The following is a 72,089-nucleotide window of genomic DNA, read 5'->3' on the forward strand; positions in this document are numbered from 1 at the left end:
TAATGGAAAAATTAAAATAATTCTTAAAGAAAGAAAAGGAGGATCATGGATTTAGAGCTGTAAGGGGTCCTTAGGCCATTTAATCTAGCTGCTTATTTTACAGATAAGGAGACTGGGGGCCCAGGAGGTTAAGTAATAATAATAGCTAGCAATAATATAGTGCTTGGGCAGCCAGGGGGCACAGTGGATAGAGCGCTGGGCTTTAAGTCAAGCAGACTCATCTTCATGAGTTCAGATCTAGCCTTGGACACATACTACTGGCTGTGTGACCCCGGGCAAGTCGCTTCACCCTGTTTATTTCAATTTTATCATCTGTAAAATGAGCTGGAGAAGGAAATGTCAAACCACTTCAGTATCTTTGACAAGAAAATCCCAAAGGAGGTCACGAATTGTCAGACATGACCAAAATGATTGAACAACAAATATAATGCTGTACAAATATTATCTCATTTTATTATCTTAATAGCTCTAGGAGATATTTGATGCTCTTGTTCTCATTTTATTGATGAGAAAACTGAGGCAGACAGAGACAAACTTGCCCAGCGTCACGAAGCGTTTAAGGTGGATTTCAACTCAGGTCTTCCAGACTCAGGCCCAACACCTATCAGGCTTAGCCTTAACCTTAGATAGGTTAAGTGACTGATCTGTGTTAAGGTCCCCCAGGTAATGAGGATCTGAGGTAGTATCTGAAACTAGGTCCTCTGATTCCAGAGCCAATATTCTTCCCTCTCTCTCATACCCTGACATACTATAATGAGAAACACACATTTTAGTTGCAAACAGTAGTTTGGGGGCTCAGGCTGACATAAACAATGTGGCCTACCCAGTTTGGGGTAGGATATCTCTCCAAGCTCTGAGCCAAAAGCAAAAACAAAAAACAAACACACAAAAAACCAGGTGCTTAAGAATGTTGGACAACACAGCACTCCATGTGATGTATCAGACCATAAGGAGCTAACAGAGAAATATGTCTTCTCTCCCAGGAGCAGATGATTTAGAAAACATTTACCCAGTTTCAGGGGCAAATATAGCAATCCAAGTGGAAATCAAATGGGCAGAAAAGAACCCTTTGAATGCTTGTATTTCTCTACAAACCTTGAGAGTGGTGGCATCTATCAATTTGGTAATGTGTCATTTTTTGCCGGGCAGGTCTGGGCTCTGCTAAATGATAAGAGTATCCATTCATCTTTTATGGAAAGTTATGAAATATAAACCAACAGAGACCATTCCCTAGAAAGAATCAGTTATCAGTAAAAACAGATGTGGCCATTAGAACCCCCAGATTAAATATTGATGACTTCCAACAGGCCACCTGGTAATCAAGGCCTCTTTTGATTCTTCCAACAGCATATCAATGAGGAGGCTAGGATACAATCATTGCAGCAAACAGTTGCATTTGGAAGCTTTTAAATAGGAACCTACCACCTCCCGCAGTCATTGTATTCTTCAAAAGTAGAGGAAAGATCAAGGCCATGCCATGTAGTTGCTGATATACTAGCTTCTGAGGCATTAGGCAGACTCTTATCTGATTTTCAAAGGCCAAAGATTCTCATCAGTGCACAGTATATGCTCATGTTTTATACAGAGGCTTGATTTTATTGAGCAACTATCTCCTCTGGGAAGCCCATAATGCTGGAGAGGGTGATGGCTTTCCTGCTCAAGCTGTTGCTATGGTTGAAAAGTCGCCGTGAAGCAGGAGACAAAAGATGATCAGCAGCCTCGTGTAGTCAGATTCCAGAAGACTTTCATATCCTAGGAAGCAAATTGGGAATGAGAAAACAAAATAAGCCAGACTGTTAACTTGTGGGTAAATGTTTTCTAAATCATCTCTACCAATGAGAGACATCTTTCTTCATTAGCTCTTTATGGCTTGATCTGAGTGCTGTGTTTTCTCAGATTCACGAGCACCTATTTTTGTTTTGTTTTCTCAGGATTTTTTTTCTCATTCTGAACAAAGAACAAGGGAACACAGGGCTCTTCTTCTGATCTAAAAACCCTCATCTGAAGCCCTGAGGTCAGCTTGAGAACTATTGTGGGTTAGTGAAAAGAACACTGGTTTTGGAGTAAAAATCAATCATTAAAAATGTATTAAGCACCTACTGTGTGTCAGACCCTCTGCAAAGTTTTGTGGATATAAAGATACAAGTGAAACATTCCTTGCCCAGAAGGATCTTACAGTCTATCAGGTTGAGACAACATATATCTCTCTGGATTTATATAAAATAGGTCCAAGATAACATAGGAAGGGAGGAGGTACTGGTGGCTTCAGGAAGGGCTTCATGTAGAAAGGGATACTTGAACTATGCCTAGGAGTTTCTAGGAGGGTGTGCAGAAAATCTGAGTTCTAGCATTAGCACACCAGCATGAATCATTTATTTACCCAGCTTTAGGTTTCTCATGTGTAAACATTGATAATAAGACTTGTACTACCTGTTTCACAGTAGGATCGTTAGGGGGATAAAGACCCGGTTAATTGTACTATATACATGTGGATAGGATTGGATGTGAAGATTACTATTTAGAAGGGTGTTTAACTTGAGTTTTTCAGGATTATGATGAATCTTGTCAACATGGGCAAAAAATATTTGATTTACGTAAAAGGATGTGGGAGGGGGATAAGGTTGCTATGAAAATTTTAATGTCAGGAAGTGTTGGAAGAGCACAGTCATCACTGTCTCCTAGCCTCTTTCCCTTCTTTGTTGTTGCTTCACCATTTTTCAGTCATGTCCAACTCTTTGTGACCCCATCTTTGGCAAAGATCCTGGAGTGGTTTGCCATTTCGTTCTCCAGCTCATTTTACGGATGGGGAAACTGAGACAAATGGGGTTAAATGACTTGCCCAGAATCACACAGCTAGTAAGTGTCTGAGGTTGGATTTGAGCTCAGGAAGAAGAGTCTGCCTGACTTCAGTCCCAGTGTTCTCTCCACTGTGCCACCTAGCTGCCCTTTCCTTTCTTTAGTCCTTAGTTATGGACTGCATTGGCTTTATACTGAGATTACAAAATGGCCTCAGTAATCCACTATCAGCAAGGGCTATGCTTTTAAGTAGTTTCTAGAAGTAACAATAGATTTTCTAGGAGCTATTCACATATTCTTTACCGTGACCTGCTGGTAACCATTGGTTAGAAGGACTGGCTATGAATGTGGAGAAGGCAGTAAGATATAGTAGAAAGATTTTTTACCTTTGGACTAGAAAATCTGAATTCAGATCCCAGCTCCACCAGCAGTGTGACTGTGTATAATTTACTATGTGCTTTGGCATCTTCTCATCAATAAAATGGGAAAGATAATCCTTGTACTACCTAGGTCAAAGGATTGTTGTTAGGAAGATGCTACATAAAAGTGATATCAATTAACAAGCATTTATAAAGCACCAGCTATTTGACCAGCTCTGTGGTAGGCACTGGAGATAAAAATATTAAGGATTACAGTGTAGCTGGTTGAATGTAGATAAAGGGAAAGCTTAAAATTTTGGAATCATTTAGTAACATGCCTTAACCAACTGAACTCAATATATGCCTAAGAACTTGACAGTAAGTTAATTTTTCCCTGTGTAGTTTTATAATCAGTGTTGTTTTTCAGTAATTTCAGTTGCATCTGACTCTTTGTGACCTGGTTTGGAATTTTCTTGGCAAACATACTAGAGTGGTTTACCATTTCCTTCTCCAGGTCATTTTTACAGATGAGGAAACTAAAGAAAACAGGGTTAAGTGATGTCCAAGGGCACACAGCTAGTAAGTATCTGAGATTGGATTTGAACTCAGATCTTCCTCAATCAATATTGGGCACTCTATCCACTGTGCCACTTAGCTGAGTGTGTATATGTTTGTGTGTATGTGTGTGTGTGTGTGTGTGTGTATGCAACTAAGAGAGAGAGGGAGAAGGAGGGAAGGAGGAAAGGAGGGAGGGAGGGAGAGAGACAGAGAGAGAGAGAAAGAGAGAGAGAGAAAGAGAGAGAGAGAGAGAGAGAAAGAGAGAGAGAGAAAGAGAGAGAGAGAGAGAGCGAAAGAGAGAGAGAGAGAGAGAGCAAAGTTTAGGGAAAATAAATTTGCACCACTTTTGCTTATAGTTATCACATTGTACTACCTTAACTATAGTTACAGTTATCTTTAACATCTTTCTAGAAAATATTTATTTATCTCTCAATATATAGGTGAGTAAAGTGAAGTGTAGTCAGTGTCTTGTAAAAATCATGTCAGGGAGATATATTGACAGTTCTTAGAAGTGCCACCAAGTATTGGTAAAGTGTATTTGCAGATTACATTATGAACTCAGTTCAGTGAAACATGGAGAGTATTAGTTCTAAATATTTTTCAGCTGTAGAACCTTCACTTTAAATAAAACTTTGGCAGATTACTACAAAAAAAGTCAGTTTACCACAAATGTCTACTACTAATAGTGCCAAATAACACAAAGATGCTTTTTAAAAGTTATGTTTTCATAATAATTTTATTCAGATACTAGCAATATTATAAACTACTTGGTGAGGATGTGATTATTTGCTCTTGTTGGGTACTTTATAATTGGGGACAGGAATGGATATAATATGTCACCTTGCCATGTATTTATGACGATTGTCATTTTCTTATTTACATTAGCCATACTTTGGAGGGATTATTTTCATTCTACACATTTGTGGTTAAAAAATTCAAGTGTTTCCCTTTTAAATTTATCTGTTTTGTTTAGAAATAAGTGCCTTTATTATTTTCCCAGAATCATGGATTATTATTATGGTCATTTTCAGTGTGTGGTAACCTAAATGGTACTCTGTTTCAGGATCATGAGAATTGAATGCATAGTAGTGATAACCATTTTCAGATTTCCATTTCTTCTGCTATTGGTACCCAAACTAGGTTCATTGATGTCTGTTTCTCATTGGTGGCATGGTTGTGAATACTTTTCTGTGCCCTCAGGTTTCTCAGTTTTCCCAATTACGAATAATGTGCATTGGTACCAAAACTGATAGTAACTCAGCCTTCCACCTCTATACTCCAACCCCCAAATGCTAAGAAAATAAATGGACCTGATTATTTTACATATACTAGATGAGAAGACACAACTACTTTATCATGCTTCAGACCTTTTTGTGTGTGTTTGATGGTTGATTTTAGGACAACAAAAAGCCAGCGTCTATCACATGATTGATTTTGACCAGTCTCTGATAGTTCTCACCAGGAGCTAAAAACAGAGAAGGCAAAGCAGATGGGTTTGCTATGAGTGCTTTTCCTCCATCATAATATTTCTCATCATAGAACTCCTTACGTTGCCTTTTGGCATCCTGAGGTTCAGAACATAGTTTGAGAACTGCTGCTATAGAACAATTAGACAGATTTTAAGCGAAAGAATTATCTGTTGCAGTCCCTATGACACAGTTTTAAAGCACTAATGACAGTTACATATAGCTATCAGCCTATAATACAAACCTGTTCAAATCTGTAACCAGGTGACAAGCATCCTTTCTAACGAAAAAAAGAAACCAAGTTTACCAATATTCATTGAGGCTTCATGTATGCTATCAGGCTCTGTGAAGAGACCCCTGAAGGATGCAAAGAATAAAGACAGCCCCCAAAAGGTGCTGTTTCCATAAAAACACAACTTGAGGAAAATCAAAGTCATCATAGGGGGGCAGTTGTTTCCATAGCAACATTTTATAAATGAGAGAGACATTCCTAGGCAGCCAAAATCAAGACTATAAAGGCTGAAAATTGGTCTGTACAGAGACCTGAGAATATAACAGGGAATTTTGCCACCAGGCCAAGCAAGAGATGTTGGAAACTGAAAATCTTATTCATCAGTGTGATCCCAAGGTTTGTAGCTCTCAAAGAGCTAGGAGAGAATGGGAATTTCATGGGGATAGTTGAGCATGGGGAGTATAGAAGAATTGGGGAGGGTAGGAGAGGAGAGCTAGCTGGAAGAGGAGCAACAGAAATGAATGGGACCTCCATATCATTTTCAGAAACTGAAGTACCTAAAGAATTGTGACACTTATAAGGTTTGAGAGACATAATTTCGGGGTAATTAATCATTTTATTAATAATGCTAGCATATTACCAAGAAAATGGGTCAGTGACACTCTTCAATGCCAAAGAGGAATCATGGGAGGGGAGAGGACTTACAGTTTAAAAGCCCTTAGAAGAGTGGGTGTTCTTGAGGGTGGCAATCAACTCTGATTGGTTACCAATTAATGAGATAATGGATATTACAATGAGAGGTGGACATATTCTAAAGAGGGGCTGAGGTGGGGGGTGGGGGTGAAATGTAACTTGGCTCAAGTCATTTATATCCAAATCACCCCCAGCCTTGGGGAAATCTAGACAAAGGCTCTATATCCCTCACCCAAACCTGAGTCGAACACAATGGGCCAGAATTTGCACCTTAGATTAAACTCTGTGTACGGTTGGGTGGGGTAGCAATACCTACATTGAAGAGAATGTTAATCAATCCTATCTGCCATCTTCAATCCTGTCCTTCAGAGGCTGAGCCTTGAAATGAGGACTTTAGAAAAGGGGAGAGTACTCTGGATTTCCCCAAATCATTGGTTATTAGTGACCATTTCTCTCAGAATTCAGTGACACCCTTGAAGGGAGCTGGGGGTGATGAGGGCCCAGTCTCTGGGAACCCCCTTGAATCTGGAATACAGTCTCTGGGAGCCCCCTTGAACCGTCCTTGAATCTTCCAATTAGATCTGGCCTTCCCCTAAGGCCACAAGCCTCACATTATCATTAGGCCCAAATCTCTACCTAGCCTCGCCCTTTTGTTGCCCTTTGTTGTGCAGCTACTTCCCACCCTTAATCCCATTACCTCACCTTGCCCTCCTTGGACTTCCCCTCAAGACCCTTCCTAAACCCCTCCTCTAGTCACCCCAGACCACCCCTCAATCCCTCCTACAATCTTTGTGTATATAATCTCCATCTTGCCTCCATGAAGGGGCTCAGATTCAATCTAATGCAGTAGGTTGAATCTGGCCCGCTTGTGGAAACAGGCGTCACAGGGTGGGGGGATTTCTTAAGACAGCCCATTATGGTGAATCCCTAATAAACTTTCTCTTTTCCCTTGGCTGAGAAGGCTTGAGTCGAATTCTTTCGGCAGGACCCGGTGCGTCAATATTTCGGGGTGCCGAGCACCCCTCAACCTTTAACCTCTTCAGGGGGAAGAGCTCACCTCAACTAGAGAAGAAGACTACTCCCTGCATTTGGACATTTTATTTTTCAAAAAAATCTATAATTCTATAGCTAGGAAAGGTACAATTTATCTCTAGAGAGGGAAAAAGGAGTTGAAAAAGTACTGCTCTTTAGTGGATGGTAAATGATGAGAGCTGGAGCCAGGAGCTTCAGAAGTCAAATTTTCCTGATCCCAGTTTATTCAAGAGACTGAAGGAGTAAGGCTGGGGCAATAAATTAGGTCATTTAAACCTGTAGAAGTTGGCTTGTAGGTTGTAAAAACTTCTAGGTCTTTTTTTCTCTTCTTGCTTTATTCTCTAGGCAAAGCAAGTTACTTCAGGTTTCTTTTTTAGGAGTAGAACTACTACTGATTAAGATATGATTAGTGAGCCATTTGTATAAAGGCCTTGATACTTATCGACAAGTCCTCCTCCTCATCCTGCTATATAATTCTTGTAATAGTTCTCTTTTTTTCTTTCTCTCTCCTTTACCTCTCCCCTTCTCCCATATGGCAAGAAAAAACACATAAACATTTTCCCCAAATACCTCTGAAGCACACTCTTCTCTGCACTACCTTGGAATGAAAGAAATAAAGATTTATCAAGTGCCAATTATGTGCCAGCTACTGTGCCAAGCTACAAATATTACCATATTGGGTCCTCACAACAACCTTGGGAGGCAGCTCCTATTGCTGTTCTCACTTTACAGTTGAAGAAACTTGAGGCAGACAGCAGTTAAGTGACTTGTCCAGAGTCATACAGCTAGTAAGAATCTGAGGTGGGATTTGAACTCAGGCTTACAGACTCCAGGCCCAGTATACTATCCACTGTGCCAACCACAGTAGTTGCTACCTTGATCTCTGCTCAAAACTTAGCCCATTTCCCACATGCATTGGTCCCAACATTTTCATTTCTGGTTGGGGAATGATTGCTGGATGAATAATTTATTCTGGTCTAGTGTCCCAGATGCCCCTTGCTCCTCTGGCCATCTGTGCTGGTGTAATATCAGTTAAGTTGGGGCTTTCTTACTGTTTTAAAATGATTAATTGTCTTTGAGTCTTACTAGGTGCTAAGCCCCAGACCCAAACCCCTATTAGGTGCTAAACCTATGTGGGTGTGAATTGGTAACTAAGGTGGGGCCCTAGGTGGGGCTAACTAAGGGAGGCCTGATTAGATCTTTGCTCCTAAGTTTGCTCCAGACCCCTAATTACTAGGTGCTAAGCCTATGTGGGTGTGAAGCTCCCAGGGTCCTAAGGGGAGTTGCTAACTCCAGAGCCAATGGAAGGAGCCCAATGCTCCAATGATGTTTGATGATGTCTGAAACTGTATAAAAGGAGAAGACAGAGCTATTTGCTCAGGGCTCTCACTCTTGGTGGTGCGCTGATGTGGAGACTCCCGGCAGCTGTAGTTAAGCGCCCTCCAGGTTGCCCGGATGTCTGTACTTGGTTTTCTTGGTAACTATGAATTATATTTGGTCTGTTTGTAATTTGTATTTGCTCTGAAGTTCAGGGTGCTGGCTTTTTCCCCTGAACTAAGTGAGTGATATTTGTATGCTAGATTAAAATAAGCTTGGTAACCCCTTAACGTTGCTTTCCTTAGTAAAGCACATCAAAAGAACCTGGTCTTTGGCAGCATTCTTGTTGTTGGGCTTGTGTTGGTCTTTCACCCCCACAACAGCTGCTGGCCAAATTGTTGAAACAGCTGGCTGTAGAACCTCATCTGGATCCCAAACTTTGACACTTCTTTCGCCTAGAAAAGAAGAAACTAAGAGGCCATGGAGGCCCTACATGGTTTCAGAAGGGGAAATCCCTAAGGCCCTTCTCCTTAGCCCTTGTTGTCTCACGGGGACTTGAGAGAAAAGAGATGCCAAGCTCCCCGAGAAATAAATCAAAGAGCCTGGTAGAAGGACATTACAACAGATCTTCCTGGAATTAGGGTGGGGCTCAGCTACAATGGGTAGTTATGGTGAGGTGACATTGGTCAGTCACAAGTGTATGTGGGGGATGTTTACATAATACATTGCAAGGGCACTGGAAGGATAATGAATATTACAAGAAATACATGTGTTAAGGACACAGGCAACAAATTAAATTACTTCAACAAACAACTTATGGGATGGTTACTAGGTACAAGGCATTGTATCAGTGCTAGGAACAAGAAGATGAAAACAAACCAGTTCCTTTCCTCAAGAAACTTGCATTTTGCCAGCTAGGTATAATAGGTACCCAAATAAGTAAAATATAAGGTCATTTAGGAGAGAACTAGTAAGTAGGTCAGGGAAGGCTTCACTTGAACTAAACCTTGAAGGAAGATGAGGATCTTGACAAGTGGAACATGAGGAGGGGGCACATTTTAGGTATGGGGGATTACCTGTGCAAATGTAAGAGGTAGAATGTCCAATTTGTCTGGAACATAGAGTTCATGGTGGGGGGCACAGGAGATGTAATATGAAATAAGGCTTGAAAAGTGGGTTGGCACTAGATTTTGAAGGGCCTTAAGTGCCAGCATGAAGTGTCTGTATTTTATTATAGAGCCAATGGGAAGCCTCTGAAGGCTTTTGTACAGGGCAATGACAGTCAGATCTATGCCACAACCTATCAGAACTCAAAGTGATCTTTTAAGCCAGCTTAAATCATTTTACAGAGAAAGAGAATTGAAGTCCTTTACCAAGGTCACCCAGCTGTTACTAGTAGAGAATCAAGACTTAGAAAGATCATTTTATTTCATTTTAAAGAAGTTTTTGGTGACTTCAGATAACTCACTGAACAGAGAGAAGAGAAGCTAGATTGTAGAGAGTTTCAGGGCATTGAGGAGAGAGTACATGGTGAGGAAGAGGTGCCAATAGTTACATATTACTTGTTTGAGAAACTGAGTAGTGAAAAGGAGAGAGGTTGGTAGCTGGAGGGGGACAATTAAAAAGAGGCTAAAGATGCTGGAGAGGTATTATTTAGGGAGCAAAATGCAGAAGGAGCAGTGGTGGAGAATTTCTGATCTATACAGGCTTTGAGACCAAAGCAAGACTACATGAGACATGGATACACACATGTGCACATGCATGTACTGTAGGATTCTTCTACTCTTCATTTTACCTCAAGGTCTATCATTCTGAAATTTTCATCCTCCAGTAGTCCAGCTGAGCCCCCAATTTACTAAGCTCGAATGCATGATGGTAAATGATCACTACTATTTTTTATGTTTATTTTCAAACTATTTGATGCTGTTCTAGTGTTACTCCTGCTGGTTGCCCTTTTCTGTATTTCAGTTTTTTAATTAATGTGGCTTAATTGTACTTGGCCCCCCGAGGCTGTTTAAGGGATGAAGGCAATCTAAGAAATTTAGTAAGTACTCTAATTCTCCACTCTTGTGCTTTCCTGTTCCTGGCACCTTGGGGCAGACCCCATCATGTTCTGGACAGCAATTATTGCAGAGGAAACTTTTGGAAGAAAAGGAAATCCTAGCAAATAATTTCTACATTTTTTTTTTGCCTATTCTATCTTTAGTCCGAGGACAGAGGCCAGTATGAGATTTAATAAATTAATTTAAACTAAATACAGTTTTGTTTCATTTCCTTACCTTCAATTCAGTTCATACAAGGGGGTATAAAGAAAGTATATAATGATGCCTACCCTCAAGGAACTTACAATTTAGTGGGAGAAATGAGACATTGGACAAGAATAATAATCAAACAAAGTAGCAGTTTTGGAGTGCCCAAAGAGAGGCAATAAGCAAAATTCTATGGGGTTTCAGATGACGAAGAGATACCTTCTGAACGGAGGCACCAAGTAAGGCTTCACTCTCTAGGTTCCTTCAAGGCTCAACTCATGCATTACATCCTATGGGAAGTCTTTCCTAATCTCCTTCCATTTTTAGTACTATCTCCCTCCTTTGCAAATTATCAGACATATACTTATCTGTTTACATGTTGTATCCTTCCGTAAGAATGTAAACTCTTTGAGAGCTGGGCCTTTTTTCTTCTTTGTAATCCTGGAATCTTCAATTTGTATACAGAAAAACCTCATAAAGATTTTAGACAGATGGGAAAGTAGAGATAAAGGTTGGTAGTTGTTGATACCTCCTTTATAATCTATTTTGGAAATCAATAAGGTTGAGACTTTGGCCATACCTTTGGTATCTTCTCATTCTTTAGATACCTTATAAATATAGGGTGTCCTAAAAGTCTTAGTGGACAGCTAGATGGCACAGTGAATAGAATACTGGGCTTAGAATCGGAAAACTCATCTTCCTGAGTTCAAATCTGGCCTCAGACATTTATTAGCTGTGTGACCCTGGGTAAGTCCCTTAACCCTGTTTTCTTCAGTTTCCTCCTCTGTAAAATGATCTGGAGAAGGAAATGGCAAGCCATTCCAGTATCTTTGCCAAGAAAACCCTGAATGAGATGACAAAGAGTCAGATGCAGCTGAAACAACCAAACAACAACAAAAGGTCTTAGTACAGTTTTAGATTAAAAACCTCTTTAACATTACTAAGACTTTTGGGACACCCTGTTGATCTCTCAATATCTCTACCTTTCTGTGGCTTCTGGCAGAAGTTTCTTCTGCATATGCTTAATCCAATTTGGCTGCTTTTGCTGTCTGTGAATTCCTTAGTGTTGCCATTTCTGCTATAATCCCCTCAGGGTCTGTGATATTAAGGTCCCAGTGTGGTGAGTGCACTATCCTTGAGGAAGAAAGTAGCTTGTTGTGATAATTTTCACAAGTTTTTCCAAATTTTATTTTATTTAAAGGTACCCTCAATGAAGACATTAATAGGGAACAAACAAGTCTTCACAAATTATATTTAGCAATGGATACCATCTTTACCTTGTCATAATTGACTGAAAGATAAATCTTGGAGGTGAAACAGGTGCGGGATCTTGAGGTCTTGGGTGTAGGCTTGTTAATGCCTGGCAGACGTGGGATGAAGGAAGTGAAGGAATAGGGAAGTTACAATGAATTTTCAGAAATGTCCCTTGATATAAATGAGATAGAGAGGAAGAAGGTGAGCTATATGTAAAATGCTTCCAGAAAAGTGACTGTGGACCTTCAGTCAATGTTTGGTATTTTTGTTCCGTCAACATCACAGTCAATCACATTTAATCACAATTGGTCAAATTTGGAAGTAGTATCAAAGGCAGGAGATACTGGAGTTAGCCTACTCCCTATACTAGATGTGGCAAGAAAGAGGCAGCATGGAATGGTGGAAATGGAAGTTCCAGTAGAATATAAGCTCTCTGAAGGTAGACTGTTTTATTTTTGTCTTTGTATCCCCAGCAGCTTACATAGTGCCTGGCACATTGAAGGTTTAATGAATTCTTCTTGAATCAAATTAATTGAAAGATCAAATGACCTAAGATAGATGGGAACAATGATGTTTCCATGGCCTACCTGATAAGATTGTTGGGGGGGGGAGAATGCTTTGTAAACATTAAAGTACTTTAGAAATAGGAGTTATTCTTTTTTTAAAAAAATATTTATTTTTAGTTTTCAACATTCATTGCTATAAGTTTTAAATTTTCTCCACCTCCCTCCCTTGACCCCTCCCCAAGATGGCATGCAATCTGATATAGGCTCTACATAAACCTTCTCATTAAACATATTTTCACATTAGTCATGTTGTATAGAAGAATTAGAATGAATGTGAGTAACCATGAGAAAGAAAAACATAAAACAAAATTAAAAAAAAGAAAATAGTCTGCTTCAATCTGCATTCAGACTCTGTAGTTCTTTTTCTGGATGTGGATGGCATTTTCTATCTTGAGTCTTTTGGAGTTGTTTCAGGTCCTTGCATTGCTGAGAAGAGCTAAATCTATCAAAGTCAGTCATCTGTTACTGTGTACAATGTTCTGGTTCTGCTCACTTCACCGAGCTTCAGTTCATATAACTCTTTCCAGGTTTTTCTGAAGTCCACATACTCATCATTTCTTATGGAAAAACAGTATTCTATTACATTCATATACCACAACTTGTTCAGCCCTTCCCCAATTGATGGGCATCCCCTCAATTTCCAGTTCTTGGCCACCACAAAAGGAGCTACTTTAAATATTTTTGTACCTATGGGTCCTTTTCCCATTTTTATGATCTCTCTGGGATACAGCCCTAGAAGTGGTATTGCTGGGTAGGAGTTATTATTAATACAGTAATTAGTGAAGAAAAGGTACTGCCAGCCCCAGTAACATGATAGTCTTCATTCCTTTCATTTTGCAGTTCTGTACAATTTTGTTTCTTTTATTTCTAAAATAGTAAAGTTGTAACAATTACATTGAGAAAACTATCTCATATTTTAAAAGTAAGCAATATGAACTGTTTTTCCCCTGGACTTCATGCCTCCAGCAAGTATACATTAGGAAATGAGTGAAGAAAACTGACAATTCACGGACTATCTTGACTTTGAAAATGTGTACTAGGTGTAAAGAGGGTAAATTCTGAATTATGATCTTTGCTTTGCCTTTAACTGCCTTTATGCCCTTGGGAAGGTCTTTGGGCCTCAGTTTCCTTATCTGCGAAATAAGGAATTGGAATAGATGTTCTTTTATGCCTCATGTACTCTAAAATTCTATTCTTACCTTATACCTTGAGGGGAAAAAAGGTTTAGAATGCACAGTAATGATGTCACTTAAAGGTTCCAGGCATGAAATTCAACTTTGCTGTAAGACATTGCAATGCCCAAATTGGAGTTTAATACCAACTGAGCCCTATCTATCTGAAATGTATACTCGGAGCAGGAGAACAGGTGAATTTATCCCAATCATTATCTGAGAACAAGCCCTGTGGACATCTTTTGGTACTTTCCATCATCCAGTGGGCATAAGGATGTCCGGACAATTCGGCTGAGTAATTTTTCAGCTTCCTTATTATGTGGTGTTCAGATAGGCCACGTGCATTTGTTTCAAATGTGAGGACCTCCTGGGCATATGAGGCCTTCAAATGTGAAGGATTTATTTATATAAAATCATATCACATCTCCAACAGAATCATTCTGCAGGGCCAAACTATAGGGAGAGAAGCAGGTCAAGTGCTACGGTAATACTCTGCCAGTCTCTCCCTCTTAAGCACCATGAAAAATGCAAGCCATCTGGTGTAGCGGAAAGAACCTTTTCCCATCAGGAGACCTGGCTCTCCTATTACTAACTTTTTGTGTGACCTCAGAAAAGAAAAGTCACTTCTCTCTGGGCCCTGCTTTGCTTAGTTGCAACATAAGGTGGTTGAAGAAAACAATCTCTAAGATCCTAAAATCTCTTCCAGCTCTAAAATTTCGATGGTGTCTATGATTTTTAACATTTCCTGTTATTGTCAAGGGCACCATCATCCTTCCAGTCATTCAGGCTGTCAACCTTGGAATCATAGGTTCATAAATTAAGAGGTGGAAGGGGACCTTAAGGACTATGTAGTTCAGCCCTTTACCTTTTTGCAGATGATGAAATTGTGGCTCTGAGAGGTGCAAGACTTGTCCATGGTCATAGAACTACTGAGTGTAAGAGACAGAATTCACACCTTGGTCTTCTGGCTTCATGTCTAGGCTCTGCCAGGCTACCTCACCTCATTCTCTCTTACTCCATGTGTTCAGATTGCTAACTCTGGTAATTTCTACCTTTACAGCATTTCTCACATCCATTCTGTTTTCTCCACTCATGTGGCCACCACCCTAATTTAAGCCCTCATTACCCTTTGCTTGGATTGTTGCTCTGGTCTCATAATTTGTCTTTCTGCCCCAAACCTCCCCAATACGTACCCCACAAGGTGGCCAAATTGTTATTTCCAAAGGATACATGTGACCATATCATTTCTTTGCTCAATAAACTCTGTTGTTGTTGTTCAGTGATTTTCAGTTATGTCTGACGCTTCATGACCCCATTTGGGGTTTTCTTGGCAAAGATACTGGAGTGGTTTGCCATTTCCTTCTCCAGCTCATTTTATAGATGAATAAAGTGAGACAAACAGGATTAAATGACTTTCCCAGTGTCACACAGTTAAATGTCTGAGACCAGATTTGAACTCAAGATGTCTTCCTGACTCCAGGCCTGGCCCTCCATCCATGGTGCCACCTTGATGCCTTCAATAAACTAGAGTCAGTAAACTCTAGTAATACCCTATTATGTCTAAGATCAAATATGAACTCCTCTAGTTGGCATTTGCAGCCTTTAACAAGTTGATTCCAATCTACCATTCCAGGACTATGATTATGATTCATTACACACTTTTATCTTACATTATGGTTCTCTATGGTCCAGCCATACTGCCATTTTGTTTTTCTTCATGTTGAACATTCCATCTCCTGTCTCTGAGCCCTTCCATGCCCTTGATGTACCCATTTTTCACTTCCATCTCACAGAATCTTGAGTTTCCTTTAATGCTTAGATCAAATGTCACTTCTTATATCAGGCATTTCTGAGTGTCTCCCCCTCCCCCATCATCTGATTCCTCTCTAACCAAAATTACCTTGCATTTATTGTGCAAATACATACACATAGACACTTGTGTGTACTCACACACATTGTCTCTTCCTGTAGTAAACTCCTTGAGGGCAGGGACTGTTTAATTTCAGCCCTTATAGCTTTGGTGACTAGCGCAGAGTTTGTCACATCAGTTATTTTATTAATAAATTCATATTAATACACTAATTTATTATATATACATTATTTATGTAATATATATTTATTACATAATTATAATGTATTAATTATATTAATAAATTAATATAAATAAAAATAAATATTTTTATTTAATAAATTCTGCTTATATTTTTGTGATGTTGAAGTAGATATTGTATGTAAATCACTTTGTGAAACAATGTGCTTTAAACATGTTAGCTATTAATATTTCTACAGGAAATACATTTTAAGCTTATTTTAAGTCAACATGGTTTTCTTTCTTGGGGTGCCATAGCAAAAAAAAATATCCTCATCAAGTGACCAGTCTATTGGTGATATGATTCTACATAGGTAGTTTGTGCCTCAGAAAATGGACTTGGTCAGATGCTCAAGGGTATTTTGAAGTCTTTCCAGCATGGTAGAACCTACCAGAGTTTTTCTTCTGCTGTTAAAGGGCGTATCTATAATATGATGGGGGAAGGGGGCAATAGTTTCATTACCCTCACACATATGGAGGCCTCTGAAACAAAGAAAAATGAAAAGTAACAATTGGTCTTGTGTGGCCCCCTTCCATTTCTGTAGTGATGGTGGCAGAGTAGTGGAAAGGGCTGAGACGGTACTAATAATCAGTTTTTTTATCCATAATAAGCCTAATTTGACAACTGTTATTTTAAATGTGCATGCTAGGTGGAAAGAGTGCTAGACCTGAAATCAGGAAGACCTGAGTTCAAATTCAGCCTTAGACACTTACCAGCTATGTCACCCTGGGTAAGTCACTTAACCTCATTTGCCTCAGTTTCCTCATCTGTATAAAGAGTAGGCAAAGGAAATGATAAATTGTTCTAGTATCTTGGGCAAAAAACCCCAAATGGGGTCACAAGGAGTCAGACATGACTGAAACAACTGAACAACAAAAATACTAGATGTAAGATTCTTGTCCAATGACCAACAAGTGGATATATTGCCAGAAGAGTTGAATCATATGGATCTTAAATATTCATGGTATAAATGAAACCAGAAAAAAAGAAGGAAATCGTAGCTAAATAGAAACATGACTCACAGAACTCTTTGGAGTTGGCAAAGTGGATTTTAGCATACTCCCTAAGGCAACAAGGAACATGCTCTTATGAGAGGTTTGGCCATCCTCTACTACAGTCCTTGAGGTAAATATTTTCACCAAAAAATGTTAGAAAGAACTTCATTAGACTTTCTAAATCAAATAAACATACAGTCTGATACTTGGTAACAATGCAGAGGTGAGAAAAAGTGAGGATGGGGAGAAATATGTGGGAAAGCATGGTCCAGGAAAAAGGAATGAAAGAAACCAAAGACTGATAGATTACATAGAAACTTCACATCTCTTCATCATGAATACTTTCTTTTAAAAATGAGCACAAAAAACCCCATAAAAATGAAATAGATTATAGTTCAACAAACCAGAGTACACTTTTTATTTTTATGAAAATTATCTCTCAGTCAGATGCCTGAGTACAGTCAACTTATCAGCTTGATGAACTTAAGAGCAGAAATAGTAAAGCACAAGAAAAGAGGATAATGATGAGAAGAAGAAAAAAGATCTAGAATACAATTGAAACAACTTAACCCTGAACTATTTAAATAAGCAATTGAAAATCACAGTTGGGATATGGACAACTGAAATGACATAAACACTCACTATTATAATTTTATCCAGCCATTTGATGTTAGTTGCTGCAACAAGGCAACCAACCACAATATCTCAGAAAGTGCCTTGGCTGACAAATATCTGACTGACTTACCAAAGATAGAAAGGTAGCCACCAGAGGCCACAAGGGCTGTAAAAAGTAGTTTCTCAAATCTTACAAAAAAGGGTGAAAGATATTTGTAAGCAGTGTCATCTCATAAAGCAGAGAGGAGCAGTGGAAGGTAAAACTAGCTCAAAGACAGCTTGGCAAGATATTCAACTATACAAAGTCATCTCAAGGGAATTTAAGGATGAAAATGGAAGGAAGACTATAAATGGAAAAAAATGGAAAATATTTGTGACAATCATTGTAACAATTTTTTCTGTCAATAACAGTTGAACAGCTCCACTTGGAGCCTAACATTATAGCCATAGATGTGCATGTAAGTTGAAACAGAAATAGCAATGAAAAGAACAAAGACAGGAAAACTAGTCAGGGTGGAACACACACATATGCGTGTGTGTGTATGTGTATATATATGTATATATATATTATACATATACATATATTATATTAATATATACTATATAATTTATATATCATATACTTATATAATTAATATATATTATATATTATTATATTATATATTATATAGTTAATATATGATATATATTATACATATACATTATACAGATATACATACATGTACATGTACATATACATGTATATGTATATATATGTATATATGTATGTGTGTGTATATATATATATACACACACAGAGAAAGAGAGAGATCTGTGCAGGAGTCAGTACAATCACAAGGGAGTTAAGAGGGACTGAGGTACAAGTTATCTAAAACATGGATAGTATCAAAGGCATGGAAAAATCTCAGAGCTTATTAATAACTACTCCCAAAGATCAAAAAAGCCAGTAGCTACTGACCTATATGCTCACTCTCTGATCTATACACAATCTTTACGAATCAAGGATGTCTTCCATGAAGTTGTTAGGAGGGAAAAAAACAAGCTTTTGCAAGTAATATTCAACAACGGGTCACATCTTTACCATTTCTAAAGTAACTGAAAGATGTAGAAAGTATCAGATTTCATTGTATTAATTACTGATTACTAAAAAAGGGATTTGATTTGGTAGAACAAAATCCCACCTTTCAATGAAAAAAAATAATAAGGTATCTCTCTTCAATACATCAAAACCATTCAAGATCCTTTAGGAGATAAAACAGCAGAAATAACTCTGTTTAGTAACCCTGTAATCACAAAATCAAGTGAGGCATAAAGCAGGGAGACAGATGTATGCTTGCCAAAGGTATTCATCACTGTGATGATGCATGCGATCCAGTAAAGAAAAATATCAAAGAGTGTAGTAGCTGAGGTTGTCCAAATGACGTAGCTGAGGCTTTCCAAATGATCATGTTTGCAAGTATCATTAAGCTGACTGGATCTCAGTCTCAGCTCATCATAGAGCCGACTCTACAAGCCAAGTCCACAACTTATGAATGAACATGGCTTATTGGTGAACTGATTGGTTTTGGAGTAGAATCTTTTCCTCACTTGAGGACTATCTGAATGGGTTCAGTGATCAACTTTTCCCAAAAGAACACTTTAAAAAAAAACCCAGAACTTCACCAGTTTTTCCTTTGTTTTTATTGCACAGGCCCATATTACATACCGCAACCAGTATCACTAGGACTCTGGAGCCAGAGTAAGAGTGAGGTTATATCTGGCACTCAGAGCAGTTTGTTTTTTTGGTACAGGAAATCTCTAGTTGGTGTCTGGGTTGCTCAAAATCCCCCTTCCTCCAAAATGATTCACTTACTTCAGAATGTTCCAGAATGCTGGGAGAGACACACAGCAGCTTTGGCTTATGGCATATTTTGTCCTTTTCGAAACCCTTGGAGGGCCTGGATTTAGCTACCTGCTCTCTTCTCCCAGTAGCTAATGACTCTCAGGGTAGGCCAGTTGGTCCGATATCTTGGGAACACTGAGAATGTTAAAGGTGCAGATCTTGTGATATGGGACAGAGAACTAGTGAGGTTCATTAGGGAGGAAAGCTTTCCTGATGAGAGAGGGGTGCTGGGCTTTAATTTACAGGAGGAACGAGAGGTAGTATGGAGGCTGTTCCATCAATGAGAGACAGCATGGACAAAGGTTCAGAGGGAAGAGATGGCAGGCTGAGTGTGGGGATGACACATATGAACAGGCTAAATTAGGGCAGTGGATATGGCTGCAGTGCTGAAGGCCAAGAGAGGGTGGAGCGAACTGGACATGGCCTGTGTAGCCTTTCTATCTGAAACTCTTAAGGCATGAAAGCCCTAGATCTACTTCGAGGTTTGTACATTGTGGTCCTCCAAATGACTCTGTCAGGTAGGGAGTGCAATTATCACCATCCTCATTTTTTACATGAAGAAAAGGAGGTGCTGAGAGATTAATTAACTTGCTTGTCGTTTTAAGCTGATAAGTATCTAAAATGAGTTTTTGAGACCCAGGTGTCCTGATTCCAAGTCTGGCACTCTAATATATGAAGAACAGTACTATTTCACTGGTATTAGTATGACCTTCAATGTCAGAGGTTAGAAATCACCCAGAAGCAGTAGTGTATAGAGCCTAAAAGTACGTAAAAGTGGAAATTTTTGAATAAGGGACAGTTAGTTCATAGGATCATAAATTTAGAGGGAAGGGGAAGGGAATAAATGTTTATTTAGCACCTACTATGTGCCAAACACTGTTCTGAAAGAAATGATTATTAATAACCAATGATTTGGGGAGATCTAGACTTCCCCCTTTTTCTAAAGTCCTCATTTCAAAGCTCATTCTCTGAAAGTTGAACTTTCTCAATCATGGTCAGACCCCACCCAGTCCTGGAAGAAATCTTACCTAAAATAAATTCCTGCTCATTTTGTTCCATTCAAGCAATGGGTGGAGGTAGATCCTTTGTCTAGATTGCCCAAGGCTGGGGGTGGTCTGGGTATGGACATAGTCTCTTTGTCCAAGAATGACATGATGTCACTCTCTCAGCGCCTCATTGGAATGAGCCCACTTCTCATTGTAATATTCATTCTCTCATTAATTGTTAGCCAATCAGAGTTGATTGCCACCCTCTGGCACATCCACTTTTCTGAGGGCATAAAAACTGTGTGCTCACTGCCATGATAGTCTTTGGCATTTGAGAGTGCCACTGACCTCTTTTATCAATAAAATGCTAGCATTATTAATAAAATTGTCTCTCAAACTTTTAGAATAAGTCTTTGTGACTTATATACGAGTTACAGTGCTAAGTGTTTTGCAAATATTATTTCATTTGATGCAACAATCCTGGGAAGTTGGTACAGTTATCATTTCTGTTTTGCAACTGAGAAAACTGAAGCATTTAGAAGTTAAGAAACTTGCCTGGAGTCACACAGCCAGGAAGTGTCTAAAGCTGGAGTTGAAATCAGGTCTTCCTGACTCCAGGTCCAGAACTCTATCGACTGTGCCACCAACTTGGAAGGGACCTTAGAGGCCATCTCATCCAGTTCTCTCATTTTAAAGATGAAGAGCTAAGGCTCAAGGAAGTTAAATGATGTGCCCAAGGTCACAAAGGTTGTAAGTAGCAGAGCTGGGATTCAAACACAGTTTCTCTGGATTCAAATCTAACAGAATTCCGTTGTAACACTCTGCCTTCTTTCATAGAGCTAAATGTGAATCATGAAAGTCACCTGCAGATTAGAAATTAAAGTATTTTTTTGCAGTCTCACACTAGAAAAGATGGAGGAGGAAAAGATCCCAGAACCTTCTATGCTTCCAGGGTAAGAAAGGAGAACAGGAACATTTTATGTATGTGTGGTAAAGACTAGAGATGGACTCTTGGGTGTAGAAGCAGGGTGGGGAGGGAATTTAACAATAGCCAATCAAGGCTATTTGCACGAATTTTGCACTAATGGAGTCTTATAAATAGTTTGGGAGCACAACAATATCACTAACTGCTGTAGCTGTTGACACAACATTAGGCTAATCATTGCTTGTGGTTATAATTGGTTGTCACACTAGCTCTGGCTTGCTGACCTGATACTGATCAATAGCTCAGTTGATCAGAGCCAGGAAATATGAACTTTGCTTTTCTTCCTCATTTTTTCTCTGTCCGTTCCTCTTCCTCCTGTCTTCTGCTTTCTTCTCTCTTCTCTCCTCTCTTCCTTTGATTTAATATAAGGAGGCTTCAGTTTGAGCATGCAAAACATCTACAATTTTACAAATGACACCAATTGTACTTGGACATCATCAAATTCTTCAGTGTGGTTATGGTCTTGAGAAATCTAGTTTTTATGGGCACTTGTATTCATGTGGGCATGCTTAAAAACGTGTCTACTTAGGAAGATTCATTATAACCTATAGTATGACTGAGAATGGGGCATCTAGGTGGCACAGTGGATAGCGTGCTGGGCCTAGAGTCAAGAAGACTCATCTTCCTTAGTTTAAATATGGCCTCAGACCCTTACTAGCTATGTGACCCTGGGCAAGTCACTTAACCTTATTTGCCTCAGTTTCCTCATCTGTAAAATGAGCTGGAGAAGGAAATAGCAAACCACTCCAGTATCTTTGCCAAGAAAACCCCAAATGGGGTCATGAAGAGTTAGACATAACTGAGAAATGACTTAACAATACAACAAATGACTAAAAATGTAGTAGCTCTTTGTGTGTGTGTGTGTGTGTGTGTGTGTGTGTGTGTGTGTGTGTGTTTAACAGGAAAGATCAGGAAGTGAAATGCATGTTAGATCTTGCCAATTTGTTGACAGTTCTACCTCTACAACATCTCCTATATCCATCCCCTTGGTGTATTCACATGGTCACCTACACTAGTTCAGGTCTGGTCCCTATCGTCTTTCACCAATATTATTGCAATGTTTTTCTTTCCTCTCCATCCTGCCTCCAATCTTTCCTCACTCTAATCCATCTTCCACACGACTGCCAAAGTGATAATACTAAATCATGGATCTGACCATGGCACTTCCTTGTTCAATAATTTCCAGTGGTTCCCCAGTGTCTCTAAGACCCATGATAAACTCTCCTGTTTGGCCTTTGAAGTCTTTCACAACCTGCTTCTATGTTACTTTTCAAGTACTCACACATGTCAAGAGGTCCTTGGCCCCTTTGCATGGCCTGTCCCTATGTTTAGAATGTGTTTCAACCTTTTAGGGTCCTTTGTTTTCTTAGAATTTCCTTCATTTCTCCCCCCCATTTAATGTTTTTTATTCTGAATTTAATAATAAAGATGACATTTCAATATACATTGTCAAGCAGTAATAGAAGATTGCACATTAAATCGAATCCATTATGGAGAGCTTGCTTTTCTTTAAGTATATAATAATCAAATTTTAACTTTCTAGCCTGACCTGCTTGTCTTTGATCTCTTCTGCACTCTTATTAAAAAAAATATATTGGAGGAAATCCTATCCTTATTTCCTTCTCTTGCCCATTCCCTCATAGGAAAAAAAAAGAAAAAACCCCAAACTGTCAGAACAAATATGAAGTCAAGATAAACAAATTCCCATATTGTCCATGTCCAAAAATATATTCATTCTCCGTACTGATTCCGTTACATCTCTATTAGGAGGTATGTAGCACGCTTTACCTTCAGGCCTCTGAAATCATGGTTGGTCAATGCATTTATCAGAGATTTTAAATCTTTCAGAGTTGTTTATCTTTATAATGTTGTTATTGCATAAATTGCTCTCTGGGCTCTGCTCATTTCATCTGTGTCTTTTTTTTTTTTTTTGAGATAGGGGTCTCCCTATCTAGTGAGACTAAAAGTACAGCGCCGACTCATAAACTTGAACACAGTGATAGCACAGAAGCTTTAGCTTCCTATGGTTTTCTGACCTTGTCTGTTTCACCCTTCTTAGGCAATCTTGTGGCTCCTTCTACCTGGGGGCTCCCTACTTTGGTGCTAGATCTAGTGTGGACATCCAAATGGTTGTTGCTCTACTTCATTTCAGAATTCCTGAACCCAAGTGATCCACCAGCTTTAGCTTCCCCCTAGTAGCATGGATTAGAGGTGCATTGCCTGGCTGAATCACATCTTACTCATCTTTTCAGGTTCCTTTGACACCATTTGTCTCATAACTTCTTAATGGTTCAATAATATTTAATTGCATTCATAGAGCATAATTTATTCAGCTTTTCCCTAATTTATGAGAACTCTATTGGATTCCAGTTCTTTGCCACTACTCAAAGGGGATACTATAAATATTTTTATATAAATAATTCCTTTTCCTCCTTCCTTGATCCCTTTGAGGGTATAGACATTGTATTGGGATTAAAGGGTCATAGCTTAGTGACTTTTTGAGGAAAGTTACAAATTGCTTTCCAGAATGGCTGTACTAATTCACAACTCCATCAACAATGTATTAAAGTGCCTGTTTTCCCCTAGCCCTCCAACAATTGTCATTTTTGCCAATCTGATGGAGGTGTGTGAGGTAGAACCTCTGAATTGATTTAATAAGCACTTTCCTAATTACTAGTGCTTAAAACTTTTTTAAAAATATTGTTGATAGTTTGTATTTCTTCCTTTCAAAACTTCATGTTCATATCTGCTAATTATTTATTAATTGAGGCATTGCTCCCATTCCTATGTTTAAATGAGTTGCTCATATGTATGCTGGAAATAATTATCAGAGAAACTTTCTGCAAGGATTTTTTTCCTCAGTTAACTATTTTTCTTCTAATTTTAACTAAATGGGTTTTGTTTGCACAAAAATCTTTTTAATTTTATATAATCATAATTATCAATTTTATCTTCTGGAATCCTCTCTATGTTTTGTTTGACAATAAACTCTTCCTCTAGCCGTAGATCTGAAACATAATTTCTTCCTTCCTTGTTTAATTTGTTTATGATTTGTGACCTTTTATTTCTAAATCATACATTTATTAATCCCTAGTTTTCGGCAAAGCTCAGCACAGACACTGCCTCCTACGTAAGAGCTTTCCTCTGCCTCCCAGCTCTTAGTCCCTCCCCACAAAAATTACCTTGTATTTATTTTGTTTATATTCTGAACAGGAGAAGCAGTGACTTGACTTGGAACCAGGATGATCTGGGTTCAAGTCCAGTCTCTGACACATAAAGCCTGGGTTACCCTAGGCAAATCACTTAACCTTTCAGTGTTCTAACTATGCAATATTCTAAGACTATATTGCAGGGAAAATGACAAAAAATGACAACCTGTATTGGTAGAGGGAGATCGCTTGTTCACCTCCTCCCCAGGTATGGGGTGAACCCACCTAGGTCAGAAAACCATAGCAAGTCAGTTTCTGTACTGATTATTGTGTTCAATCAAACCTATGAGGCTCAAATGGACCTGTAATTACAGGTGTAGTTGTTACACCTATAATTCTGTGTATACTTACTTCATTTAAACATATTCTAAATAAAATCAAACAGTGAGTTACAGAGCCTATGTTCTACAGGGGGAGGCAGCATGGATTCCTATTGGCTGATTCAGAAATGCTTCCAGCTATACTTGTGCATCCCCAAATGGATAATGTTTTCAAATACACTGGGTGTGGTTATAGTCTTGATGCCGGTGAACAATACCTTGTCCGTGAAGACAACCAAATAATCAATAAACATTAATTAAATGTTTACTGTGTGTAGCAGGTACTGTGCTACGTGCTGGGGATCCAAAGATGAAAATAAAATGGTCCCTGTTCCCATAGAGCTTACAGTATAATATGATGATGTAGCATGTACACATACACATGAGAAAATATATGATGTGTTGAGGGTAGAAGTGAGAATTAGTCATAGAGCTCTAATGAGAGAAATTATTATTTTACTATTCTATTACTAACCAATTATTAATTTGTAATCCAGGCTTTTCTCCTTTATTTCCTCAATGCAGGCCCAGCCCCTGTAAAAAGTCAATCACTGAAGGACTTGGCTGATTGATGAGAGTGTCCTAGCTCTCAAGACAAGTGCTCTTGAATCTTGGGCAGGACCCCACCCTTTAGGAGACCTTTGTTAACAGAATCCAATCCAGGTGAGTTCTTAAGCAGAAAGAAATGAGCCCCTGTCCTTGTACCCCTCCATTAGAGTTTAGGATGACCCAGCTCATGAAGGAGAAAACCAATCAAGGTGATCTGGATGGAGAGAGATTCCTCTCTCCAGATTGCTGGAGGTATCTGAGTCTCATGATCAAGCCACATTCATAGCAGGAGTAACTAAAGACTTCTAGACCACCTCCTTATTAAATATGCACCAATCAGGTTTTATTTTCACTTGTCAGGGGCATTCCTTTTTACAAAGGTATTTAAGACATTCAGTATCTCCATTGGGGGTCTTTGGTTATTGAGAGAAACCACTGGCCATCGATTTATTGATTATGATCTGGCATAATTAATGTCAATTATTAATAACCAAGAAACTCTAGCTCTAGGGTTTTTTATTCGTCATACTAGGAAAATTTGAGGAGGCAGAGAACAGGTTCAATTGGGGGAGGGGATACTTCATGGTATGTTGAATGAAGAGAAAGATTTCAATAGACAAAAGAGTAACTGTTTTCCAAACATTGGAGATGGTGTGCACACATGCACAGAGGTGGGAGAGTGCTAGAGAAATCCAGGGAGCATCTAGTAACCGGTTTTGGCTGGAATGCCAAGTGAATGAAGGGCAGTATGATAAAACAAAGATGGAAAGATAATTTGGAACCAAGGCTTGGATGTCACAGTTTGCATTTTGTTTCGTAGGCAATAGGGAGCCGCTGAATGTTTTTTTTTTTTTTTTACTGGGGGAGGGAGTTGACATGCTCAGACTAGTGGTTTAGGAAGATTATTTTGGTAGTGGTGTGAAGGATGGTCTAGATATAGGAGAGGCTGGAAGAAGGGAAACAAGTTAAGAGGCTGTGAAAGATGATAAGGCCTTGAACTGGAGGGGGGTACCAGTATGCTTGGAGGGGAGAAGACAGGTATAAGTGATACTATAGAGAAAGAATTTACAGGAACTGGCAAAGGATCACCTTTCCTAATCCCAGTTCAACATAATTTGTAGAGTGCCTTCTGCTGTATTTCTCAAAAATATTGGCAGTTCTTCAAAATAGGAAACAGGTGTTCCTGTTTTTGTTCTCTCCAGAATAATCCAATTTGTTATTGTTGCTTTTGCTGTTTGGAGAGGAAGCCCATTCAGGGGAGAAAACTGCATATCACTACTGCCAGGGCATGGCAGCATGAACTCTCTACTGGAGCCCTGGTTTGGGTTTAAGTAAACCTCCATTCATCAGTCCCCTTTGTTTTATGCTCCCTTACAATATTTTTCACTGACATGAGGTGCTAACAATTAGTGGACAATGAAGTAAAATCCGTTGGTTGAGTTAGTCACTTTTAGAAACTTCTTTTGAAAGTGCAGATGTGACCGTGTCAACTCCCCTGTTCAGAAATCCTTAGTGGCTGCCTGTGGCCTCTGGGATGAAATACAAACTTCTCTGGCTTGGCATTTAAAGCTTTTCACAGTCTGACTCCAGCCTACCTTTGCAGACTTATTTCACATTACTCTCCTTTATACCGTCTATGTTCCAGAAAAAACAGCCTATTTATAATTCTCAGAACTTAGCATTCTGTCTGGCTCCCAGCCCTTCACAAGCTGGTCCTCACATCTGGAATGCCCTCCCTCTTCCTTGTCGCATAACATCCTTAGTCTTCAAATGCTTGATTCAGGTATCAATTCTTGCTGGATTCCCTTTAGGGCTTAGTCCTCTCACCCTCCTCAGATTATTTTGCATTTACTTTATCTCTGTAAATGATGCATTCTGCCCTCATGCCTCATTTGAATGTAAGCTCTTAGAGGGCAAAGATTGCTTTACATTTTTCTTGTCTTGATATTCCCTAGCATCTAGAGCTCTTTGGCACATAGTAGGTGTTTAAAATGCTTCCTAAATGAACAAATCAGTCTCTTGTGACAAAAAATACAAAGAAACAAAATTAGCTCTTATTTTCATGGACTCATTAGCATCTATAGCTATCATGTGGTGTCTTCACCTTCAGATCAGTCTCTCCACTTTTTCATTTTTCCACCAATTGCCTTGCCCGACAAAGTATAACTTCACTGTGAGGACTTTGAGGACTGATTGATGAGTCTCTGTTTGGGATGGACATATCATGAGGAGCTATAGCCATGTTTGTTCACTCCACTACCAGCTTACTCCATGGTCTATTCCACCTCTACAACAGCTGCCTTGCCCTTAACCCCATTTTCCAGCTGCCCTTTATATTATCAACAGGTAAACTCATTGAGAGTAGGGTTGGTCTTATTTTTTTGTGTGTCTCTAGTGCCTGGCACATACAAATGCTTAAAAAGTGAACCTTTACTATTCCTCAAGCTCTCCTCTTTTGTTGTTGTTCAGTCATGCCTGATTCTTCTATGACTCCATTTGGAATTTTCTTGGCAAAGACACTGGAGTGGTTTGCCATTTCCTTCTTTGGCTCATTTTACAGATGAGGAAACTGAGGCAAACGAGGTTCAGTGACTTGCCCAGGGTCACATAGCTAGTATGTGTCTGAGGCTAGATTGGAACTCAGGAAGATGAGTCTTCGTAACTTCAAGCCAGCACCCTATCCACTGAGCCATTTGGCTCCTCCTACTCCTCTTTCCTCCTCCCTCCTCTTCTTCCTTCCTCTTCCTCCCTCCTCCTCCTCCTTCTCCTCCCCCTCTTCTCCCTCCTCCTCTTCCATCTCTAATCCTAGCCTCAAACTGAGTAAAATGGGCTTTTATTTTTCTGGTCCCTCCAACAGCAATTCTTCCCCTCAAAGTTTATCCTCCACTGGGTCTATTTATTTACATTCTATCTCTCTCATTAGAAGTAAGCTCCCCAAGGGCAGAGACTAATTTTGGCTTTCTTTGTATTTACTGAGATTAATACAGTGCCTAACACATGCTTAGTAAATGCTCGTTGATTGATTTTGTTTGTCCTGAAAATTCCTACCATACTGTTTTCTCTCAAGGATCGTCCCTGAAAATTTTCCTAGTAGGGTCTGTCATGCCATAGTTCTGGTTTCTAAGAGTCTCTAGCATACTGATTCAGGGAAGAGCCCGTTTCTATATTCTTCACTGAATGAAGATTTTCAGCTTCCTTTAAAAACTTCTTTCCCTATGAAAGATCTGAGGTTACCTCTTTGCCTTTTTAAGCATTTCACATACAAAAGCAATACCTGCCAAGTCTTTGCTGTTTCATCAGAGGTAAGTGAGATACAACAACAAAAAGATTGTAAATGGTTTTGTCACAGCTTTTGAAATGAAGCCTGGAAACAGTAAGAGGCACCCAGTAATTGGAACCATGACCAATTCAGGTGGCCGTGTTTGCATAGAGAAGCAATCAGACTGTTCCAGGCCCAATAATTCAGGGTCTGATTATCCATTTGGTGGATTATCCATGCCCCTTGCTTCTAGGTCTGGCTGCCTGCCCTTCAGCAGTTTCAATGCTCATTAGCAATTCCAAAAGAGAGTGGGCAGGAGCAGGAAAAGATGCTGCTTGAACCAGTCAATTTTATTACTTCCCATTAACACAGATAAAAAAAGTTCAGTCCTGAGGAAGTTAATATTAGTGATTAAAATGAGATTTGAGGATTTATGTTGGATTTCATCTTGGGTTGCTAGTCGGATCACATGGTTAATGGAGAAATGGCTTTATGCCCTTAAACCATTTAAGATGCTAACAAATGACTTTCCCTTGGACTCCCCTTAATGTGTCCTCCTGAGGCCTGGTTTCCTTGCTATTACTCTAGTCTTTGTAAACCTAAGTGAATCAACTGTTGTTCCCTCACTTATTCATAGATTTATTGACTAAGCAAATATCTGTTGGGGCCTTCTGGTCTTTAAGATTGACACAGATTTTAAAGTCCAGGTCCTTGGGCAGTGAGTGTCCTGTAGCTGAAAGACAACTGGATAAGCTGCTTGGTAAGAGAGTGCTAGACTTGGGGTTAGGAAGACCTGAGGTTCAATCCTTCCTCAGATACTTAACTAGCTCTGTGGCTTCTACGAGTCACTCGTTCCCTGTCTACTTCAGCTTCCTTGTCTGTACAATGACAGTTGTACCTCCAAGGGTTGTTTTGAGGATCAAATACAATGGATATATGTAAATTACTTTGTGAACCTTAAGATGACGAGGATGATTTATTTGGATTCTGGCCTCATCTCCAAAGACTGCCACTTAACAAAACCGTGTGGCAAGTTTCCTTATCTCTGTTATAATTTCCCTATCTGTCAAATGAGGGGTTTGAACTAAATTCACTGTAAGGTCTCTTCCATTTCTAAATCCCAGGATGTTAAAGACAAGAATGTGAAATACATGCTAAACCTTTCTCTGCTATCAGGCAAGATCCTGAGCTGAGTTATCGGCTGTTGAACAACTTTCCAAATGAAGCATTTGTGAAATTGCCACATGGAGACGGCATTTTAAACATTGGGAACAGTGAGGACACTGAGGCAGGAAAGTGAAGGTTTGTGGATGGGGGATTTGTAAACCATTTTTCTTGTAGCCTGAATACACTGGGGAAATATAATGTTGCGAAGGTGGAGTGGTAACAGATTGTGGAGTGCCTTGATGCTAGGCTAAGTTTAGATATTTTTACTGTAGTAAGAAAGTAGAAGGGGGAGGGAAGGTATCACAGAAGGGTTTTTAAGGAGAAGTAGGTAGGGAGTTAAGGCCAGTAATCTCTAAGATTCCTTCTAGCTCTTTGATCCTATGATCAGATTTATGCATACACCCACATATTTGAACATAGATAATATAGGTCTAGATATTTAGCACCAACTCTGTGTAGAGATCATTGTGCCAGTCATGGAGAAGAAGAAATACAAAATTTGTATAATATAAGGTCCTTGCCCTTATGGTACTTCTAATCTGGTTAAGGCTTTTCTTCTGGGCTTTGAGGATTCTTAGTTTTATAGGGATGGCAGTTTTAGTGTCTCCAAATGCTTGCCATAATTCACAAGAGACATGGCCATTACTTTGGATTCTTGTGTTGTCTTTCATTCTCAATAGCTCAGGGGTTATTCAGTATGGCTGAGCTGTCCCTGTAGGTGCTTCCATGTGGTTTGGGGTATTTGATATGTATCAGATTAAGCCTATAATCTCTCAATTCTGCCACATACTCAGGATGCGCAGTTATTGGGGAGAAGAGTTCTAGTGTCTTCACACCCTGCTTTAACCTCCTTTGCATGATCAGTTCCTTAGCTCCTATTTGTAGTAACCTTTCTAATTAGTAATTTTTGAACATAAATATAACTATAAGAGGTTAATTAATTTATAAGAGATTAATGGAGTTTGTAAATGATGATTCTATCCATCCTCAAATTAATTTTTTTTTTAAAATTTTTTTTGCCTTTTTTTTTTTTGGCAGGGCAATTGGGGTTAAGTGACTTGCCCAAGGTCACACAGCTAGTACAAGTGTCAAGTGTCTGAGGCCGAATTTGAACTCAGGTCCTCCTGACTCCAGGGCCGGTGCTCTACTCACTGCGCCACCTAGCTGCCCCCAAATTAATTTTTAATATTTAGTATCAGTGAAATGAGGGCAGGGTACTTTAAGTCACCTAATACAATTTTTTTTTATCATGTAGGATAAATGAGGGAGACTGTCACTGTGGAATAATGGAAGAATTTTGGACTTGATGTCAAGAGAGACCTCTTCCTCAAGAGAGAATCCTACTTCCAGAATTTGCTAATTGTGTTATCATGGACAAATTACCCATTTTTTCTCAGCTTCAGTTTCCTCATCCATAAAGTAAAAAGAATAACTTCCATTGTACTTGCCTCTTAGGCTTGTTGTAAGGATAATATGAGATAACACACTCAAAGTACTTTGCAAACCTGAAACCATCATTGAAATGTCAGTTATTATAATAATTATTATTATACCTTCCATTTATATAGCACTTTGAAAATTTCAAAGCATATCATTCACATTATCTCTCTTGATCCTTACAACAATCCTGTGAAATAGGCAGGATGTACATTATGATCCCCATTTTACAGATAGGGAAACTGAGAGGTACATTAAGTAGTTTGTCCACAGTTCTGTGAATCCAGGTCTCTGTGCTCCCAGCACAGTGATCCCTCCATTATAAGACTATGGAAACAGTATCTGAATACAGTTTGTCTAGACACTTTTGTGATACAGTGCAGTAATCAGAGATCTGCAGGAGAAAAACCTTCTTTTTCTGTAAATGCAAGCACTTTTTATAGCACTTAGTGCCCCTCAACCCACGAGGAATTGAGCAGGTTATCTATCTTATCACTTCTCCACCATCTAATGAACTAGAGACATGACTCTATAGCCTTCATGTGGGCCAAACTTCCACTGGACTCAATTAACCTTTTTCGGGAGACCCCTTCTCTTGTTACTCATTTGCCATCTTTTTGGTTGTGGTTTCAAGTTTTTGATGATTTTTTTTATTGCACATTGGAATATAAGACTCTGGGGAAGCCAAATGTGCTCAGACTGTATTCTCTCATCGCATATTCTGCTGGGTTCAGTGGGGTTGAGGGTATAAAGTGGGATGATGATGGGGAACTTTTCTTCGCCATTTTTTTCAAAATTTTGTCTTTCCTGATTCCAAATATATTTAGTTTTACAGAGGCACAATTTTAGTAAAGCAAATTAGGAGTTTCTTAACTCCTTGTTCAAATGCTGATGAGTGGATTGACACCTCCCTTATCCCGACTAACATTTCTTGAAGCTGGAGGCCATTACTTCCAAGTCTTTGGATTCAGCCAAAATATTAGTAGTAAGGTCATATTAGCATATGCTTGAGACTATATTTGAACTCAAGTCTTCCTGGCTCTAGGCCACCCAGCTGCTTCTAATAATGTGTTTGGGGGAAAAATGATCAGAATTATCAAAACAAATATTTCAACAATTAATATTTTATCCCTTAAGGAATGACTTAACATTATGATCAATGAACAAGCATCTATTATTTGTCCAGTACCTACTAGGTAGTATTCTAGGCACAAGGGTACAAATAAATATGGAACAGTAATTGCCTTTGAAGAGCTTTCATTGTATTAGGAAAGATTACATATACATGTAGTTATATACAAAGTAGATGCAAAAGGCATATGAGGTGATAGAGAGAGTCGGTACTCACTAGGAACTGAACAGTTCAGAAGGCCTGAAGTAGAAGCTGGTACTTCAGCCGATTCTTTTTTTCTTTTTGGCAGGGCAATTGGGGTTAAGTGACTTGCCTAAGGTCACATAGCTAGTACATGTGTCAAGTGTCTGAGGCTGGATTTGAACTCAGGGCCAGTGCTCTACTCACTGCGCCACCTAGCTGCCCCCCAACTTCAACTGATTCTTAAAGATAGAGAGTCTAAGAAGGAGAGATAAGTATTGGACACATCTCCAACACTAAGGACAGCTCATGTAAAGGTTCAGAGAAAGACAATGGGGTTTCATATGTGAGGAATAGTAAAGATTATAAATGGGAGTAGTGTGTACTAAGGCTGGAAATATAATGCATGATTTTAAATGCCAAACAGAGGAGTTTCAAAGTCTTAGTGCAATTTCAAGATTTTAAAGTGTACACTTCTGGGATACTTTGCATTTGATCCCAGAGGAAATAGGGAGCCAGCAGACTTTGCTGGATAGGAGATATTGCATGATCAGAGCTGTGCTTTAGTAAAATCATTCTGGTAAGTTGCCTGGAGGGTGGGTTGGAGCAGGGAGAGACTTGAGATAAGGAAGCCAAAGCTGGGACCACTGAAAGAGGTGGGAGATAATGAGAGCAGATTAGAGTGGTGGCGGTAAAGATGAAAAGAAGAGGAAAGATGTGACAGATGCTACAGAAGTAGAAATGGCAAGTTTTGACAATTGACTGGATATGTATGTATGTGAGTGAGAATGAGGAACCGAGGATGGTCCTAGGTTGTGAATTTGGATGATTGAAAAGATAGCGGTGTCCTTGACAGAAATAAGGAAGTTTGGAAAATGTATGGGTTGACGAAGTAGAATTCTGCCAGGGATGGGAGGCTAGGTGGCGCCATAGTGCACAGAGTGCCAGGCTTGGAGTTAGGAAGACTCATCTTCTTGAGTTCACATCTGGCCTCAGATACTTACTGGCTGTGTGATCCTGGGTGAATCACTTTATCCTATTTGCCTCCATTTCCTCATCTGTAAAATGAACTGGAGAAGGAAATGGCAAACTATTCTAGTATCTCTGCCAAGAAAATCCCAAATGGGATTACAGAGAGTTGGAAACCCCGGAAAAACAAACAACAATAATCCTGTCAGGGAGCAGTGACCTATTAGCTAGTTAACTATTACAAGTTTGTCCAGTTAACCCATTACTCCTTATTCCCACAGGGTTGTGGGAATAGGATATCTGGGTTTCCTGTGACAGCGGGCAAGTCACATATTTCTGGACCTCTGTTTCCTCATCTTGAAAATCATAGTCTTTAACTAGATGGCCTCTAAGGCCCCTGCCACTTTTAACATTCTTTGAGTGTGTAGGTCACAGGATTTCAGGGCAATAATTTCTCTTTGAAGTCCCTTTCGAATATTGTTGCCTGGTAATATTTATTGAACACTGACACCATGTAAATCACATCCTACAATTAATATCAATATCAACCCCATTCCCAATCCCCCTTTCAAGCATCTTTTAAACTGCCTAAAGGAAAGTTTTTTTTAAATCTTATTTACCATCCTTGTGTAACGATAATCATAATGACTTTTATTGGCGTAGGGTTTGGAAGTTACAAAGTCTTTTTGAATATATTCTTTGATCCTCATGACCATCTGAGAGGTTTTGTTTTTGTTCAGTTTTTTAGTCATGTCTGACTCTTTGTGACCCCACAGACTGCAGTGTGCCAGACCCTTCTAGCCTCCACTATTTCCCAATGTCTGTCTCAGTTCATGTTCATTGCTTCCATGACATTACTTATCTATCTCAGCTTCTGCTGTCCCATTTTCCTTTTGCCTTCAACCTTCTCTACTTCAGTCTTTTCTAATGAGTTCTGTCTTCTCATTATGTGGCCAAGGTATTTAAGCTTCATCTTCAATGATTGACTTTCCAGTGAATAGTGCGAGTTAATTTCTTTAAGTATTGACTGACTTGATCTCCTTGCTGTCTAAGGGACTCTGAAAAGTTTTCTCTAGCACCCCAATTCAAGAACACCAATTCCACAGTGCTCAGGTTTCCTTACAGGCCAGACTCTCACATTCATACATTGCTACTGGAAAAACCATAGCTTTGACTATACAGACCTTTGTCAGCAAGGTGATGTCTCTGCTTTTTAGTCTACTGTGTAGATTTTCCATAGTTTTCCTTCCAAGGAGCAAGCATCTTTTAATTTCATGGCTGCAGTCACTGTCCACAGTGATCTTTGAGCTCAAGAATGTAAAATCTGACACTGCTGCCATCTCTTCTCCTTCTCTTTGCCAGGAAGTGATGAGACCAATTGCCAAGATCTCATTTTTTTGATGTTAGGCTTCAAGCCAACTTTTACTGTCATCAAGAGGCTTCTTAATTCTTCACTTTTTGCCATCATCTGCATGTCTGAGATTGTTGATATTTTTCCCAGCAACCTTAATTGTGGCTTTTGATTCATCCAGCCTGGCATTCTGCATGATGTACTCTCCATGTAAGTCAAATAAATAAGGTGACAATATGCAGCCTTGTTGCAGTCCTTTCCCAATCTTAAACCAATTAATTGCTCCATGTTTAGTTCTAACTGTTGCTTCTTGGCCTGCATATAGATTCCTTGGGAGACGAGTAAGCTGATCTAGTACTCCGAGCTCTTTGACATCTTATCACATTTTGTTATAATCTGCAGTCAAAGTCTTTTAGTGTAGTCAATGAAGCAGAAGTAGATATTTTTCTGGAATTCCCTTGCTTTCTCCATGATCCAGTGAATGTTGGCAATTTGGTCTCTAGTTCCCCTGCCTCTTTGAAAAACAGTCTGCTCTTCTGGTAATTCTCAGTTCACATATTGCTGAAGTCTAGCTTGCAAAATCTTAAGCATAATCTTGCTGGCATGTGAAATGAGTGCAATGGTTTGGTAATTTGAACATAATTTGGCCACTGTTGAGTTTTCCAAATTTGTTAGCACACTGAGTGCAGCACTTTAACAGCATCATCATTTAAGATTTTAAATAGCTTAGCTGGAATTCCATCACCTCCACTAGCCTTATTGTTTGTTAGCAACACTTCTTAAAGCCCACTTGACTTCATTCTTCAGGATGTCTGGCTCTGGGTCAGTAGCCACACTATTGTGGTTATTGGTAATGTTAAGATGTTGTATAGCTCTGCATATTTTTGCCTCCTCTTAATCTCTTCTAATTCTGTTAAGTCCCTAATCATGCCCATTTTTACATGTAACATTCCCTTGATATCTCTAATTTACTTGAAGTGATCGCTTGTCTTTTCCATTTTTCTTCTATTTCTTTGCATTGCTCATTTAAGAAAACCTTCTTATCTCTTCTTGTTATTCTCTGGAATTCTGCAAGCCATTGGGCATGTCTTTCCCTTTCTCCTTTCCCTTTTGCTTTCCTTCTTTCCTCACAGCCTCATCAGACAGTCGTTTTGCTGCCTTTCTCTTTTTATCTGGGATATTTTTTGTTAATTCTTCCTGCACAATATTGCAAACCTATGTCCTTAATTCTCCAGGCACTCTCTCTCCCAGATCTAATCCCCTAAATCTATTCATCACTTCTACTTCAGATTCATAAGGGATGTTATTTAGGCCATACCTACATGGTCTGATGATTTTCCCGACTTTCTTCAGTTTAAGTCTGAATTTTGCAATAAGAAGCTCACAATCTAAGCCACAGTCAGGTTTTGTTTTAACTGACTATATAGAGCTTTTCCACCTTTGGCTGCAAAGTATATAATAAATCTGATTTCAATATTAACCATCTGGTAATGTCCATGTATAAAGCCACCTTTTTGGTGGTTGAAAAAGAGTGTTAGCTATGACCAGTGAGATATCTTGACAAAACTCTATTAATCTTTGCCCTACTTCATTTTGTACTCCAAGGTCAAATTTGCCTGTTATTCCAGTTATCTTTTGATTTTCCATTTTAGCATTCCAATCCCCTATGAGTGACATCTTCTTTGGGGTGTTATTTCTAGAGTATGTTGTAGGTCTTCATAGAACTGATTAATTTTGGAGCATGAACTTGTATTACTGTGATGCTGAGCTGTCTGCTTTGGATTCAAACAGATACCATTCTGTCATTTTTGAGATGTTACCGCAGTACTGTTTTTCTCATCCTTTTGTTGGCTATGAGGGCTACACCATCTCTTCTAAGGGGTTTATATGTATATGTAATGATCACATGAATTAAATTCCCACATTCCTGTCCATTCGAGTTTACTGATACCCAAAATGTTGGTTTGACCTTTCCTTCTCTCACCTGTCTACATCCAGCTTACCTTGGTTCATAGATCTTACACCCCAGGTTCCTATGCAATACTGGTCTTTACAAGCATTGGCTTATGTTTTGTCACCAAGCACATCTGCAGCTGAGCTTCCTTTTGGCTTTGGCCCAGCTACATCATTCTTCATGGAGCTACCTGTAGCTGTCATCTGCTCTTCCTCAGTAGTGTGTTGGACACTTTATGACCTGAGGGGCTCATCTTCTGGTGTCATTTCTTTTATCATTTTAATGCTGTCCATGGGGTTTTATTAGTGAAGATACTGGAGTGGTTTGTCTTTTCTGTCTCCCATGGACCACCTTTTGTCAGAACTCTCCACTACGACCTGTCTGTCTGGGGTAATCCTGCATGGCATAGCTCATAGTTTCATTGTCATCCACCATGACAAGGGAGTGACCCATAAGAAGAATTCGAGAGGTCTATATGTACAACTATCAGTAGCCCTATTTTGCAGGGTAAAAACAAAATGAAACAAAACAAAACACATTTCAGAGAAGTTCAGCAGGTTGGCCAATGGGAAAACATGTACTAAATGGCAGAGTTAGGACCTGAACCTGCGTATTCCAGGTACAAAATGTTTTTTAGAAAAATTATACTGTGTTACCTCCTAATTTGTTGTATTCATTCCTCAGCTTCATGGAAATAAGGAATTGGTGTAGTTTTCTTCTTTTCCCTTTTGGATGTATACTAGACTGGATTTTGAGAACACTAGTCTGGGGGCCAGGTCAGAGGCTACAAACAAAAGTTTGTTCAACTCTGACCTAAAGTAACATTTGTCAGAATCTGAGGATGTAGGGGATGACCAGTGAGCACTCATCTATGCACCCAAGACTTTTGCTATTTTTATTGAGGTGTATTTAAGATGTGTCAGGACACATTTGTGACACTGGTGCCAGGGGCATGGTGGTAGAAACAAGTGCCTGAGCATGTTTGGAAGAACCATAGATGTAGTGAAGCAGTTTAGGAACGGATGGGAAGAACAATAGCGTGTGTGTGCGTGTTTGTGTGTGTAAGAGAGAGAGACAGAGTTAGAAGAGAGAGAGACAGAGATGAGACAGAGACAGAGACAGAGAGACAGAAAGAAGAGACAAAGAAACACCAAAACAGAGACAATGAGACAAAGAGAAACACACACAGGGAGAATAAGCCCATTTGATATGTATGAAGGAGTTTGGGGAATTTGGTTGTCCTTGGAGCTTGTGTCTGGATGTGGAGTATGAACAGTATGTTTGTAAACCAAAGAGGGCATACGAGCAATGTGTTTGTAAGTGAAAGAAGAGGGAGAAGCAGTGAGTTAGAAGAGCCTCATTTAAATTAAGTTCAGAGTTTCAGTCTTAGTAGGTGCAGAATATTCAGTGTGAGAATGAGTACATGCAATAGGATTTGGGGCTGTGTTCTGCTCTCTTCTCCCCACCCTACCCCTCACCCTCCCATCATACACATTCCATTATTGGAGGCCATGGTGAAAAAACTGGGCCTGGAGTCAGGAAAATCTGAGTTCAGATCAGGCCTCAGACACTTACTAGCTGTGTGACCCGAGGCAAGTCACTTAACCCTCTTTGACTCAGTTTCCTCATGTGTAAAATGAACTAGAGGGAGAAATGGCAAGTATCTTTGCCAAGAATATCCTAAATGAAGTCATCAGGAGCTGGACACAACTGAAAGGCTGAACAACAACAGCAACATGTGTGCACACGTATATGCATTAAAGCACCACATATACTCTAATGCCTTAAAGTAATATGAGTTGCTGCTAATTTTTATATATATTTAATATATTTTTGTATATCGTATGTTTATATAGGAGGTAGTGTTATATTGTATTGTATGTTCTTTATACTACTGCTGATTTTAAAATATATACTTGTGTATACATACATATATATATATATATATATATACATTACATACATGTACATACACTCACAGGAGGAAGTATTGTACAGTGGAAAGACTACTGCTTCTGGAGTCAGAAGACTTGAGTTCAAATCCCACCTCCAAGTCACACTTACTACCTCTCTTACTTTGGGCCTCACAAGTGACAACCTCCTTTAGTTTCCATTTACTCACCTAGAACATGAGAGGTTTGGTCTTGATAAAGGTCTCTTCTAGCTCTAGGCCCCTCATTTGACAACTTCTCTAATGGAGCCTTTTATGGCTCAGGTTTATGTCCCCAAAACTTTTCTCTGATCACAATACAAAGAGATAATAGAATTTTTTACTTTCTCTCTCTTTCAAGTCCTTTTTCAAATTGTTTAAGTTCATTAATTGGGTTCTCTTTGGATGTTTCTACTACCATGATTAGGGTTATTAAAATCTGCAGTTTGTAGGGAAGACTTGGCTAATATTCCAGTCAGCCTTCCTTTTAACACTCCTTTGAATTTAAAAAAAATCTCAAATCAACCTGAATTATTTTAAAGAATTGGTTCATGAATCAGACCCATAAATGTATGTGTTCATCAAAGTTTTTTTTTTAAACTCGCTTTAAAAGTTCTCTGTCTTGCTAGAATAATCTCAGCTGATTGGTGACTATATTAAGATTCACGTAATGCCTTCTTTAGCTGATTGTTCTTGTAAGGGACTGCTTTTCACTGTTGTACCCTAGTTGTGAAGGAGACAGCTACCTCAGTGGAAACTATCAGATCCAAATTGGGCAACCAAGCCCGGGTCACGCTCTAATCACAGACAGTTCTGAGTAGAACTAACTCAGGGCTCTCCTCAGTTTATCTCCTCAATCTACAGATGAGGAAGCCAAGGCTCCCTAAAATTTCCTCTGTGGTACACACAGACTTGGGCTCATGCCTTGTAGTTCTAACTAGGCAGCTAGTGGTAGCTAGGTGGCACAGTCAATAGAGTACTGGACGTGGCATCAAGAAAATCTGAGTTTAAATCTGACTTTAGATGGCATATCCTTGGGAAGTCACTTAACTTTATTCATCTTCAGGTTCCTCACTTGTAAAATGGGGCAATGAAGTGGTGTAGTGGGTAGAATACCAGACCTGGAGTCAGGAAGGCGTCAGTTTAAATTTGGCCTCAGACACTTACTAGCTGTGTGACCTTGGGCAAGTCACTTAACCCTCAGTTTCCTTATCTGTCAAATGAGCTGGAGAAGGGAATGGCAAGCCAGTCCAATATCTTTGCCAAGAAACCCCAAATGGGGTGACAAAGAGTCAGACATGACTGAAATGAATGAACAACAAGAAAAATGGGGATTATAATAATACTTATCACACAGAGTAGAGGCAACTGGTAGCTCAGTGGATATAGCATTGGGCCTCAGGAAGACCTGAGTTCTAATTCAGTCTCAGATACTTCCTAGCTGTGTGACCGTGATCAAATCACCTAACTTGTAACTTGCCTGACAAAATGGATCCACTGGATCCACTGGAGAAGAAAATGGCAAACCACTTCAGTATCTTTGCCAAGAAAATCCCAAATGAGGTCACAAAGGGTGGGACACAACTGAAATGACTCGACAACGACAACAAATTCCACAGAGTTCTTGTCAGGACCAAATGAGATAACCTACGTAAAACACTTGGCAAACATTAAAATGTTATATAAAATTTAGCTATTGTTATTATTCCAATTTCACAGTCTCAGTCCCTAAGAGAACAGAACCCAGCACAATCATGGATTGTAGTTCCAGTTCTAAGTGGGCCAAGTCCAAACCATCATTCCTAAATAGCACCTGGATGAGGATGCTCTCACAACCCTACCTCAACACAGTCACTGTGGCCAGTCTACATTCACCAATGGAAATGCATTATCAATTCTACTTGGTCATATTAGACATTTAAAGAAACATTATCAGCAGGTGAGGCCTAAAAACCGATATGACTTTGGTGCTTGCAAAAAAAGATGTGCTAACCTGTGTGCTGCTGCTGAGGTGGGCACCCTGGAGAATTGCCCATTCTACTTAAGTAACTGTTAGGGAAGAGGATGAATAGTAGGTAGGGTTGGGTCGGGGGAGTTGGTGTTAGAACCTAGAAACATAATTTTAGCCTAGAAGGGACCTTAGAGATTTGATGCAGATGTCACTCTCTGATGCAAGTACAAGATGAGCATCAGGGTGTGAAGTTGCCAGGCTACTGCCCTGCTGAATCTTTTGAGCCCCTGGGGAGTGAGTTTCTGACCCTGGGCACTAGCAAGGAAGAGGTGATTAATAATTATGACACTAGTCTGCAAGAAGGTTTAGTTCATGTTCTACCCAGATGGAGAGGTTTTTTTTTTTGGTACTGAAATATCCCTAAAGACTTTGAGAGGCCTGGGCCTTTTGTTTTATCGTGTTTGGGCGACTGTTTTAAGCTGAGAACTTTGAAGACAACTTGTAAAGCTTGAGGGCTGCTCCTTCTCCAGATTGGAAAAAAAGCCCAAAACGAACAAACAAACAAAACCAACCTGTATTGAAATCCTAAGCCATATTTACATAGTACTTTAAGGTTGCTTTCTTTGCAAGGACCCTATGAGGTAGGTATTGAAAGTATTATCTCCGTTTTACAGACATGAAAATTAAGGCCGCTTAGGTGAGGGTTATTATTGGAATATGATGGGGATGTTCTGCACAATTAGGATCTCAAAGAGAGGAATCCTGAGGGACTTTGTGGCCTGAATCTCTTTATTCCTATTCCCCAAAATAATCTTAAATAAAATGAAGATCACGGTTGCCAGGCAGTGTCTTTAAACAAGGATAGTACCTCCCACTTTGAATTTTGGGCTTAAGAAAATATACAGAGAGTAGAATATGTGCTATGCTTAAGCAGCTGATTATATTGAAAGTAGAGAATATGCTTTTTGACCCTATAGTAAAGGCTAACAGCACTTGGAATGTGGAATATTAAGGCTAAGAATCCAAAATTAATCATTAAAATATAAGTACATACAGACAGCAGAGATTTTTCTCTCTTGCTCCTTTCCTCCCTCCTCCTTCCCTCTCTCTCCCTCACACTCCCCCCCCTTGTCTCTGTCGGTCTCTCCCAACCTCCCTCTCCCTCTTTCTTTCTCCCTGTCCTTTTCCCTCTCTTTATTCTTCTCCCTCTGCTTTGCTCCCACTTCCTCTTCTCTCCATTTCCCTCTTAATGATATTAAAAGGTAGAATCAGGAGCAGGCACTACAAAATTCCATGGAGATCCCATCTTTCCTACTAGGGGAGTTCTGATCTACACACAACTGGAGAGTCAGCAGGGTTCTTGAGAACTATGTCTGTAGGGATGAACAGGTATTCTCAGTGGAAGCATGCCAAGTAGACTATAGATTCAGGGATTAACAGGGAAGAGAGTCAGAGCTAGAACAGCAGAAGATTCAAGTTCTGATGAACAAAGTTTCAAACAAAGCACATAGACTTTTGTTCCAATCTCCTCCGACCCCCACAGCAAATTCCTCCTATCACTGGAGAGGGTAGTTTTGCTGGACAACTGTTTCTGTTTATAGATGTAGCACTTTGAGAATCTGGACCATCTGCTCCTCCATTTGGAGTAGGACCATTTGGACCTCACAACAATCCTATGAGGAAAACAGTGCAAGTACTATTGTCTCTTTTCCACAAAAGGGAAACTGAGACTGAGAATTTAAGCTGCAAGCATTTTTAAGTCCCATTGAACTCTAATCTATGATCTTCTCATCCTCTGACTTTGTCATCAGAAAGAGTTAACTTTTGGCCAACCAACAACACATTTCTTTTCTGTGACCCATACATTATCCAGGAACCTCTGATTTACTAGAACCTTTACTACAAATTCCACATCTATTGGCAATAATTCTTAAACACTAGACTTTTCATTACTAGCTCTAGTCATGGTTTTGGAAATGCGCGCGCACACACACACACACATACACATATATATGTATATATATACATATATATATATATATATATATATATATATATATATATATACTTATACACATGCATGTATACACACATACACACACAAGAACTCTCCTTAGGCGCCATCATATTCTTCACTTTCTACAACAGCATTGAGGACTTGGTAAGCAGAATCTTGGAGTAGAAGGAGAATTTAGTTTGGAGTAAGTGAACCTGATTTCCAGCCCTGGTTCTGTGATTTCTGTACCATTTCTGAGTGGGGCTTCTTAGCCCTTCCTGAGATAGCTATTAAATGTCAGAGGAAAAAGTTGAAGCCTAAGATTTTCCTAACTTCAAGGCCAATACTTTTTCAGTTTGCCGTGTTGCCTCTCAAGCTGCTCTTGAGAAAGAGCAAACAGGAAGGGACTTCAGAGGTCACTACTTCAACTCCCTTCATTTCAGCCTATGAAGAATCATTATTAAGCACTGACTATGCGCCAGGTACTGCTGGGTATACAAGTGCAAAATGAAAGAATGAAATAACCTTAGTTATAATGAATTTATAATCTAATGGGGGGCATAAGTATATGTGTGTATGATATATGTACACACATAATATATAACATATACAATATATACACATATTTAACTTTATGTTCATACTAATGGATATAGCATACGTATAGCTATATGCATATAGCACAAACACAAAGTTAAAAAGTAGTATACACACAAAATAGTCAAATGCAAAGTAATCTGGGAGAGAGGGCACTAGCATTTGTGGTGGGGGGGGGGAGTCAGGAAAGGCTTCATGAAGAAGATGATGTTTGAGCTGAACCCTAAAGGAAGAGAGGGATTCTATGAGATGAAGGTAAGGAAGAAATACAATTCAGGCATGAGGACAGTCAGTGAGAAGGAATAGAGATGGAGGATGGCATGTCATAAGTGAGGAAGAGAAAGTCAATTTGGCTAGGTTACAATGCATAGGCTGGGCAGATAAGTGGTGCAGTGAATAGAGTGCTAGGCCTGAAGTCAGAAAGACTTAACTTCCTGAGTTCAAATCTGGCCTCAGACACTTACTAGCTGTGTGACCCTGGACCCTGTTTGCCTCAATCTCCTCATATGTAAAATGAGCTGGAGAAGGAAATGGCAAACCATTCCAGTGTCTTTGCCAAAAAACCCCAAATTGGGTAATGGAGAATTGGCTATGACCAAAATGACTAATAACACAATGTACGGGAGTGAGACTAAGTTAGGAAGTTCACTTTGTGTAGGACTTGAAAAGCTAAAGAGAAGAGTTTATATTTTCTAGAAGTAATAGGAGGCCACTGGAATTGGTTGAGTAGGGGAGTCACATGGTCATGTGCTTAATAAAATTACTTTGGCAGCAGTGTGCAGGATGGACTGGAGACTGAGAGACCTGAGGCAAGGAGACCAATAAAGATGACCATGAGACAGAGGCACAAAGAAATGAAGGAATTTATCCAAGGTCAAGGTCAGGAGCATGTCTAGAGGGAGGGTGGCCTTGGTGACAACACTGTTACATCACAGGGGATCAGATGAAGGCAGCCTAATGGGAAGTCTCACATATCAACCTTATAATGTCATAAACATGAGGCAGCTTTTGGCTCACAAAAAATCATCTTGCTCTTCAGTCCCTGTGATTCACACATTACCCAGGAGTCTCTGGTGTTCCAACTTCCCCAACTATGAAATAATACTTAAATACTTCTGCTATCTCTCTCCCAGGGTTGTTATGAGGAAAGTGATTTGTAAACCTTTAAGTGCTATATAAATGTGAGTTATTATTATTATAGCAACAATAAGAAAATGTTTTCTTCCTCTGGGGAATGAGTAACCAACCCTACTAGCTTCCTGGCAGATCTTATGCCTATTTCCCCAGAGCGATGATGTTCTGTATTAGATGCCTAAAGATAAATTATAGGTGAGATAAGTAGAGAGTGATGTGGTTTGAGAGTCTTCCTGTTCTCCCTTTGCCTTGCTCTCTTATAAGGCCAGCTCTGCTGCATACATTGTCATTTTGTGATGCCAGGTGAAGATACATCACTGTTAGCTAAGCTGATGTTCTACTAAATGAGAGTTCGAAAATGAGAGATTCCTGGCTCAATTGACACCCTTTGTTTGGCAGAGTTTGGATGACTTTGAGCTGGGGTATTTCAATCAACAACTGTTTTCTTTTTCCAGCAGCTTAAGCAAATCCTGATTATTGAGTCTTATCTAGTTCAGCCTCTACTTATTGAGGTTAGTAATTATTTTGTGATTTGATTTTCCCCAAATTCCACACCCCAAAATAGAAAGGGAAAAAAAAGACATCATGACCCCTTTCTGTTGCTTCATGGGCTTTGAGAAGTAGCCTGTTATAGTAGAAAGGACATTGGAATTGGATCCAGAAGTCTTGGGTTCTTTTGGCCCTATCATTTTCTAGCTGTTAACTTGGGCACTTCCATTCTTTCCCAGTGCTTCATCCCTCCACTGGCTACACCTTTCCCCTTTCCCCATCATGATCTCTTGGTGAACCAATTCAACTCTGCCCTGTCCTCATCTCTCTAGTTCATTCCTCTCTTATCCTCATTGATCCTCCCCTGCCAAGACTGTCTTAAATTACCCTTGCCATCTACTGTCTTCATTCCTACTCATGTGCTGCTTAACAAAGCTTAAGACAAATCACCAAATCACATTAGCTAGTTCCACTACAAATTTATGTTACATAATCTCAGCTGGGAGCCCACAGTGGCAAGGGAATACTTTTACATCTCTATAATTAACCTACTAGCCCATTCACCACAGCAGCTTTTCTAAACCTTTTCATCACTACCCATACATCCCATAACTCTCTTTCCCCTATCTCTCAGCTGAGAGCGTGGTTTCATATTTCATTGAAAAAAATGAGGCTACTCACTCAGAATTCCTTCTTTCTTTCTTATCTGCAACTACCTTTTCCTTCACCTCTGTCTCACACAATGAGGTGGCCCTTCTCCTTGCCAAAGCCAACTCCTTTACATGCACAAGTGATTCCATCCCATCCTGTCTTCTCCAGCAGATTGGTTTCTTTATCATCCCCATTGTCTCATTAATCTTACATCTCTCCCTGTCTATTGGCTGCTTCAGTATTGTCTACATTCTCATGTTTTTCCCATCCTCAAAAACCCTTGTAGTACTTACCCATCCTCATCAGCTCATTCTGTGTATTTTTTCCCGCTTTTGTGGCTAAACTCTTAAGATTATCCACATTTGATGCCTCCACTTTCTTTCTGCTCTCTTTTTAATGCTGCAGTCTGGCTTCTGACTCTATCATTCAAGCAAAACTGCTCTCTACAAAGTTACCAGCAATCTTTTAATTGACAGATTTTCTTTTCATTCCTTATGTTTTTTTAATTTTTTATAGCCTTTGTCACTATTAATTACCCTCTTCTTGATGCTATCTCCAATAACACTACTGTATCCTGGTTTCCCACCTACCTGTCTGACCATTTGTTCTCAGTCTCCTTTTCAAGACCTTGGTCTAGGTCACACTTACTAATGATGGGTGCTCCTCAGGGCTCTGTCCTGGGTCTTCTTATCTCTTTCTTTGTTATTTCACTTGGTGATCTCTTCAGCTCTCATGGATTTGATGATCATTTCTATGCTGGTGATTCTCAGGTCTACTGATCCAATGTTAACCTGTCTCTTAATCTTCAGATGTGTATCTCCAACTGCCTATGGTGCATCTCAAATTGGATGACCCTAAGATACCTTAAATTCAACATGTCCAAAATTGAACTCATTTTCTTTCCTCTCAAACCTTTCCTGCTTCCTTAATTCCCTTTTATTGTCAACAGTACCACCATATTCCGAGTCCCCCAGGCTTACAATTTCAGTACTGTTCTCGACTTCTCACTCTCTCTCACACCACCTGTAATCTATTGTCAAGTTCTGCTGATTTTACTTTCATAACATCTCTCATAATACTTCATTTTCTACTCTTACACTTCAACCACCATAGTTCAAACCCTCATCACATCAAGCCTGGACTATTGTAATAGCTTGCTGGTTGTTCTCCCTACCTCAAGTCTCTTCCTACCCCAGTCCATCCTCCATTTAGCTATCAAATTAATCTTTTTTAAAGGACAGGTCCAACCATGTCACTACTTTTCCACCTGCTCTCCCCATTCAATAAACTCCAGTGGCTCCCTACTATGTCCAGGAAAAAATACGCACATACACTTCTTCTGTTTGGCATTCAAAGTCCTTCACAACCCAGACTCTCCTGCTACCTTTCCAATCTTCTTAAACCTTATTCCTTCCCCTCTATAAGCTTACCAACCCCCATTGCTGCCCACACTCCAGATACTCCATGATACAATGACACTGGCCTCCTTGTGTAAGATAGTACAAATCTCAAACGCTGGATATTTTCACTGACTGTTCCTCATGCTTAGAATTCTTTCCCTCCTCATCTCCCCTTCCTAGTTTTCATGCTTTCTTTAAGTCTCAATTAAAATCCCACTTTCTATGAGAAACCTTTCCTGATTCTCTTAATGCTAGTTCCTTCCCTCTGTTATCTCCACTTCATTCTGTATATAGCTTGTTTGTACGTAGTTGTTTTCCTATGGTCTCTCTCATTAGGTTGTGAGCTTTTCAAAAGCAGAGACTTTCTTTTGCCTCTCTTAGAATCCCTAGTCCTTAGCACAGTACCTGGCACATGGTAGCTGTTTAATAAATACTCATTGACTGTGTAACTAGCTGTGCATCTCTGGATAAGCCAGTTAACCTTTCTAAGTTTCATTTTCTCATCTATAAAGGAGGGATAATATATGTACTACTTAATTCATAGACTTAGGAGAAGGATCAGATGAGATCATCTACATGAAAGGTTTTGGAAATGTAAGCTATCATTCATTTTATTTCTATTCTTGTCCCCATGCATTTTGTTCACATAGAAAATATCCATAGGAAATGTGGTTATTTTCTAAATACATTTGAGGTGATACCTCCTCCTGGGTCTGCTTACACAGCCAGCTTACATCATATAGCTGGACTCAGTTGCTAAAGCCCTTTTTGAAGCCTCGAGGAAGGAACTTCAGTCTGTGTCAGTTACCTTTCCCCACAGTAGCAACAGAGGGAGATTTGTTTGTATTTCTTTGCTGGAGTGAACACCAGTCCATGTAGAAGCAAAATGTCAACCTGGCATGTTTTCAGGAGCTCCATATAATCTATAATCTCATTTCTGTCTCTAACTTACAGAAACTTTACAATCCTGCTAACTGTTCAGGAAAATTCATCAACATAGGGAAAAGAAGCCTGGATGTGCTGGGATGAATAGCTGGATCTATTTGACAGCTTGACTACAGTGCCGCCACAGTTCATTCATTCATTCACTCATTCATTAGCTGTCTCCTATCCCACCCTGTGTTAAAAAAACAACAGAAGTGGCCCCCCAAAAGAACTACAGGACAAGAGCTCAATAAACTATCCTTAATTACAATGGTTAAATCAACAGGCAGCAGCATTTCATTCTATAACAAAGAAAGGTTATAGTAACAACAATCTGAAGACAAGAAACAACTCACAGTAGCCCTCATGTTTTTGTCTTTAATAACAAAAACCACAATTGGTTGGAAAACAGCTGATCCTGAGTTTGGATTGGTCTTAAATGTTGAATCAAATTGAAGCATGATAAACAATAGATAGGCTAATGTTAGAAGTTCATACATTAAATGTGTGCATGTGTGTGTGTGTGTGTATGTGTATGTGTGTGTGTGTAAGCAAAGCAAATTCTCTTCAACAAACAAAACATTCACTGAGAGCCTATACAAATAGAAATCAGAACCAGGGACTTAAGTGTCTTCAGATATCCTCCCTTGCTATCTACCACGAAAGGGGTATGAAAACAAAACAAACAAAAAGCAAAACGAAACAAAACTAGGGTTGAGTCATGAGGGCTCTGACCTAGGATGCCAAATTTTGAAGCTCTGGTAATACTTGCTGTCCTTTAGCATTGCGAAGAAAACAGAAATTAGTATTTAGCTAGCAAAAGTAACAAGTTTAATTAGGAAAACTACTATGCAGCTGGCTAGGGCGAACTCTTCTTCCTCCAGCTCAACTGAAAGTATACTTCCTACTGTTTGCCCTGGGATTGGATTTTGGGCCTTGGACCAGGCATAAAAATTCCTGATTATTGTACTGAAGGGAATAGGCCCCAATAAGATAAGTGATCATAAAATTGTAGAGTTGGAACGGAACTTTAAGTTCACCGAGTCTAACCCTCTCCCAAAGAGGCAGCAAGCTATATACCTAATGACTGCTAGAGCCATGTCTAGAAAGGTTCATTGATTCCTACCTAGTCCAGTGGTTCTCTCCTGCCCCTGCCTCTTCTCAAGTTTCCATTAAATAATCCCACAACCCACTTGAATTATCAGGATCCTGCAGAGAAGAAGATGGTTTGGATGGATTTACTCTACATCATTGTTTCCATGTTTCCAATCCTGAAACAGTAAGCTGACTTTGATTCATGAATGTTCCTTTCTCTTGACTCTTTGATTTTGGTATTTATGAGCCTGGATGGTATCCAGAATCCAATCAATACTACCATAGCAGCTTAGCATATAGGATTTCACCCCCTGCTTCTGACCTGAATTGATTGAGAAGTGTTCAGTGACCATGAAGAATGACCATGAAGCAGCGAGATTTAACAACAAACATATTCCAGATTTTGGGGGCGAAAATCAAAGACCTTGGATTGTGGTCCTGAGTCTACCACTTATTGACTATATGATCTTGAGAAACAACCACTCTCAATCTCAGCCTCCTCTTTGCAAAATTCCAATAGTCATTTTCAAACTATCTATCTCACAGGGAGGTTGTCAGGAAAACATTTAATTTACTATATTAATATGAGTTAACATTATGTATCCTAATAAGCGTTGTAACCTTCAAAAGACATTTGCAATACTGAATTTGTAATTGTCTTCAGAGCTAGTTTGCAAATCATAGAGGAAATGCCTATTATTTCTTTATAGTTATATCATAATTTAAAGAAAAGGTTGAAACAATTATTACTGTCTGATAATCCACCTTATTCATCAAGCTTAGAATTTGAATATTTTATATTTTTTCAAAGCAATCCTTCATTTCTTTTGTGTTCTCAGTATTGTTGGCATAAGACTATGCATAATGGATTGCACTAATTCCTTTTATTTCTTGTAGTTGCAGTTTCATTTTGTTTAATTTTTATTTTGTGGATTTGATTTTCTGCCCTCTTTTTTTTAATCAGGTTGGCTCCAGGGTTATCAGTTTGTATGTCTTTTCAAAGAAACAGCTCTAGATTTTGTTTATCATTTCTTTACTTTAGTTGGCAGTATACCTATTTTTCCTCTGATTTTCAAGATTTTCTCTTTTTGTGCTTATGTTGGTTTTGTTTATTTCTTCGGCTTTCAATTTGATCAAAATGCACATCTGGCCTGTTAATCCTCTATGTCTCTTTTTTGCTAATGCATATTTTTAAGGGTAAAATTTTTCCTCTGAGGACTACTTTAGCTACATCCCAGGAGTTTTGATATGTTTTGTCCTTGTTACTGTCTTTTATGTAATTATTAATTGTTTGTATGATTTGTTCTTTGACCCACTAATTATGTATGATTTCATTGGTAAGTCTCGGCTTGGGTCTTTGGCCTGGTTCAGAATTAATCACTGACTCTCAGAGTTGAAAGGATTGTTACAATGCATCTAGTCCCACCTTTCACCCAATATAGAAATCTCCTCTGTAACATCTTTGACCCGTGGTTGTTCAGGTTCTGCTGGCACACTTTCAGAGACAGGGAGCTCACTTACCTATGAGGCAACACTTTCCATTTCTACATTCAATTCACTTCAACAAATGCTTACTAAGCATTTCCTGCATGCAAGGCACTGTGCTAGGTTCTAAGGGATAAAAGACAAAAAGGAAAGGGCACTCAAAGAACTAATTTCTTCCCTTTGGTACTATGTAGGAAGTCTATCCTCTGTCTTATGACAATCCTTTAAATATTTGAAGATAATTGTTATGGCCCTCCTAAGTCTTTTCTTCCCATCTTGGATCATTGCCTTGTCCCGGAGCAGAATCTAGCTTAGTGAAACTATGAGCTATGCTGTGAAGGGTTACCCAGTATGGTTAGGTCATAGTGGAGAGTTCTGATAAAAGGTGGTCCATGGGAGAAGGAAATGGCAAATTGCTCCAGTATCTTTGCCAAGAAAACCCCACAGACAGGGGCAGCTAGGTGGCACAGTGAGCAGAGCACCGGCCCTGGGGTCAGGAAGACCTGAGTTCAAATCTGGCCTCAGACACATGACACACTAGCTTTGTGACCTTGGGCAAGTCACTTAACCCCAATTGCCCTGCCTTCCCCCCACCAAAAAACCCCATAGACAGCATTAAAATGATAAAAAGAGATGACACCAGAAGATAAGCCCCTCAGGTTAGAAAGCATATAACACATTACTGGAGAAGAGCGGATGACAGCTACAAGTAGCTCCAGAAAGAATGAAGTGGGTGGGCCAAAGTCAAAAGGAATCTCAGAAGTGTCTGTTGACAAAAGGAAAGCCCAATGCTGTAAAGATCAGTATTGCATAGGAACCTGGAATGTAAGATCTATGAACCACGGTAACCTGGATGTGGTCAAGAGGGAGAGGTTAAACATGGGCATTTTGGGTTTGGGTGGATTCAAATGGGCAAGAATGGGTGAATTAAATTCGTATGTTACTGTGTGCAGGAATCCCTTAGAAGAGATGGAGTAGCCTTCACAATCAATAAAATGGTGAGAAACGCAATACTGGGGTATAATCTCAAAAATGACAGAATGATCTCTATTTAAATCCAAGGCAAAAAGTTCACCATCACAGTAATACAAGTCTATACTGCAACTCCTGATGCCAAAGGGACCAAAGTTAATCAGTTCTATGAAGTTCTATGCAGCATATTCTAGAAATAATACCAAAAAAGATGTCACATTTATCATAATGCTAAAGTAGAAAACCAAAAGATAACTGGAATAACAGGCAACTTTAGCCTTAGAGTACAAAATGAAGCAGGGTGGAGACTAACACAGTTTTGTCAAGACAACTCACTGGTCATAGCAAATACTCTTTTTCAATAATCGAAAAGGCCATTCTATACGTGGACATCACCAGATGATGAATATCAAAATCAGATTGGTTATATACTTTGTAGCCCAAGGTGTAGGATCTCTATACAGTCAGTAAAAAGAAGACCTGGAGATGACTGTGGCTCAGACCATAAGCTTCTTATTGCAAAATTCAGACAAATTGAAGAATGTAGGGAAAACCATCAGACCATTATAGGTATAACCTAAACAACTACCTTTATGAAGTGGAAGGTGGAAGTGATGAATAGATCTAAGGGGTTAGATTTGGTAGATAGAGTGCCTGAAGAACTACGGTCCAAGGTTTACAATATTGTACAGCAACAAAAAATATCCCAAAGAAAAAGAGCAAGAAAGGGAAATGGTGCTGTCTGATGAGGCCTTACAAATAGCTGGGGAAAAAATGAAAATGAAAGGCAAAGGAGAAAGGAAAAGATATACCCAACTGAATGCAGAATTCCAGAGAACAGCGAGGAGAGATAAAAAAGTTTTCTTAAATGAGCAATGCAAGTGAGCAGAACTGGGAGAACACTGTGCATGGTAAAAGCAATATTGTACAACAAACAACTGTGAATGACTTAGCTATTCTCACCAATACAATGATCCAAAGCAATTCTAAAGTACTTAGGATGAAAAATGCTATCTGCCTCCAGAGGAAGAATTGATGGTGTCTGAATATAGATAAAAACCTTCTTCCTTCCTTCATTTTTCTTCCTTCCTTCCTTCCTTCCTTCCTTCCTTCCTTCCTTCCTTCCTTCCTTCCTTCCTTCCTCCCTCTTTCTTTCTTTCTTTCATTTTCTTCCACAAAATGACTTATATGGAAATATTTTACATAATTACACATGTATAACCTATATCAGATTGCTTACTGTCTCAGTAAGGGAGGAGGGGAAGGAGAAAGGAATATCTTTGGAACTCAAAACTTACAAAAAGGACCAATGTTAGAAATAGTTTTCATATGTAATTTGGGAAAACAAAAATATTATTAAAAACAAGAGTTGGCCAAAAACTTGCAATGCAAAGAAATAAAAGACAACAATGAGACAAAAATGAGATCTCTTCAACAAAATTAGAACTAGCAAAGGAATGTTTCAAGCAAAAATGGGCATGAGAAGAAATGAAAATGGTAAGGACTTAACAGAAGTAGAAACGATTAAGAAGAGGTGGCAAGAATATAAAGAAGAACTATACAAGGAAGATCTCAACATCATTGATAATCGCAATGGTGTGGTTACTTGTCTAGATCCAGACATCCTGGAGAATGAAGTCAAGTGAGCCTTAGAAAAAATTGCTAACAATGAGGCTAGTGGAGGTGATGGAATTTCAACTGAGCTATTTAACATTTCAAAAGATGATGCTGTTAAAGGGCTGCACTCAATATACCAGCAAATTTGGAAAAATCAACAGTGGCCACTGGGTTGGAAAAGATCAGTTTATGTCCCATTCATAAATAAGGACAATGCCAAAGAATGTTTGAATTGCCAAAAATTGTGCTCATTTCATATGTCAGCAAGGTTATGCTGAAGATTCTGCAAACTAGGCTTCAGTGGTATGTGAACCAAGAATTATCAGAAGAGCGGGGTTTTCAAAGAGGCCCAGGAACTAGAGACCAAATTGCCAACAGTTGCTGGATTATGGAAAAAGCAAGAGAATTCCAGAAAAAAACCATCTACTTCTTCTGCTTTATTGACTACACTAAAGCCATTGACTGTGTGGATCACAGCAGAAAGTGGGAAGTTCTCAAAGGAATGGGAGGGCCAGATTATCTTGCTTGTCTCCTGAGAAACCTGTATGTGGGTCAAGAGGCAACAGTTAGAACTAAAAGTGGAACAAATGATTGGTTTAAGATTGGGAAAGGACTTTGACAAGGCTGTATATTGTCACCTTATTTATTTAACTTATATGCAAAATGCCAGAATGGATTAACCAAAATCCAGAAATAAGGTTGCCAGGAGAAACATCAACAACCTTATATGAAAACAGTACAACTCTGATGGCAGAAAGTGAAGAAGATTAAGAAATCTCTTGATGAGGGTGAAAGAGGAAGGTGTAAAAGCTAGCTTGAAACTTAACATTAAGAAAAAAAACCCTAAGATCTTGTCAATTGGTCTCATCATTTCCTGTCAAATAGAGGGAGAAGAAATGGAGGCACTGTCAGATTTTATATTCTTGGGCTCAAAAATCATCACAGACAGTGACTGAAGCCATGAAATTAAAAGATACTTGTTCCTTGAAAGGAAAGCTATTGGCAAATCTGGGCAGCATACTAAAAAGCAGAGATATCACCTTACCCACAGAGGTCCATAGAGTCTATGTTATGGTTTTTATAGAAGTAATATATGGCTATGAGAGTAGAACTAGAAGGAAAACTGGGTGTTACTGAATGGACACTTTTGAATTGTGGTACTGGAGAAGACTTCTGAGAGTCACTTGGGCAGCAAGGAGATCAAATAAGTCATTATTAAAAGAAATTAATTCAGACTTCTCATTAGAATGGCCAATACTGAAACTGAAGCCTAAATACTTTGGCTACATAGTGAGAAGACAGGACTCATTGGAAAAGACCCTGATGTTGGGAAAGATTGAAAACAAAAGGAGAAGGAAATGACAGAGAGTGAGATGGATAGATAGTGTCATGGAAGCAATGAACATGAGTTTGGACATGGTAGAAGACAGAAGTACCATCCAAGGGGTCATGAAGAATCAGATGCAACTGAATTGATGAACAGTAAGACTTCTCCAAACCAATCTAACCATTCTTAAAACTCATTCCAAGCATCAAATATTTCCTTAAAGGGAAAAAAGTCCCCAAACAAATCTGCTATCACCACTAAAAGATATTCAGAAGAATGAGCTGTTGTTCCTGAGGGCAATTCCCCAAGAGGATAAGCATGCTTTGAAGACATGTCTAGCTTTCAAAGGGATCTTCTTTGAAAGAAGTAATATTTGTTTGTATCCAGACCTGGAACTAAGGAACTAAAACTCTACAAGATACAAGTTGCTGAGGGTAATGTTATGAGGCACGAGGGGTACTTGATATCACTATTTTTAAAAACATGCTAATTTTTAATACCAGAAAATACATATGCAGAACGACACAGAATTCTCTACCGATTTTGTCAAAAGTGAAGTTATATAGATTTCAGTGAAGGTTCAAGGCCTCCAGTGAATAGTAACCTACAAGGGATAGAATTTTCAAACCTTGCCTAGGGCACACAAATGCCTCAATCTGCTTGTTCACACAGATATGTTCTAATGTGCTCGCATCACTCAGAACCAAAAAACACATCACGTTGATTTATAAAAAATACCTATAATTTCACTGGCATAGTGAACTCTCAATGAGGAAACTCCCTCATGACCTTTATCTATTTGGAGACTTATGGCTTGGGAACTGCCTAGAACACTCATTGAGGTGAAGTGATTTCACTAGGGTGACACAGACAGTATGTGTCAAAGGTAGGATTTGAACTCTGCTCTTCTTAATTCTGAGTTTAGCTCTTTATCTACTCTACATACCATGATGCCTCTTGAAATACACACATACATGTGCACAAATATCCATATCCATATGTATGTATTACATATGTGTATATGTATGAAATAAGTAAATAACAGCTAATACTTGTTTTACAAATATTATCTCATTTGAATTTCACAACCACCTTAAAAGGTAGATACTACTATTTCCCCATTTTATAAGTGAGGAAACAGCCCCAGGGAAGCTCAGTGACTTGCCCTAGCCTACAAAGCTACAAAGTGTCTGAGGCAGAGTTTGAATTCAAGTCTTTCTGACTCAAACTCCAGCACTCTAGTCACCATATCACCCAGTTGCCTTATATAGAGTACAGCTTGGCATACCCCATCACTAAAGATTGGGTGAGTCTAGTAGATAACCAATCGACAGGAGTGGAATTTTTCACTTCTTAGCAAGCTATTTCAACATTATCATGTAGGTATAGTTTAATACAGGGTAGGATTCCATTCATTCATTCACTGATACTCAAACATTTATTGAGCACTGACTATATATCAAATTGTACAGAATTTATACGAGTGACAGGCTTTAAGGATCACAATTCATGTAACACCAAGAGAAAATACTTAATGGCACTGTACATTTTGGATCACAGCTATGAAATTCTTGTGCAGGGCACCTATAGGGAACTGAACAAACAGACTTCAGTAGGACACATCCAGACAACAATCTTCTCCCACAGTCATCTCAACCAATAAAGTCAACTACCAGATTTTCTTCTATGTTCTGCAGTCCAATTAACTATGTGGCAATAAGAATTCTAGCAGTGCTTTCCTTTCCTTAAGTCCTCCTCTGTATTCCATCATGGTCATTTTGAATTGAAGGCTATACTTGTAGAGCCCAAGTCTTGGCAGCTCCTACCTAGCTGGAAGGGCTTCAAAGTTAGGCTCAGTGATGCATCCTTGAAGACCAGCCTAGCTTAGAAAGGAGAGACCAGGTAATGAATTCTTTTGGTTGCAGCACTTTATGAAACATATCTACCCGGGCATGGAAGGACTATCAACTAAATTGGGGGAGGAAGTACCCTTTCTGATGAAATTTGAGTTCCATCAAAGCATAAAGTGCATTATGGCAAAAATACAAAACAAAACCTTTCTACTATTTGATCCTCATTAGAAACCTTGTGAAGTAGGTATTGCAAGCACTATCATTCCCATTTTCTTTTAAGAATGTAGCTGGGGTTTTAGATAGATTAAGGGATTTGTGCAACATTGACAGCCCATTCGACACACGCCACTGAACTTTGGACAAACCCCACAGCCTTTAAAAAATACCTGCTGGAAACCTACATGAAGTAGGTGACTAGCCAAGAATCTCTGACCTTGGCTGCCCAGCCTCCCTTCCCTTCATCTTGTGTGTATGTGTATGTCTGTGTATCTTTTTTCCCTTCCTCATGACCTGTCTTCTTCTGCTTCTCTCTTCTGTACAGAACTTAGTATCACAGACTGTTTTCCTTTTCTTCTGATGTTTTTTTTCTTAAATTCCAGTCTAGCCCTCAACATTAATGTGTAAATTCTGTTTAAAAAAAGCAGTAGGACTTTGTAATCTAGATCAGTAATTCTAAGATGACTGTGGGAGAAGATTGTTGTCTAGATGTGTCCTACTGAAGTCTGTTTGTTCAGTTCCCTATAGGTGCCCTGCGCAAGAATTTCATAGCTGTGGGATCCAAAACGTACAGTGCCATTAAGTATTTTCTCTTGGTGTTACATGAATTGTGATCCTTAAAGCCTGTCACTCATATAAATTCTTTACAATTTTATATATATAATAAATGTTTGAGTGTCAGTGAATGAATGAATGGAATCCTACCCTGTATTAAACTATACCTACATGATAATGTTAAAATAAAAAAACTTGCTAAGAAGTGAAAAATTCCACTCCTTCTGTTGATTGCTTATCTACTAGACTCAACTAATCTGCTTGACTGATTCTTTTTCTTTGTCTCTGGATATATTGACCTGTTGTCTTGATATAATGTAGAGCCAAGCTTAATTACCATTTTGTCTCTGTCCAATTTTTTAGAACACAGCCTTCACCAAAATAAATTAAAAGTGAATCGATTAGAAGACAGAGCAGAATTTTTCACCTATACTTGAAAGCTATTGGTTTTATAATAATAACCCATATTTGTGTAAAGCTTTACATATATTAATTATCATACTTGCACCTCACAACAATCCTGTGACATAGGTACAGATGAGGAAACTGAAGCTTAGAGAGATGAAGGGACTTAGCCATGGTCACAAAACCAGCAAGTAACAGAGTTGCTGTTGAAATCCAATTTTTCCTGGCTCCAAATTCAATACTCTCTCCTTTACATGTTAGAAATAGCTAGGTGGCCTAGAGGCTGGACCTGGAGTCAGAAGGATTTGAGTTTGAACACTGATTCTGACACTTACTAGCTGTCCGGCCCCTGTCAAATTACTTTACCTCTCAGCCTCAATTTCTTCACCTGTAAAGTGGACCTAATAATACCTACCTCATAGGGTTTTTGTGAGCATCAAATGAGACTGGATATGTAAAGTAAATGGCAAACCATAAAGTGCTATGTAAATGTTAGCCATAATTACATAATTATTGTTATTATTAACTAAACCCTACTGTTTGTATTCCTATTTGCCAAATAGCTACTTTGTTAAAGTAGCTCACTTAAATGAACGTTATTCCTGGTTTTCTGCACAAATGAAATGATTTGTCTAGTGCACAGTGGATGAGATTTAAGTCATTTTGACTCAGAGCTCCTTCAGTCTCCCAGCTTGGTGACTAGTCCATTTCCAGGACTCTTAGGGGAGAGCAGGAAAAGACACTTAGTGTTCAGCAGTTTTGGGAGACTATGTGCTAGGCTGAATAATTGGTATCATTAATAAACAGCAATTGAGAAGAGAAAACTTCGGGCCAAACATGAATTGTAAAAAATTCACATCTCCAGAATTTGGTTGGCTATTTAAGGCTGGTTTTATTTAGAGTTCCTATGGATATTAGTTTTTTTTTTCTTTGGTACTTTATCTTCCAATTTTCCACCCCTTATCATTTTCCTGCTCCCATATATGAAATTGATTCCATTCTAAGTGTTCCTTCATTTATTCATGTATGAGTTGTATCTCTTGGCTGGTTAGGGATATTTTTGTTTCTAAAACCTACATTCGTCTATCCATTTATTCATTCACTCCACAACCATATTTATTTATTTTTGACGATATTTTACTTTTCCCCAATTACATATTAAAACAATTTTTATTATATTTTTTAAAGCTTGAGTTTCAAATTCTATCCTTTCTTTTCTCCTTCCCCTTCTCCCTCTCTGATATGTAAGCAATCTGATATAGGTTGCACATGTGCAATCATGTAAAACATTTCTGTATTAATAATTTTGTACAAGAAGACTTGAACAACAACAAAAAGAATGAAATAAAAAAGTAAACACAGTATGTTTCAGTCTGTATTTAGATAATATCAGCTATTTCTCTGGAGGCAGATAGCATGTTTTATCATGAGTTCTTCGGGATTGTCTTGGGTCATTGCATGCTGAGAATAGCCAAGTCATTCACAGTCCTTCATTGTACAATATGGTTGTTACTGTGTACGACAACCTTCTGGTTCTGCTTATTTCACTTTGCATCAGTTCACATAAGTCTTTCCATGTTTTTCTGACATCATCCTGCTTATCATTTCTTATAGCACAATAATTTTCCAATACAATTATATACCACAGCTTGTTTAGCCATTCCCCAATTGTTGGGCATCCTTTTGATTTCTAATCCTTAGCTGCCACAAAAAGAGCTCCTATAATTATTTTTGTACAAATAGGTCCTTTCCCATTTTGGGGGATTTCTTTAGGACATAGAACTGACAGTGGTATTGCTGGATAAAGGATATGCACAGTTTTATAGCCCTTTGGGCATAGTTCCAAATTACTCTCCAGAACGGTTGGATCAGTTCACAATTATACCAACAGTACATTAGTGTCCTAGTTTTCCCACATCCCATCCAATATTTATCATTTTCCTTTTCTGTCATATTAGCCAATCTGATAAGTGTGAAGTGGTACCTCAGAGTTTTTTTAATTTGCCTTTCTCTGATCAATAGTGATTTAGAGCATTTTTTTCATAGATAGCTTTGATTACTTTGTTTGAAAACTACCTTTTCATATCCTTTGGCCATTTGTCAATTGGCAAATGACTTGTATTCTTATAAATTTGACTCTTTTGAGAAATGAGGTCTTTATCAGAGATACATGATGCAAAATGAGGTCTTTATCAGAGATGCTTGATGACACTTCCCCCTCAATTTCCTTCTTTCTTTCTAATTTTGGTTGCATTGGTTTTGTTTGTGCAAAAACTTTTAAATTTTATACACTTGATACAATTTTATACAATCAAATTACAATTACATTTTATAATTCTCTCTATATCTTATTTGTTAACAACCATATTTATTTAAGAGATGTTTGTTTTCACTGATATGGATTGTGTTCATCTATAAAAACCCAAAGAATGTGAGCAATTTCTGTGAGGTCTAGTACTATTCATTACATGTATAATATGTATATCTAAGAAGGACTTAGAAGGCAGCTTGGTGGTGTAGTGAATAGAGTGCTGTCCCTAGAGTCAGAAAGATTCATCTTCATGAGTTCAGATCTGGCCACAGATAGCTACTAGCTGTGTGACCCTAGGAAAGTCACTTAACCCTATTTGCCTCAGCTCCTCATCTATAAAATGAGCTAGAGAAGGAAATCACAAACCCATCCAGTATCTCTGCCAAGAAAACCCCAAATGTGGTTATAAAGAGTTGGACATGGCTGAAATGATTAAGAACAATAACAAAAATTATGATTTTATGGGCATGGGAATTTTCTCCACATATTGTCACAACCTGCTTATGACTTAAAATATTAGAGAGTAGACTGAGGCTCAGAAAAACTAAAAATACTTGTCTGTGGTTACATTGCTAGTGAATTCCAGAGACAGGATTTGAACCTTGGTCTTTATTCCAATTCCAGCACTCTACTATTTCTCATTGCATATGTATAAATATACTTTTTACAACCATTGCAGAGAAAATATTAACACAGAATAAGAATCACATTGTACAAGTTTTACATAAGAGCTACTACTGTTAGAAATAAAGAGGTTGTTTTTGTACTGGAAAGAATATTTAGAGAAAAATGGCTTAAATCAGAACCTTGGATTTGTCATCTAGGAGACTCAGATTCATTATCTGTCCAATGGGGATAATAATAAGATCATAGGATTATAGATTTAAGGGTGAAAGCTACCTTGGAGGGTCATCTATGCCAGTGCCCTCATTCTACAAATGAGAACAAATGAGTCCCAGAAAGGTTTAATGAATGTCTCAAGGTCATGTAGGTTGAAAGTGGAAGAACTAGGATTTGTCAATCAGGCAGTAAGTCACTTAACAGGTATTTTTTAAGTGTTTTCTATGTGCCTGGAGTAGCTATGTGGCACAGTGGATAGAGCACTGGACCTGGAGTCAGGAAGAGGGATCATGAAGACATTAATAGAAGAACTGGATTTTCTTTATATATTTCTACATTCAATCTGTCCCAATAAGCTGTTTTGGTTGAAGTACATGAAAAAAAATCTAGCCTCATGTGGACATATAGACAGAAAAGAGAGGAGTATTTTAATAGGCAAACAACATCTTAGGCAAAAAACATCAAATAACATTATGACCCCTTATGAATCCCTGAGAACTTTTCAGGGGGTTTGAGAGGTAAAAAAAATCCTAATAATACTAAGTGTTATTTGTCTCTTAAAATACTCATTCCTTTTCTAACTGTATGTCTGTGTGAAGCTAGATTTTCTTCATCTACTTCAACCAAAACAACATACTGGGACAGATTGAATGTAGAAGCATATAAGAGAATCCAGTTGTCTTCCATTGATATTTGTAAAATTATGTAAAACAATGTCATGTAAACAGTGCAACTCGTTTCACTAATTTTTTATTTTAGAAATTTGATTTTTTCATAAAAATATAATTCATGTTAACTTGTAATAGGTTTTTTATTGTTCTTTTCAAATGAATTAATAAATACATAATTTAAAATATTTTTTATTTCTAATATGATAAATATCTACATCTATAACCTACAAAACAAAAACCTCTTTGGGATATTCAATAATTTTTAAGAGTGTAAAGGGGTCCTGAGACCAAAAAGTTTGAGAATCTGTCTTCTAGTCCATTCAGCCATCTTTGCATCTCTCTCAGTTCCTTTGCTGATAATTTTTTTTAAAAAGTTATCTAAACACAATGCCTCCTGTTTTTCATTGACTAATTTCTCCTCTGCCCCTTGCAATGGACCTTTATCCTCACCTCTATCCTGAAACTGAACTCATAACTGCCAAATCAGATGTCCCCTTTTTACTCTCCATTGTCACTGTGCTTTCTGTGGCTTGGCACTGTTGACCATCTTTCCTACCATCTTTTTTTTCTCCATCAGCTTTAGAGACATGACTCCCCTGTTACCTCTTGAATCACTTCTCTCTGATTCCTTCACTCTCTTCCTTATCCCTTCATGCAAGTTTCCCTGTGAAAGACTGCCCTTGGTTCCCTTCTCTTCATTCTCATCACTCTTTTCCTTGCTAATCTCAATAAAACTTATGTCTTCAACTCCTGCCTCTAGGGAGATGACTCCTAAATCAAAATCTCCACTTCTAACCTCTCATCTGAACTCTGGGACCACATTTGCAATCGCCTGCTGGATATCCTCCACCTGAATGTTTCCCTGGTACCTCAAACTGAAAGGGGCCAAGCCAAGTCCATTATCTTTTCCTCTAAATCTTCTTTTCATTCCAACTTCACTATTTCAATGTGCAGCGCCATCCTTCACCAAATCTTTCCTATTCTTCACTGTGAGGTTACCTTTGATCCTCCTATATTTTCTACTTTTATATCTAGTTACCAAGTCCTGTTTAGTTCATCTCTGCATCATGTCTCTATCTGTCCCTTCATCTTTATTTTAAATGGTTGCTACCCTCATTTAAGTCCTGATTTGTTGTTGTTGCATCATTTTCAGTCATGTCCAACTCTTTGTGACCCTGTTAGGGGTTTTCTTGGCCAAAGTTACTTGAGTCATTTGCCATTTCCTTCTCCAGTTCATTTTATAGAGGCAAACAGGGTTAAGTGACTTGCCCAGTGTCACACAGCTAGTTAATAGGTCAGATCAGAGGTCAGATTTGAACTCAGTTCTTCCTCATTTCAGGCCCCATGCTCTATTCACTGCGCCACCTAGCTGTCCCTGAATTACCAGCCATTGAAACTACAGCAAAGCTCTTTTATAGGTCTTCCTATTCCCAGTCTCTGTGAATTCACTTGTCATACTACTTCCAGAATAATCTTTCTTATTTATGTAGCTGCCCAGCATGCAGAGATCTTTGATGATGCTCTATTGCTTCCAGGTACAAACTCATTTACCTGCCATTTGGAGGTTTCCATAACCTATTTTTCTAGCTTAGTTTCATGTTAGTCCCTTTTCTATAGCTCTGCACTGCAACAAAACTGTACAACTCTCTTGCCTTTAAATACATTCTGCACTCTCAAATGCCATACTCTTTCCTCCTGAAATGCCCTTTCTCCCCATCTTCTACATTGTAATGGTGAGAGACAGCTTGGCTAAGTGGTTGGAGACTTCACCTCAGAACCAGGATGATGTAGATTCAGATCCCACCTTTGACACATACTGGCTGTTACTTGTGACTTTCAGTGTTCTAAAGTTACACAAGAAAGTGCCCTTCTGCATTGGTAGAGAGACTTCTCCCCTGGGAATTCATTATACCAGTGTAATTCACTCAGAGCCCCCCTTGTCTATTTTCCACTATCTTCTTTTCCATTACACATAAAGAAGTTGTCCTCCTTGCCAAGACCAAATCTATACGCACCTTTGATTTCATCCCATTCTCTCTCCTCCAGCAGATTGGCCCACTATCATCCCCATTCTCTCTCTCTTTTTTTAATCTCTCCCTCTCTACTGGATCCTTTCCTGATATTTACAAGCATGCTGATGTCTCTGATATCCTTAAAAAGCTTCACTTGATCCAACCAGACCCAGTAGCTATCATCCTATACTTCTCTTCCCATTCTTGACTAAACTTCTTTTTTTTTGCAAATAGTATTTTATGTTTTTCCAATTACATTTAAAGATAGTTTTCAACATTCATTTTTATAAGATTTTGAGTTTCATATTTTTCTTCCTCCCATTCTACTCTCCCCGCTCCCCAAGACAGCAAATATTTGATATAGATTATACATGTGCAATTGTATAAACATATTTCCACATTAGTCATGTTATGAAAGAAGAATCAGAACAAAAGGGAAAAGTCTTGGCTAAACTTCTTGAGAAACCATCTGCACTAGGTACCTGCACTTTATCTTCATAAACCTTTTGCAAACAGGTAAGTGACTTGCCTGGGGCCACATGGCTAGTAAGTGTCTGAAGCTAGATTTGAACTCAGGTCTTCCTTACCCCAGGAATGGTGCTCTATCCACTGTGCCATCTAGCTGCCCAGGATGGTGTGATATAAAATGATAATAAAGAACAGAGATTTTCAAGCATTTCTTATGAAAAGAACAGCTGAACAACAATAATATTAATAATAACTAGCATTTAACCCTTTAATGTTTGCAAGCACTATACATATATTACCTTATTTGGTCCTCACAACAACCCTGTGAAGCAATTGCTATTACAAGTTCCATTTTATAGGCAGGAAAACTGAGGCTGAGAAAAATTTAGTGACTTGCTCAGTAGAAACTTTGAAATACAAACAATCTAAGGGGAGAGACAAGATACAAATAAGTATATAAATACAGTATAAATGAAAGGTAATCTCAGAAGATTCTTGAATGATTGCTACCTGACCTATTTTCCAGGTAAGTTTTTGATATAAGATGTCTCACTTTTTTCTCCTATTTTTTAAAAAAAATCTTTTGATTATGTTCTAAGATTTCTTTTTATATCTTGGAGTCATTGATTTCTATTTGGTCTATCCTAATTTTCAGAGATTTTGTTACCATTTTCTCTTTTAAGCTATTTATTCTCCTTCCAATTTTTCCCTCAATAACTTTAATTTCTTTTTCTTTTAATTTCTTGATTCATTTCTTCCAGGTATTCCTGTAGACTTTGTAGAGAATGATTTTTTTTTCTCTGAGACTCTGCTTATATTTTTCAGACTCTCCTAATGCGTAGTAGAGTCATTCTGCTTTGGGAGGCTCTCTAGATTTAAAGTAATTTTTGATACTGGTCTTGTTTGGTTTATGCATCTCTCCAGTTTTAGTGCCTGATTGGTTCTCTGTATTAGGGCCAGTTTCTGACCCTTACTGAGCTTTTGGGTTGAAATGGTTGGCCCTGCTTGGCCTCACCTTAGGTTCTTGTACTGACCTCCTCCTCCTCCTCCAGGCATTAGCCGCTCTTTAATCTTTGGAGTTTAGAACATTGGTTCTTCTGGTCCTTTATGGCATCAGAAAAGACTGTTAGGGACCTTGGGGCCTCAGGCATTCTTCAGAGGATTGTGTTCCCACTGTTCAATTTCATACCTGCACTAGTAGCTGTTACTCCTGAGGATTTTTAAGGGCCCCTAGAGTGGGTTTAAAACATACTGGGGCTATTTTCTTGGTGTGCTCTTGACTCTTGAAGCTTCTAGAAAGAGAACCTTATAGGCAGGCTATAGTGTCACTGGCCTTGTTGGAAAGCTATTAGCTTGTTTAACTGGGCTAGCCCTGGCTTTACTGGCAGCCCTCTTTCCTATTATCTGCTGTGTGCTCCTGAATAAATTTTATATATTTATGTCATGGAAGCAGTCATTTCTATAATTTCTTTTGGAATTCTTGAACTGGTCTGATGTGAATTTCAGACTTTTGCTGGAGTAGGTGTGGAGTGGTAGGGTACCTTTCCTCCATGCACGGAGCTATCTTCTCTCCATTAGAATGGAAGCTCCTGGGAGGCAGGGACTATCTTTGTGTTTCTTTGTATCCCCTTACTTAACACAATTCTTGTCATGCAGTGAGAGCTGAATGGATGGTTGTTCAAGTCTTCAGCCATGCTCGCCCACTGCATGGGTAGCAGTGACAGTAGTAGTAGTAGTACTTACTGTAGTAGTTATAGTGGTAGTAATATCTTACATTTGAGTCATAGAACTAGAATGGTAGAGCTAAAAGGACCTAAATGACTAATGCTTTGTTCTTTTCAAAGTACTGCTATATACGTTGTTATATAATTTGATGTCAAGAATTTGAGATCTGTGGGGGCGAGATTCCCAAAAACCCAGCATCATCAGAAATAACTTTCTGACATCTCTATTTTATGAATTTGCTATTGCTACCAGGAAATGTGTCAAGTGCCACCCACCCACCTTGCCTCCTTCCCTCCTTCTGTCCCCTGTTTTTATTGCTGTCATTGTTTTAGCATCCCTTTTCCAAACTATCGGCTCAGACAATCTGTTTCTAACATTGTCTTCTCAAATGATTTCCCTTGCCAATTTTAATATCGTGCTGAGTTAATCCCTGCTAGAAGTATATGAACCAAAGATATATTTCATGGGGGAATAGAGATTCCAGGTAGTAAAACACCTGTTCCTACCAAAACCGCTCTCTTCTCAGTTGGATAAATGATGTTTAAGAGTGAGAGAAATCAATGCTTTAAATCTTTAAAATGTTTGCTGTTCCTAGAGGGCATTTGAATCTTTCCTTCCACAATTTCATTCAATTCAACAAATATTGATAACTTACTACATGAAAGTTGTTATACTTGGTACTTGGGATGCGAAGACCCTCCCACAATTGAAACTTATCTCTTCACACTCCCCCTATCTCAATTTTTCCCAGAACACTGTCTCTTGATCTTTCCTTTGTCTCAATCATTCTCCAACTTGCATTATATTTATCTATGTATAGACATATTTTCCCCACCATGCCTGGTAGAGTGCTTAATGCATATTTGTTGAACCAAAGACAAAAGAAGATATAATTCCTGACAACAAGAAGCTTAAGTATAATGTGAAGAATGGGGGATAGATGAGACATATACATGAATAACTGTAATGAGAGTTTAGATACAGGTGTGGGAAACCTGTGGCCTTGAGGTCTCATGCGACCTTCTAGGTCCTTGGGTGTGGCCTTTTGACTGAATCCAAGTTTTAGAGAATAAGTACTTTTACTAAGAGGATTTGTTTTTGAAATTTGGATTCAGTCAAAGGGCCACACTTGAAGACCTCTGGGGCCACATGTGACCTCAAGGCCGCAGGCTCCCCACCCCTGGTTTAGAACATATCAAAAGTATATAAGCATGACAGCATGATACAATATAATACATAATTAGGACAAAGGGGCATATTCAGGTAAGTCCTAGCAGAAAATCTGAGACAGGATACAGGCGTCAATAAAAGGCCATGTATTTCTTTCATTTAAATTGGACAACTGCCTTCAAAGTAGCCCTGATGAGAAGCTCTCTTGCTAGATTCATCTCAGAATACCTAGCTCCCCATCCCCTATTACATTATATAGGTCTGATCTTCTTTCCTAGTAATGCTTGGGGAATTGTCCTTGATCTTATTTCACTCCACCTCTGCTGGTTCACTCCAACACAAAGTCAAAAATGAATCTTGGAGGAAGAGTTTATCATGAAGGAGATAACAAAAGACCAACCATAAAGGTAGGAAGGAGAACCAGGGCACTGTAGTAGCATGGGTACTCTTGAGTTTTAAGGAGGATATTGGTAATAAAATGTGTATAGTGCCTATGTTTATGAAGCACTTTCACAATATTAGTTCATTTGATCCACATGAAAACTCCATGTTAAACATGGCAGGTATTATCATTTACCTCATACAGTTGTGAAAACTGAGACTTGGAAGGGATGTGGCACTTGGGATTGGAAAAGAGCCCTGGGGTCATAGGATTTAGGTTCAAATTCAGGTACTATTGTGATTTTGGGCAAGGTTCTTTTTTCAGGCCCTAGTTTCCTCATCTATAAAGTGAGAATGTTGGGTTAGCTGACCTCTAAGAACCCGTCTAGTTCTAAATCTCATAATTCTATGACTTCAATCCATCATAAAGCATTTATGTGCCAAGCACTGTGTTAGGTTCTAGGGTTACAAATACAAATGCAATCCAATCCATACTTAGGAACACCATGAAGCTATTTTCTAGGCTGATAGGAGGATGTATCTCTGACCCTGGAGTGAATAAAACCTGAGTTCAAATTCGGCATTGGACACTTACTCAGTTTGTGACTCTGGCAAGTTACTTAATCTATCTACCATAACTAAAAATGGGAATGATAGTAGCGCCTAACTCCTAGGGATGTTGTGAAGATAAAATAAGATAATATTTGTAAAGTGCTTTGCTAATCTTAAAGCGCTATATAAAAGATAGCTGTTATTACTGCTACTATTGTTATCTTGTCCTTTTTTTCTTCACCTGGTGCCACAGCTCTGGGAGTTGTATCTCTGGCTGTCAGTGAAGGAGTCGCATATGTCGGTATGTATGGTCTTTGGAAACAAAATAAATGTGCAAGTGAAATTCTGAGGTTGAATGTTTTGTAGGTTTGAAAAGATTTTCATCTTGTTTTTTATGATGATTGGTATTCTTTTAGTCTAGTTATGAAGGTAGGTGGCACAGAGGAGAAATCAGTAAGACTCGTATTCCAGAGTTCAAATCCGGCCTCTGACATTTCATAGCCATGTGACCTGGGCAAGTCACTTAACCCTGTTTGTCTCAGTTTCCTCTTATGTAAAATGAGCTAGAGAAGGAAATGGCAAACCACTGCAGTATCTTTGCCAAGAAAATCCCTAATGGTGTCACAGAGAGTCAAACATGACTGAAATACAATAGCAACAGCCTGTACATACCTGTATCTTATTCGTCCTATACTGTATTAACAATAAACACCTATGACTCCTAGTGAACCAGTATGGATGGACTAGTAAGATGGTGGGTGTCAACAGAAAGAACTAGAGTCACTAGTAAAGCCATGTGTAAATGTTGAGCACCAAAGAAATTTTACTAACTTGTGTGTGGGTCTATATCTAGCTTACTCATAGTTGGTTATTCCAAGATATCTGTTTACTGTAGATTGGGGCACTTGCTAAGTGTTCCACATCCATTTGTCTTCCTAATTATGTATGTATATGTATAGGTATAGGCATAGATATATGTATATATGTGTATATTTATATACACACATGCATATGCATATACACATACATACATACACATATATGTATAAATGGTATGACACACAATATCCAGGAACCTTTCAAATGAATCTGTAATTGCAGAAGAGTTGATCTACTTTGGAATGAATTCCATGTGCTCTGACATATTTCAGATCAGGAAAAAGGGAACTCAAGTAGCTATGGGCACAGGTTCTTGCATGTACCCTTTGCTTTGTATTTGTAGTACCTAGAGACACCATAAAACTCAGTATGAGATTGTCCCATATCCCTTCTGACCTTTGTTGCTAAAGTCCTTGAGAAAGCTGTTTATCCCTAAGTATCTCTATTTCTTCTTTTCTCACTCCTAAACTCTCTGCAGTCCGGCTTCTACATCCCCTTCAAATATCCAAAGTTACCAATGATTTCTTAACTGATGAATCTTTCAGTCTTTTTAACCTTTTCTCCATTTTTTTTTGACTTCTCTGCAGAGCTTTGACCTTCTTAAAGCACAGGTCTGATCATGCCACAACCCCTCCCTTCTAGAAAATGTTGATGACTTTCTACTAAATATAGGATGAATATAAAAGTTTATGTTTGGCTTTTAAAACCCTCCACAATCTGGTCCCTTTATTGGTAATATATACAGAAATACTGATAATTAATGTAGATTTATTTCATAACCTTTAACCTTGCTTATGCTACTTTTTCAATTAATTTTCATTTGATTCTAGAGTTCTCTAGGCATACCATCATATTATCTGCAAACACCAAGAATTTTGTTTATTCTTTGCCTAGGATGATTCCGTCAATCTCTTTTTCTCGTATTATTGATTAGGTAGCATTTCTAGTACTATATTAAATAGTAGTAGTGACAATGGCCATCCTTGTTTAACCTCCAATTTTATTGGAAAGTCCTATGATTTAATATCCATTACAAAAAAAATACTGGTACTTGGTTTGGGATAGATACCACTTACTATGTGAAGAAAAGGTGCATCTATTCCAATATTTTTAGTGTTTTTTTTTCTCAGAAATGGGTATTGGATTTTGTCAAAAGCTTTTTCAGCATTATTGGTAAAATCATGTGTTTTTTGTTCTTATTAATATGACCAATTATATTTATAATTTTCCTAATATTGAATGAACCCTGCATTCCTGGTAGAAACTCAATCTAGTCATAGTGTAATCTTTGTGATATGTTGCTACAGCCTCTTTGCTAATATTTTATTTAAAAGTTTTGCATTAATGTTCATAAAGGATATTGGTCTATAGTTTTCTTTTACTATTTTAACTCTCCCAATTTATGGATTGAGATCACATTTTTATTGTAGAAGGAATGTGGTAAGATCCCTTATTTTCTTTTTTTGCACACTGTGTAATATTGGGATTAATTATTCCTTGAGCATTTGATAGAATTTGTTGTTAAGTCCATTTCATCCTGAGATATTTTTCTTTGGGGGTTACTTTATGGCTTCCTCAATTTCTTTTTCTGATGTTGTATTTTTAAAATTTTCTATTTCTTTTTCTTTTCTTCTGGGTAATATATATTTTTGTAAGAAGTCATCCATTTAAATTGTTGGTTTTATTGATATGAGATACCTTGTGTTTTCTTATTTTTTCAGTCTTTTGACTTTGTTGCAATATTTCTTGTTCTTCTCATAAAATTATTAACTTCTGTCTGGTCCATTTGTTAGTTGGGTAAAATTTTGTATCTCTTATTTTAATTCTCTTTATGAGTCTTTCCTTCAAACTTTTCATTGCTTTTAAAATTATTTCTACCACCATTATCATCTCATTTATAATACTATTTAAAATCTTTGAAGTTCCTTGCATCATTTCTTCTAGAAATTCTCATTGATATTGTCATCATGCTATATTTTTCTTTGAAGCTTTACTCATACCTGCTTTGGAGTTATTCCTTTCATCTGAGTTTGTGTCTTGGGCACCCCTGGAATTATAATCACTGTTTTTTTGTTTGTTTACTCATTCTTCTAGTCTTTCTTCCCAGACTGGGACTTTATGTCAGGCCCAGACTCTGTGCACTTTCAGTGACCTTTTATTGTTTTGGTTGGTCTTATCTGGGGTTCTGCCACCATGTTCTTTAGGTGCCGTGTTCTTAAAAAATCACAGGGGTCACTTCAACCAGGCAGTTGCATTTGTTTCCTGTCTTTAAGTAATCAAATCAAGGGCATGGTCTAATTACTTCCCTTCTAGGCTTTCCAGGCTTCAGGATCTGTTTTGGATCTAGGCAACACCAATGCAGTTTTGCCCCTTGGGTATTGTTCCAGTAAACAGTAGTTGTCTCCAGTCTGGTCTAGCCCTCTTCTGGGTCTGAGTTTAAGTCTATGATCCTCCCTGTGGGTTCTACTGACTTAGACATATTCTAGTATCAAGGCTAAGTCTAAGATCTTATCCTTATTCCATAGTTCTTGCTCTGGTCACTTGCCTGCTAGAAAGATGCTTATGTTATCTCAATATACTCAGGCTCTTTTCTTATCAGCATTAATGTCTAAGGCATAGTACTGGGCACAGAAATGTAGTAGGTGTAGGTGACTGGGAGAGAGTATGTAGTGATCAGAGGTGTACCATGCATGTTGCTCTTTAGGACAAATCCCTGTTATCTCATTTGCATGCCCTAAAGATTCAGATAAATGTTTTTGTGAATTGAGAGTTCATGTTCCTTGGATTTATTGAGGTTTCACTGAGCAGTGCAAATCTGTGAACATTTTATCTGTCCCTATAGTGAGCCAATGAAAAGAATTAAAATCAGAAGTTCTAGTTTTAGTCAATCAGCTTGTCGTGTCTGTATGGGGCCATTGTGATATGGATTGGAACTTTGAGCAGCTTAGGAACAGCATGAACTGATATAAAAAAACCTTCTTTTGGCTTAGACTAGAAATTTTATTTTATGTTAATAGACTATTGAAAGTTTTGAGACATGTTGGAATGATTTTGTACCTGAAGTTCCTATCCCAAGTCATTAGCTTGTACTGACATAGAAATAACCCTATATGCTTTTTAAGAATGGCCAGTTTCTCCACCAGGTAAACTTTATATGATGAAAATCTAGGGATGTTTTCAAATCAGAGGCTATCGCATCCCCCACTATTCTCTTCCATTGCTACCCAAGGAGTTAAATTGGGGATAGAGTGTTCCATTTAGACTACAGCCATAGAAGCACACCCCTACCTCTTAATTCCTTCAGTTCTTTTCTCAGGGCTGACTTTTGGGCCATATATTCAGCCAGCTGTTTGAGTATAAGAAATAAAATAAAAATGGAGTGCACCTGATGAGAACAGATAAAAATATATTTTCCCAGAGACTTGTAAATCCAATCAAGAGAGCCTTAAACTGAGAAGGGAGGAGGAGGGAGAAGATAAGTATGCCTGCTATCCTAGATATCATAGAGAATAATAGCTTTAACATAGAAAGAGGAATGTCAGGAGAGATCCCCAAGAATTCATAGGAAATAGAATCCAATAAAGGGGCAAGAAATAAAGCTCATGGCCTCAGATGTCTGTGCAGAAATACAAAAGGTATAGGTGATAAAGTGAACTAGAGAGCCTCATGAAAGGAGGCAAATTTGACCTCATGGTATAACTGAGACTTG

Source organism: Trichosurus vulpecula, chromosome 8 (genome assembly GCF_011100635.1).
Source record: "Trichosurus vulpecula isolate mTriVul1 chromosome 8, mTriVul1.pri, whole genome shotgun sequence".
Taxonomy (NCBI): domain Eukaryota; kingdom Metazoa; phylum Chordata; class Mammalia; order Diprotodontia; family Phalangeridae; genus Trichosurus; species Trichosurus vulpecula.